General features: G+C 35.7%; 1 protein-coding gene across 1 annotated transcript; it reads right to left on the reverse strand.

The window, feature by feature from the left end:
* Positions 1–14,762: 14,762 nt before the first annotated feature.
* RAP2A (RAP2A, member of RAS oncogene family) lies at positions 14,763–45,314 on the reverse strand. The gene is made up of 2 exons (XM_011385482.2): positions 44,717–45,314; positions 14,763–18,565 (listed from the first exon to the last, which is right to left on the reverse strand). The coding sequence occupies exons 1-2, from the start codon at positions 45,028–45,030 to the stop codon at positions 18,328–18,330; spliced, it is 552 nt and encodes a 183-aa protein (XP_011383784.1). The 5' UTR covers positions 45,031–45,314; the 3' UTR covers positions 14,763–18,327.
* Positions 45,315–61,253: the final 15,939 nt, after the last annotated feature.

Raw genomic sequence — 61,253 nt, forward strand, 5'->3', positions numbered from 1 at the left:
TACTAAGATTTGACATACCCCAGGGTCCATGCTTATTTCCTCAATAGACAGGAAGTTGTTATTTATAGGTACTCCCTAACTTTCATTATATAGAAGACTCTCCATTAAGAAGAATCCAAATAATTGTGACTCTCAACTGTTTTTTAGATGAAATTTTTAAAGAGAAAAATAAATGATAAGAATGGTAACTCTGTTAACAGTAATTAAAACATAAACAGGTATATATACAATTCCAGGGAATATTCTGTCCTTCCCCTAAAGTACATTAGGTGTAACTACTCTTTAAGACTGTAAATATTATAGAATGGTTAATATTTTCAGAGAACCTCAGGGCTTTTAAATAAGTCAATGCCAACATAGTAAACTAGTTAAGGCAAGGAAGTAAACTTATGTATTTTATTTCACTTAAAAAATGTTTAAGATTTATACTTTTTAAAAACTTTCTTGATTTACAGTGGCCTGACTGTTCTCAGAGATACGTTATTTTAAATAACATATTGTTTCTTATAAAACAAATAATTGCTTATTGTAGAATATTTAGAAAATACAGAAAAACAAAGAATATCAACAATGCATAAATAACATGTTACATTTTCTTTCTGTCATATGCAAATATAGATATCTACCTGATTTTAACTTACAAAATTGAAATTGTACTGTATATGCCATCTTTATTCTGCTGTGAGCTTTTACTGTGTCATTTGCAGTTCTTTATTTCCATAAATGTGCATAGCCTAAAATATTCTCATGAGAGTATATCATATTTTACTTAATAGTTTCTCCGTTGCATATTTGAGCTGTCCTATATAACATCGATTAATATATTGGCTCCTATCCATTTTTTTTTCCCTAACCTAGGGTCTAGATTAGATTCCTAGAAATAGAGTTATTGCACCTAAAAGTAGAAACATGTTTAGAAGCTCTTGATAAGTATTGTTAATTACTTTTTAGTAATTTTGTGCCACTTTTCACTCTATGGTTTCACCACATCATTACCAGCACTAGATATTATTATAGACTGTAAAGATTTATAATATGGCTTCATTGTAAATTATTTACAATATGGCTATGTTGTAAATTATTTGCTTTATCAGGTTTGGAAAATGACCCCTTTTGGTTCATGGAACATATTTCCCTAAAAGTTCTGTTGTTTAATATAACAATACAGTAAAAATGTGGCAGGTATTGTATTAATAAGATAAAATTATCTCTTTTAATTCTAATCATGATTTATTATAAGGTATATAAAACTATAATAATTTTTTAAATGAAGAAATTAGCTTAGAAAAGTTTAACGACTTGCCCAAGATAACACAGTTAGGAGCTGGTATAGCTTCAGCCAGGTCTGACTCTGAAACATACACAAAATTTTATTTATTTATTTTTCATCAGACACTTTAAGATCAGTACCCAAGATTCACCTCCCCAATATTTCGCTACATTATTAAAATGTCTGATCCTTTCTTTTCCATTTATTTTCCAGATGAACTACACAATTATTTTATCAATTCTCTCAAACTGGCATTTTGACTAATGTTGCATTAAGGGTATAAACTGAATTCAAGAAAAATAACATCTTAATAGTATTGGCTCCTCCAGCAACATTGTTACGATGTCCGTTATATAACTTAGTTTTGTGGTTTTCTTCAACATAACTTCTTCACCTCTGTTAAAGTTTTTATTTGTTTGCATTTTTTTCTTTTTTTCAGTGAGTGATAGCTTTTTTTAATTATATTTTTATTGACTATAGCAGTTGGCACTGATTTGTGTTATTTAATTGTGTTACTTTTTAGTTAAAATAGTTTTCTACTTGATTTTCTAAGATTTTCCAAATAGATACCTGTGTATCCGAAATTTTTTTTCTTAATCTTTACTATTTCTTTTTTTTCTTTTTTATTGAATTGGGTAAAACATAGCACATTTAAATATTTATGATATGGTAATTGTAAGGAACTCTTTTTTTGTCCTTTACCATACTGAAATTATTTCTGGTATTGTGCCTTTAAGTTATTGTGGATATATGGATATGTTTTTAAACTGTGGTAAAATGTAGTATAACTGTGATAAATGTAGGTAAACTGTGGGATAATGCAGTTAGTGGAAATCCCACCTTGACTTTGGCAATTTGTCAGTTTTTAGTTTTCATTATTTTCATGGGTCATTTAATGGAAACATATATATGGACCCCAAAACTTGCTGCTATTATAACTCTGTAATGAATACATAAATTTTTAAAAGATTTTCAACAAATGGCGCAATATATTATTGCCTAATTAACTTTAAAATCAATTCATATCCCTAAGCATCTCAGTCCTCTGAGGTAAGGTTATAATTGGCTTTTCCTAATTAGATTTATCTCACACTCCATTATTTTCCATTATACATGCTATCCCACTAGAATGTATAGTTTTCCAGACCAGGAATAGAGAAAGTCAACTTTGTAGATAATAAGAAAAAGGCTCTTGAGCTGAAAATCCACCATCCACCCTACTCTAGTGCCCTGGAACCCACTGATTTCTGCTGTAGAATGGGAGCACGTGATTTTGGCTATTTTCATATGCTGAGTTTTTGATAATCTCATGGTCAAGTCTAGCCAAGGGATTATAAGGAACTGATATTTCCTGAGGACAAAAATATATGTGTTTGTACATTGATGGATAAATGGATAAAGAAAATATGATACACACATACAGGAATATTATTCAGTGGTAAAAAGAATGAAATCTTGCCATTCGTGACAACATGGATGGATATTGAGGGTACTATGCTAAATGAAATAAGTCAGACAGAGAAAGACAAATACCGCATGATCTCATGTGAAATTCCCTACCCCCCTCCAAAACCAACCCCCCCCCAACACACACACAAAAATCCACCCAAAACAAGAAAACCCAAGTTCATAGATACAGAGCTTGGTCATTGCCAGGGGCAGAAGTTAGGGATGGATGAAATGGGTGGTCATTGCCAGGGGCAGAAGTTAGGGGTGGATGAAATGAGTGAAGGTGGTTAAAAAAAACCCTTCTAGTTATAAAATAAATATTTCATGGGAATGCAATGTACAACATGGTGACAATAGTTAATGATACTGTATTGTGTATAGAAAGTTACTAAAGTTTCTGAGAGTAGATCTTAAAAGTTCTCATCACAAGAAAAAATTTCGTAACTGTGCATGGTGAGGATGTTGACTAGGCTTATGGTGGTGATTATTCTGTAATATATACAAATATCAAATCATTATGTTGTACACTTAAAATCATTATAATTTATATGTCAATTATACTGCAATTAAAAAATATATATGGGATTATAATGGTGAATACATGTCATTCATTAAATATTTTTCAAAATGTATAGAATGTACAATACCAAGAATAAACCCTAATATAAACTATGGATTTTGTGTGATAATGATGTGTCAGTGTAGGTTCATTGATTGTAAGAAATGTACCTCTTTGGTGTGAGATGCTGATACATGTGTGGGACAGGGGTTATATGGGAACTCTCAGTAATTCTGCTTATTTTTTCTGTGAACCTAAAACTGTTCTAAAAAATTCAGGCTGTTAAGAAATATATGAAACTAGTACGATGTTATATGTCAATTATAGCAAAATAATAATAAAAAAGAAAGTCACAGGCGCACGCGCATGCGTGCACACACACACACGCACGCACGCACGCACGCACACACGGGTTTAATAGCCCCGGTGTCATGCCCAGAGAGCCCATGCACTCCATCTCTGCTTCTATTGAATTTCTAGCATTTCCCGCAGGACATTCTCACTGTCACTGTGTGGGATTCTAAGTCCAACAGGCCTAATGTCTCAGGGCTGCTCTCTGCTCCCTAATGTGTCCTCCTGTGGCACTCTCCTTTCGTTTCTTTTTCTATTCCTGTGCTTTCAGCCTACACCATTCTCCTTATAATGAGAGATCTGAGGAAGGTTGTTCTGTAAAATAACCTTGACCCCTAAACTCTGAGGCATCTCACAAGAGTCCTTTCCTCATTCACCTCATTTTTAAAAGCTCACTTACCATCAACTGGTATTACCACTGTGCCTGAAATCTGAAAATACTCGAATTAGAATATTTCCAAACCTGCCCTTTTGATAAAAATTAAGAAAATTATTCTATAAACATTAAGAATGGATAAGAATGAGTGACAAGGATCACAAGACTAACAACAGAATAGTCTGCACTATGTAGTTGAAGGTATTATTTGCTGCATCATACGGCGTGCCATTTAATGGGCATCTATGGGAACATCTGGAAGAAATCTTCAGGGTTGGTTATCTTTATCTCAAGGACATTTTAAATCATATAGTTTTCTTCTCCTCTTTACTTTGGCTGCCAGAGAATTAAGAATCAAGTGTGCAGAGCTCAGCTTTCAGAAATACAGAGCATTTTGGCATGTGTTATGAACAACTTTACCCTTGAGTTATTTTTTTCCCCTAGTTTTTTTACTTTATATTTCCTTTGCCCTATTTCTTCATCAATTTATGTGTTATGCTTTCCTGCAAGCCCTTAAAATAGTGAAAGGAGAGATAAATAATTTTTTAAATGACATTTCAATTCTCAGCACGAGTGTCTCCAGCTTTGCAAATTTTTGTTGGCCAGTTTAATCACATACTGTCTTTCCTCTGTCATTTGGTACATACAAGCTCACAGAATGCAACACCAATGCAAATATTAGTTTAACTCAAGCATAATTAAAAATGAAAAATTTCAGAAAAGCACCTGATGCAATGAATCCCTAATATAAATGAAAATGACTGGCATTTACTGTATTATTATTACTAACGCTATTATTACTGTGCTATTTTTTTTTCTAGTAGGTACATATTTTTGAAAAAAAAAAAAAAACACCTAACCAAAATTTAGTTAGAAGAAAACTTTCTCTTTCATAACGTAGTACATGAATCAGTCAGAATTGGTTCTACATTCATCCTGTGTTTCTTGTTTTTGTTTTGATGTGACCATGGAAACAGGAAGAGTAGCTAATAAATCTTTGATGATACTCAGGCTGCATTTGATTTTTTCTCCTGTATCTGTTGTTAATGTTGGGTTGATTGCAGCAGCCAATTTACCAGATGGCAACAGTAGGTGTGTCATATAATTTTTTATTCAGACCTGTAACAGTGTCTTATATATAACAGATGTTTCATATTTGTTGAATAAATGATTATGTGAATAAAGGAATGAATGGATGATGAATAAAATTAATCAGGCTAAAGCTTAAATGCGAGCCCTGGCAAGGCTGTTTAAGGGAAAGGAATTCCACTATGGGCAATTCAGAATCCAGGTTGTAAAACACCTGTTCAAAAGAGAACCCAACTTTCCCTTAATAACAGAGGTGCCAATATACAGCTTTGGGCTTCTGGAATTCCTGGGAACGGATGTTATTCAAAGCTGAATGCCCGATGAGAGTCTCTAACAAGAGGGTCTAGCAGTGATCCCCAACCTTTTTGGCACCAGGAACTGGTGCTCCTATGAGAATCTAATGTCTGATAATCTCAGGTGGAGCTGAGGCAGTGATGCTAGTGCTGGGGAGGGGCCGGTTTCTAATAGGCCAGGGGTTAGAGACCCCTGGTGTAAGGGATTCCAGGTACTCAGATTATATCCCATGTGTTAATTGTCCTTTCTTACTTTCTAAAGATTATGGGAAAAGAAGTGGGAACAGAATGAATTACAAGGAAAGGATAACAAAGAACTCAGCATGAAAGATCTAGCTCATATGTGCCAGACTGGTTACATAATCTGAGGAGGGCAGTGCATAAAGGCAGAGACTTCTGTTTAAAATTATTAAGAATTTTAGATTGGGACAACAGAACATTAAATCAAGTGTGGGTCCTTCTTAAGTGCAAGGCCATTTTGACTACAAAGATTGCACACTTGTAAAACTAGCTTTGCATATGTGTTCATAATCTTGTTGTTTCTGAGCAAAGAAAATGAAATAGGTCTGATACAAGCAATTTTTATTCTAATGTAATGCCATTCAACAGAACTTTCTGTGATGATGGGAGTGGTCTGTATCTATACTGTCTAATACATAGCTAGTAACCACCTAAGACTATGAGCTCTTCAAATATGGCTAGTGTGACTTGAAATTCTAGTAGTGCTACTGAAGAATTACATTTTAACTTTATTTAATTTTAATTAAATTTTAATAGCTACACATGGATGTGGCTAGTGGCTGCCATGTTGAACATACAAGTTTAATGAATAAACCAACCTACAGATAATAAAGAAAATGGTTCCATATACAAAGATTTTGTAACAATAAAGTTTTTTGACATTTTACAACAATGAAAAGCAAAGAGCGCCTTTTTTATTAACTGTTTTGAGCAACTGACAAGAGCTAAGTTTGTATGTCATACCAATGGAAAGTTGTAGCATAGCTTCTAAACTCATAAATAGAATAAGAAATTTCTTTAAGATGCAGAACTGTGAAACTTGGAGGAGATCCCTGCCTCCAAAATTTCCTAAGGGTAGAAGGTTTCTATGGCAACGAAGAATCCATCCAAATGTAATTAAAAGTGAGTGACTAGGGTATCTTATATTGTTCAATTCCAGTACATTTTACCTTTAATTGTATTTTCCTAAGTCACTGATGTGCTAATATGTCAGACAATATTTTTTTTCCTGGGCTGAGGCTGACAAGTCATTGTAAGAAGAAAGAAAAGATGACGCAGCCATCTTGAAGGAACATTAGGAAATGTGCAGATGGAATAAAATAATAAGAAAAAATATATTCTTTTGCTATTCTTTAGAATTCCTTCAAGTGATGATGAGAAGGCCAGCCATTATTTTAGGGTTTCTGCTTTTTAGTATCACACTTCCCCATCGAGGATTCCTGCTAGGACTTACCCTTGAAAGACTCTCCCTTGATTCCCAAGAAGCATCTGCCCTGGTTGTCTAGCCAGGTTCCAGCATCCCAGCCAATCCTGCCTCTGGGCTTCTCTCTGCCCTTTCCATCCAGCCCAAGACGATGGCCCTGGGCAGCTTTTGGAGGTTCTAACAGAGGAGTCCCAATAGACACTATGACAAACTTTAACAATCACTGTTGCCCTGGTTCTGGTTTAAAGTCAATGCTGAGAAATTGGTTTTGTTTTATGTAATATTTGTGGAAAAAAAGTTTGTCATTAAAAAACTTATATAATGAATACTAGTGGTACGATCGAATGTCGAATGAAAAGGTTTTTTGATTTTTAATTTTGTTTTGTTTTAGTTACAAATCACATCTTCCTGAATAGTGAATGAAAACCCAGAGGGTTGCTGAAGTGAGGTGATTTATTGCTAGAAAAAACAACCAAAGCGACCACTTGTTGAAGTAAGAAACGTCCAAACCTGTAGACAGTTTTTATAAGAGTTTATTTGAGACAAGCCTGGTGACAATTGCCGAGAAGCAAGGCGTCAGGTCTCACGGGATAAATTCCATAATTACTTATTTGCTCCCGCTTAGGTGCAAGGCAGTAGTACTCGGGCTCTCTTTACTTTGTATTGGTCAGCCATAAAGGTAGCCCAAAATCAGAAGTCCAGCTCTTTGAGCAGGAGTAATATGAGTGTTACTTCTGTTCAAGGAAAAGCCCTTACTTAATTCTTTGATTCTCCACAGGAAACAAAAGGAGTACAACCTGCAGTGGAATGTTTTACTATTTCATCAATAATATGAAACAAAGACTAATTCACAATGGTAGCTGTTAATTTTTCAACAAACTTGTATGACTAAAGTAATTATTCTAAAATTACTCTATGTATAGATCAAATTATCATTGAGAGACTGGAAGTGAAGAAGAACTCTAAAGTAAGGAAAGATTTTTTTAAAAGAATAAAAGAATGATCTAACCATAACAGAAAAGATTGGTACATTGACTTCATTAAAATTAAGGATTTCTGTTTAGTAAAAGACTCCAACAAGGGTGTGAAAAGGCAAACTTAATACTAGGATAGTATATTTATAATCACTTATCTAGAAAACATAAAGCATTCTTGCCAGTATACCAGGAAAGACAAACAACCCATTTAAACAATGGGCAAATGTCAGGGACTTCACAAAAGAGAATAACCAATGGCCAATTAGCACATGAATATTATTGACCTCAGAGAAATGCAAAGTGAAATCCGCAATGACATAGCACTACACACCACCCACTAGAATGACTAAAATGGAAAACACTGACAGCACTAGGTATGTGTATGAGTGTGTAGAGTTGGCAGATACTGTGAGGTACCACCTAGATCTCCTTTCAATGATGTGATTATTGCCCCAGCTACTGAGAGTGCTGACAGCTTCTCTTTCCAATCTTTCAGAGATTGCCTCGGTTGCATTTCATTCAAGGTCGCAGTGATTGATGGATGGAGGGCACAAAGGATGAACCAACTTGGCCCAATGTGGAATGATTCTGAGGGCCCATTCTAACACCTCACCTCCACTTCCAGGTTGTTGGCCTTGTATTGTAGCTCAATGTCTTCTTCTGTCCAGTCTCATGTCTTGCTATCCCCTTCCACGAGAGTTGATCCCAGGGCATGCCATAATAAACATTCTAAACACTAAACTCTGCTGCAGGGCCTGCTTCCCAGGGGGTCTGGCCTGTGATGCAGTACGACTGGAGTTCTCACACCTTGCTTGTTATCGTGTAAATTGGTTCAACCACTTGAGAAAACTGTCTATTGTGACCTAGCAATTCCACTCCTAGGCATTTGTTTACCTAGGAGAAATGAGCATTGTGTCTCTCCACCAAAAGTCATCTATAAGAATGTTCATAGCAGTTTTATTCATAATAAACTCAAACTGAAAACAACCAAAATATCTATCAGTTGTAGATTATATAAATAAATTTAAATATGTCCATATACAGGAATACTATGGAGTGACAAGAACAAACTATTGCTATACGCAATAGCATGAGTGAATCGTCCTGACATAATGCTGAGCCAAGAATCTAGACACAATAGAGCACACACTCTAAGTATGATATAATTGATATGAAGCCCAAGAACTGGCAAAACTAACCCATGGTGATAGAAGTCAGAACAGTGGTTACTTCTGGGGTGTGGGTATTGACTGAGAAGGAGCATGAAGGAGCTCTCTGGGTGACAGAAATGTTCTATGTCTTGATGTGGTTGGTGGTTACATATGTAAGAGTTAATTGAGGGGTGCACTGATGTTTCGGTCATCTTACTATATGTATTTTATAGGTCAGTTAATAAAAACAAACCTCAAAGTAGTATATTCTTTATTAACCCATTGCAGATTAACTAGTTTGTAGAATAAATCTGAGTACTGTACTGGTATAGTAGATGGATATTTAGAAAATTGTTTTGCTTTGATGAATAAAAAAATTTTAACTTATGCCTATTTAATATTCAATATTTAAACACAACCACTTCCTGCCTTTTCAGTTACCATTGTGGTTGATGAGGACTTCCCGCATGTCTGTGGTGCACTGAACAGGTTTTCTAGACATTGTGGTATACATGATGGTAGAGGAGGAATTAAAATCAAGATAAATGGGGAAAAAGAGTACACGATGAAATCCTTAGACTGTAGATATAATTCTCTAAGTAGAGAGATAGTATGGTACAAAATTCATAATAGTGTATGGTAGGCAGCCTTCTAACTGGTGCCAACGATCCCTGCCTCCTGATATTCATGCCTATGTTAGTCAGGGTTCTCCAGAGAAACAGACCACTAGGATGTATCTATCTTCCCTCCTTCTCTCCGTCCTTCCCTCCCTCCTGCCCTCCTCCTTTCCTTCCTATTGTCTATTTCTCTATAGAAAGTTTTATTTTAAGGAATTGGCTCATAAGATTATGGAGGCTGGCAAGTCCCAAGACCTGCGGGGTGAGTCAGCAAGCTGGAGACCTAGAAGAGCCAATATGGTAAGGCCAGTTTGAGTCTGATGGCCTGTGAAGCAGGGGAGCCAATAGTATATAGCTGCAGTTCAAAGGCTGGCAGACTTGAGGTCCAGGAAGAGCCAGTATTTCTGTCTGAGTCAAATGCAGGAAAAAGCCAATGCCCTAGTTTGAAGGCTGTTAGGCAGGAAGAATTCACTTTTACTTGGAGGAAAGTCAGCCTATTCGTACTATTCAGGTCTTCAATGGATTGGAGAAGCATTCCCCCATCTCCCAGTAGGAAGGGGAATGTTGCTTTACTCAGTCTATTTATTTAAGTGTTAACCTCGTCCAAAGTACACTCACAGAAACACCCAGAATGTTTGACCAAATATCTGGGCACCCCATGGCTCAGTTGAGTTGACACATAAAATTAACCATTATGAAACTTTGTTGTGTAATGTCCTCCTCTTGAGTGTGAGCTGAGCCTAGTGACTTGCTTTTAACTAAGAGAATGAGGCAAAAGTGGTAACATGTCATTTCTGAGATTAAAATACAAGACTGTGACTTCTGTCTTGCTCACACTCCTCTCCTGCTCTCTCACTTGCCCACTATGATGAAGTTAGCTGCCACATCGTGAGCTGCCCTATGGTGAAGCCCATGTGGGCAGCCTCTAGCCTACAGCCAGCCAGGAAGCAAGGTCCTCAGTCTAACAGCCCTAGAGAGAGTGAATCCTGCCAGTAACCACTGAGGGAGCTTGCAAGTGGATCCACCTCGAGTCCAGCCTTATGGTGACTGAAAGCCCAGCCTGTGCAAGCAGCCTTGTGAGTGACCTGAGCCTTGCTTGGATTCCTGACCTACAGAAACTATGAGGTAATAAATGTTTGCTGCTTTAAATTGCTTAGTTTGGGGGCCATTCGTTACATAGCAATAAATAACTCATCTAGAGTGTGTACATGAACTGAAAGGTAGTAAGGCTGCAAACAAAATAAATTGAAACTCTACTTATAAGAAAGGTATTGTTGGTCTCTGGTGTAGGAAATGCTATCCTCCCACCTATATTTGTCCTCACTTTTATCTCTATTTCACTCCCAAAAGGAGGTTGGCTGCTGGAGGATGTGTGCTTTAAGCGCCCCCTGAGCTAGAGTAGCAGGCTGCCCAGATGCTCCCTCTCCCCGAATAAAGGCCAAGGTTTCTCTGCTCTTCTCTCCTCTCTCTTGTGAAGTGAGGTGAGTCCAGAGGCAGCTCTCCTAGTAGCATCCTCTGCCTGTGTCCCCTCCTCCCACCCTCCCATCAGGACTGGGTAGATGGCTTAGGGGAGTTCTTTTCTAGATACTGGATCAAACTCACTTTTCCCTTATTTTTCGGTTCTTCTCAACCAGCAGAGGTGCTCTGGGTTTTCTTTGCATTGCAGAGACAATATTCATAATTTGGATTCAGGCTCCAAGACAGAAGTACACAGAAGCCTTTGGGTCTGCTTCTCGTTCTAGGCTCCTCTGGCAACCTGAGTCTGTGGGGGTCCAGTCAGTGTACTCACTAGTGTTCTGCACTTCAGCTTTAAAATGAAAGCTCCAGCAAGTAATTGCTGCTCCCTCACTGTGGTGTTTTAGGGTGCACGTGTGTGTCATTGTGTGAGGGTGAGTACGCAGGAGCTTATACCTCCATCAAGGATGACATTGGGAGATTAAAGATAAGATTCATGGATTCCTGGATGTTGGCCAATGTTTTCTTAACAGTATCCCAACTCATCATTTCCTGATAGGGGTCAAGATCAATAGTGGTGAGTCACAACGCAACAGCGTGGGTACTTTTTGTGTAAGGAGCAAGGTCCAGGCTGCTATCTGCTAAGAAAAGATTCTCTGCTGTGAGTTGGCCTAGGAGTAGACATATAGGGTTTAAGGAGAAAACTCATTATTTTAGACTTTAGTTTTTTCTTGGTTTTATCTTTCCTTCTCTCTCTTTTTACCTTTCTCAAAAAGGTGAGCTCTTAAGGCCAAGGTTAAGTATGGGTCTGAGGAAAGTGGACAGAGACGACAAGTCTTCTCTTTCTCTCTCTCTCTCAATCTCTCTCTCTCTTCCTCTTCCTCTCTCTCAAGTTCTTACGTTCACAAGTGATTCAGGGCCCTTCACCTGGACAGAGTTCCCACAGCAGGGTTTAGAGGGCAAATATCCAATAGCAACATTTCTCAAATTTTGGTCCGGAGCATACTATTACATATTATGTGAAAAAAGTGTCCTGGGACCAGGTTAGTTTTGGAAATAACAGTGTAATTTTTCAGGGCCTTTTACAAGATATAAGATGTATTATGAAGAATTTTCCAAACTTACTTGACTCTAGAATAATTTCCTGCAAAACATCTCATGAAATAAGACCTCTTCGGAACACACTTGGGATAAATCTTTTCCAAAGAAATGTGTAACGTCCATGTACTGGAACATTCCGTGGGCAGATCTCCCTCTGGAACCTGGACTCACAGATTCTAGGCCATGGCCTTCTCACTTTCTTACCACACAGACATGACTAAGGACTAAGTAAATAAAGCCTTCAGTCGCTTTGGTTCACAGTTTTTCATTTGCTGTCTTACTCAGATTTTGTCTGTCTTCACAGAAAATCTATTGTCCTTCCACTAACAGTATATAATTTCTTGGCTTTAGTAGTTCCCTACAATGATTTATTTCAATTGCTCTAAGTATATGTGAATCATTCACCCCTCATTTTGTAGAAGGGTCTTAGAAAATGCTTTCTAATCCTGATGTTTTTAACTATACTTCTCACTAAAACATAAAAATGTCTAGTATTTAACTGTAGGCATGTACCAAACATTTATTCTTCAGTGTAGTATCTGGTATATGGATCCCTCTGCACTCATCAGCTTTGCTACTGTCCCCAAACTAGCTCACTGCTCCCACTGCCTGCCCTCCATGAGCTAGCCCCTCGTAGACCCTAAATATGATTAGCCTAAATACTTCCTTAGGAAGTAGACACGTTCTGTAACAGCAGAGCCTTGGAACCCTGTGCACTGCCATCCACCCCCACTCATCATATAGATGCCTCAAATTCCCGGATGTAAGAGCTCAGGCTTGCTGTGCTGGTCTTGCAAAGAAGTTGAGTCAGCAGCTGCCTCTGTGAGCTGTGCCCAGGACTTTGGCTTGGCCTGGGTTACTAAAATACTGGCATGTAAAAGTAGGAAAGGCACAAATGAATTACTTCTTGCTGGTAGGCTAATTTGTATTTGCTTGAGGTAAAGGGAAAGGCAACAAGAATAGTGCTATATGAAATGTTTGAATCCCTTCAAAATTCATATGTTGGAACCTCATCCCCAGTGTGACAGGTGGGGCCTTTGGGAGGTGGTTTGGTTATGAGGGTGGAGCCCGCATGATGTGATCAGTGCCTTCATGAGAGAGATCTGAGAGCTGCCTTCTCCCTTCCACGAAATGAGGTTACAATGGGAAAAACAAAACAAAATGTTAAATCTTTGATACTTTTGAGTTTTTGGAGTGGAGGATCTTATAAAAAATTCCCATAAACCAAGTATCATTTCTTTAGTTTCTTTTCTCCTAATTTGTGTGTAAATAGGTCTTTGTATTTAATCTTTCAAGCAGATAGTCTTCTATCTTCTTCTCCACTAATAAGTCTTGGAAGAACCCTTAGAAGGTAACATAAAGAATACTGTTCTAAGAAAATATCAAAAGAAATAACATATCACCTTACTTGGAAGAGCAGATCTTTTAAAACTTATTACTCTCAAAGGAAAACCAAACCAAACCAAAACCAGGAAAAAAAAGTTAATATTGAAAAATGTAAAACCAGTTTAAATTACCCATTTAACAAATAAAGAGCCACTATGTTTTATTAGTATTTACATAGAAACACAAATATTTGATATTAAGAAACAAATAAGAGGTCAGCAGCTTTTTTAGGAAGTTTGTGAGAATTTTCTCTGCTTCACAGGTCCGAGGTCGGATGGGATCCACATGGGGTGGCACTTTATTCCTTCAGCTATTTATATTTCCAAATTCATCGACTTCTAACAATCAAATAAACAGTGTAACGGGAGAATTTCAAAATACTATTTTTAAGCCACAAAGAAATTCTCCTAAGTGAAATTAGAATTTGATCAATTTAAATACTTTATAAATGCTTCAAAGGAGACTATAAAGCTAAGCAGCACCCTTTTATCTATTATACTAAAATATAGGAACATTTTCTTTTAAATATTTGGGATTCTGTCTACAGTGCCTCTGTTATATTCATTCAAAATTATTCTTATATTCTAAAACAATGAAGCTTCTAGACTGGTGGAATGTTGCCGGAGGATTTCAACAGAGTTTGAAGGCAACATAACCGAAGGCCTAGTATAAATTGGCTTAGGGAATGAAAGGGCTCCTTATCAGAGCAGCTGAGGCTGTATATAATTAACAGCATCTGTCAACATTCAGGGCCCCATACAGAACATGCAGGCCCTACAGCCATACAGAGCAGCAACCTCCAGCTTCTGGCACCTCAAACTCCACAAAACCTGAATCAAAAAAACAGCCCTAAGCCATCACTAGAAGGGCACTGATATGTTTTAGAGATACTAACAGCACCAAAAGGCAACTGCTAATTAATGTTATTATCTAGAATAATTCTGTTAACATTAGCACTGAGACTTCAAATTAGTAAGCAATCTTCAAAAATATAAAAAACTGTAGGTTGATATTTGTGATTTTGTGATATTTGTGATTTTAAAATCGTTTTTGTTTTTAAAGGGTATGAAAATGATCTACTAACTTTCCTTTTTTATATGACAAATTCTAAATTTTATTCGGCTTGAATATTTCCATATGAGGAGCATTCAATTCATTTGGTGGCAATTTCTAGTTGTTTTGGATATATTAAATATACTTCACTCACAAACATACGTACAAAATCAAATAAAATCCAGAGGAAATTTCATTAAATAAATTTATTTGTTAAAATAATTTAACTCCAAATACAACTGTTGAATTTGCATTGAGTTATAACTACAATTTGTGTTTTAATTGAAATGTCAAGGTTTAACAGCTGACATTGTTACAAAACAATAAACTGCTGTTCAATTTTAAATGGTCAGTTGTATTAGAGCTCAACAATTAACTGTGAACTATATTTATCTCTGGGAAACCCCAAATCAATAATGATAAATCTGTATCCAAAACCCACCGCAGTCATTCTTGAAACCCTGATCAAGATTTAATAGATGCACAATGACATGTTAATTAAAAAAAAAAATAGACCCCCCATAGTCTTTATCATTTGATTGGCTAAGGAGACAATTAAAGCTTACTCAGTGCTAACACAAGACTACTGAGAAGAACAAAAACTAAAAAAACAGCAACGAACAAAACAAACATTTCCATATTCATACATACATAGACAACATTCCCAGCGGACAACTCTTGAAAACAAATAGACCTCCTTAGGCAACATTTCTTTATGTAGAAAAGCAAAATATTATCAGTAGTTTTACCACAAAAAAATGATGGCAACTGTAGCAATTAGAGTCAAGTTCAGTCCTAATTCTACAAACCAAAGGAGAAAATCATCAAAGCACCTTTCAACAGTTTAAGAAAGATTTTATGTAATACTTTTGATCAAATGCTGGCTCGTTTTGTGTAAGTTGAACAAAATTAAAGGCATCAGTTACCATCACTATCACAGTTTAAAAGAACCAAAATAAAAGTTGCAACATAAAAGAAAAAACTTTAACAAATGCTGCCTTTGTATAAAAGTAAAATAAGACAAAACAAAAACCTTAGCATAATAGCTAAAAAAAAAAAAAAAAAGTGGGTCTTTGGATCAAACCATAATGTTTTTAAGGCATGTTAGAAAAACTTTCACTTATCTAGTTGCTAGTCTGATCAGGGCATAAAATAAATAGCGACACAAGGTCACCAACTTTTCTCTGTAGCCACTATTATTTCATGTGCCAACAAATTCAATCTTTCTGTTCTTAAGCTTTTTATTAACATCTCAACAAACACATTCATTCAAGCTGAATTATATTCATACCACATGAAATACCAACAGTAAGAGCACACAAGGGTTTCCCCGTTTCTGGATATCTTTGATGCTTTGTCACTAAATATGTAGGGCTGTGTGGAAATACTGTGATTAAGCAGCCAAGTCAGTTATTAATATCTTTACAGTAAAAGCCCAATATATTGTCTGACACAAACACTTCTAACTAAAACCCCAATTTTAAGACAATCTTTTCCACCTTATATTTTTGCCATACCTTTCATATTATTTTTCTTGTCTGTATAGCAATCTATAATGTGAAACTGTAGAATCTTTATAGATGTTTCTAATATATTTTAGTTGTCATAAATTGCTTAAATATGGAATTCTAAAAAACAGAATCATTTTGAGAAGTTAGAGGCTTCAAAACTCAACCAATTCACTAACAAATATTTCTATTTCAATAGAGAAATCATACTTCTTGAATCTTTGATTTCTCTACATGTTGAATCAAATCAATTTTTACATAATGAAATTTGTTTCAATAAAATTGGTTAGAACTTTTTGTCCTATAAACAAGGTGCTGCATCATTAGGGTGTATAAACAACCTATACTGAAGAATGCAAATATTCACAATTCGAAGACTTGTGACAACCATGGCCTGCTTTCACCCACATTTCAGTTTTCTCATCTATGAAAAGTTACTATCTGCCTTTTTTCTATCCTCTAAGCTTAATGCCAGTTTACTAAACACTTGGCGGGGGGGTGGGGTGGTGGCTACCAATGATTTCAATAATGTAAAATAAACATTTAAATAATTTAAAAGAAAAAGATGTTCTTGATACTCTATATTCTTCAGTACAGATTCTCAGTGTAGGCAATTATCTCCAACTTGTGCCAAATTCTTAGGAACAATAAACACACATGTGCACATACACTCTTCTCAGTTACACACATAACACCAGAAGTTATTTGCACAAGAGTGTGAAACCAACAAAGTGTGGGGCGGTGTGTAGATCACAGGCTCAGTGATACTGCAGTTCTGAAGGCCAAATTTATCTCCAGAGGATCTGCTCAAGATACTCTCTCTTAAGCAGTTGTAACTCTGAAGTTAGTTAAAAACCCTTCTACACCTGATTGTAAAACTTATGAATAGGTTTTTCCTGTGCCATTACTCATGCAAATAATAACTACTTCACGGCTATAAAGACCAAAAATATCAGAGCGTGAGCACCTTTTCAAAACAAAATATTCTCTAGTTTTATTTGCCACTTCAGTAATCAGGGAAAAATTGTTATAAGAAAATCTTTATATAATTCTCCAGGAAAATTAAAGATAAAAGGTTTCTTTTTGTCCCTTACCTTCCATTCCATGATTTATATTCTACTTTAAAGCCCAAATTATATCACATGGTTATTCAATTTTTTAAAAAATGCCTGCGATAAAGCTCCACTACAGAAAACTTGATTTTGAAAGCAGGTTAACCAAGAATCACACCACAACCATAGCCCTTAAAGGCAAGAAGGAATTTGTTGCTTTAATGAACATCAAAATGCAAGATATTTGTACTGTCCTATGAGGTTTCTGCAAACGGGAACATGTGGATGCAACATGGCTTCATTTTCCTTACATGATGGTACTGGTTAATCTACTAGAACATGTCTTGTTAGTAAGGCTAGGCAATCTCTTTGCATCAGTGTTGCTTCCTTTTTGTTCAGTAAAGTAATAAAGACCACACCTGCTTGGTTAACAGAGGGTGGGGATGGGGTTTTAATTCAGATCAAACCCTTGTGAGAGCCTCCATTTTGTGACAAAGCAGGTGATTTAACACATTCTAAAACCAGACTGTATTTCTACACAACCTGATCTGACTTTTGCTCTATTAAGGACTGCTGCATGAGTTAGTTCCATGTCACAAATTAGGATAACATCTACAATTAAGCATCAATTTTGAAAAACAGAAATGTGTCAGCTGAGCAAAGAATCTCTCCCTGTAATGCTGTTGTTGGCAGGTCAGCCATTATTATCTTACTTGATGGAACACATTGGTTAGAAGCACTATCTTAACTCCTGAAATTCAGTATTCTTGTAGGAAAATATTTCTCAGTTACCTATTTTTTTTTAAAGAAGACAAAATATTTTAATTGTAAGTGGTCATAGGAATTGTTCTGGTTTCGCTCTCGTGGTTATTTGTAATTTATACAAGAGTTGCTTCTGTCAACTCAGCTACAATGCCACTACAGCTTTCAAAGGAGATCACCCTGTAGATCGATTGGCTATGCCTTAAAGTCGCAGGTGCACATAAGAGACTGAGGACAATGGTGAAAACTGTAGTTACTGAACCCAAATGTTACTCAGAGATATCAACTGACAATCACTGCTGAATTCTGAATAAGGGCTGCTATTTCACTGTAGATTCACACCACACATCCTGCAAACTCCGCAGTCGAGTAGACGAGGTTTGTATCACCTATGATATTGGTCAAATCCTGTCCAGGATAGCCATTTTTGAATGCTATTGTATGTTACATGCAGAACAGCATGGGTCATCTTTGTCAGGCTGCGCAGCATAGTTCATTTGCCTCACAATTTCTGCAAAGAGTTCGTCCACCATGGTTTTACTTTTAGCAGAAGTCTCCATAAAGGGGCAGCCCCACTCTTCAGCAAGGGCTCTGCCTTCATTGGATGACACTTCCCTCTCACTTTCCAGGTCCACTTTGTTCCCAACCAAGATGACTGGCACTTTCTCATACCTATGAGAGAATAAACAGAACACACATATATTGGAGAAGTTAGCACAAAGTTCAACAAGTAAAATGTATTTTCTCTTTTTTTCACTATGTTCTACTACAAATATTCTCTTTAGTTGCATGAAAAATTATTTGCTCCACTGGCTTGACCTCTACCTGAGGGCATTCAGAAGCTGCTCTCATAGTGGATCGCAAATGGATTTTTCAACATGATGTTTTTAATTCATCAATTATGCATCTTTTAAAATCAATTTACCTTTCCAGATACATTTATAAAATTATTCTGAGTAAATCCTCTTAGATGAATTAATTTAAACTTTTTTTTCATTATAAGAGATGCTTACTCAAAATTTCAGTTGATGAGGTAATAGCCTTACTGAGTAAATTTAAAATTGTCAGCATTCTACTATGCTCTATAATATACAGAAATGGTCATGTTCTAAGAGTTCTTAAATATGAAAAAAGTTGGTAGAAATAATTGGGATGGAAATCATTAAATAAAAGTACACTCTATCCCTTTATAAAACTGTTAGGCAGTTAAAAGACAATTATTGTTCTTTTCAGCCTGACAAAGAGTAAACATTTTAATCATTAGCTTTATTTGATTTTATCACTTCTTTTCCTTTCTAACAATAGGTGTGCTATAGACTAAATATTTGTGTTCTCCGCCCCCCAATTCACATGTTAAACCTAATCCCCAATGTGGTCATATTTAGGAGGTCAGGGCTTTGTGAGGTGATTAGGTCATGAACCAGATTAGTGCCTTTATAAACACCCCCTTGCCCCTGCTGCCATGGAGGACACAGAAAAAAGATAACAGTCTATGAACTAGGAAGCACACCCTTACCGGACACTGAATCTGCCAGAGCCTTGCTCTTGGACTTTCCAGCTTACAGAACTATAAGAAATAATTTCTGTTGTTTAAACTGCCCAGTCTATGTTATTTTTGTTATAGCAGCCAGACCAGACTAAGATAAGGTGTCTCTGAATAAACAATGTTTGGACAAAGCTCAACTAATAAAGATAACAAATGATGTGAAAAGAACAAAGAACAAAGAAAGAAGATCCTAAATCATTTGGGAACCTAAAGATGATTTTTTTTCTACAATGGTTACCCACAGTATAAAAATACATGGTGCTACTTTACATATTTACTATTCTTATTTATGCTGGTTCTAAGAAATGTTGATACTATATTTTCATAAGGCTATCATTTTTACTTTAATCATTTAAAAAGCTTTTTGTCATTTTATTATAAATCAACGTGTGTGTGTGTGTGTGTGTGTGTGTGTGTACTTTCCCCTAAGCAGAACGAATCTCTAATTTATAAAGAAATTGCAAAATTGCACACAAGTGGTAACAAATGTGACTGGACATAGCTAATCTGTTAGGAGGCTACCACACTGTCAGGACTTTACCGAGGCAGGATTCATACAGAATTATCATTCAGGAAACTCAATAACAGGCAGATAGTCGATGTTTGCAACAATACTTCCACAATTTCATCATCCTGTCTAGACCGTTCTCTCGACTCACCCTAACTCGTAAAGCAAACCAACAGTCTCACTTTTTTCTTTAGCACCAGATCAAACTGAGAGTGGTCTCAACATGAGGGCATACTCCAGGCAGTGTGCCATTTAGCAATCCGAAACATAAAAATAACTTAAAAATGGCTGGAGATAACAAATCTACAGTAAATCTAGAATTTGGATATTACCATTTTACAGGAAATGGATTTGGACAACTCTAATTTATGTCAAAGAACTTTATACGAATTTACTGTATGTCAACTGGGCCTTATACTTTCTGGGCTCAGATTATACTGAGCGCTCTGGACATATGACACCAGGGTTTTACATATCTTCCAGGACTCTTACATACAATCTATTAAGTGTACCCCTAGGCCTCTGGGTGGACAAATGGTAGTGAGAATGAAGCTGCGTTATAAACACTACACATCAGCTGCTTCGCATACAGGCGCCCTTGACCAACTGTACAGAGCAGCTTAGCAAGGAGCTGACACTGCCAGTCACGTCAGGACAATGTCCATTCCTCATTTGTTTTACTCATAAAGGTATAACTGCATTTCACTTTTCTTATAAGTATATATCACAATGTGCTTTAAAAAGCTTTGTTTGGCAGTGAAGTAACATGAACATTAATACAATTTGGTAAAAGGTATTGGTTGAATTTAATTAAGTTAAACATTAATTTCAATCTGTTTGCAATACTTTATAAAAAGGAAGTAATAAAACATCAGTTTGTACTATTAGTTAAGCAATAAATATTTTAATGAATATTTTCAGTTTAAATACTGTATTGTGTTTTATATGTAAAGAAATATTTCTTTCACTTTTAACTAAAAACTACAAATAGGTAGATTTTCAAAATTTATAAAAATATCAAATCATTAAGTTGTACAACACATTGTTTGAATCAAGAATCTGAATACATTATCTTACTAATAGATTCTCAAAAGGGTAACAAAACACTGCAAACATAGGTCCACATGTAACAGCATTTAATAATTGTTAAATGACAATGCAGTGACTATCAGAGAATCCGTCCATCATATCACTAAACAGTCAGTGGTCTTTTCTGAAACCAAGATGTTAAAGATGCTAGAGAAATCCAGATTAATATCCTCAGAAGACTTTAAAAGACAATGAGATCTTCAGGAAAGAAGATATTACATATATTTCAGAATACCAGTCGGTGATACATTTTGTCTCTCTGTTAACATTGAACTATGGGACAGTAGAAAAGACTCTAAACTAGGATTGGGAGGCTGTTTCTATTCCTGCCACGGAGAGGCTGCAAGACTGAGTAAATCATTTACTCTACTAGTATTTCATTTGCTTGTCAGTAAAAAAGGGAATAAGAATATCTGTCCCCACCTAACACACAAGGTTGCTGAAAAGGTCCAAGGAGATAATGTAGAAGAAAACAATTACTAGATAAATGCAGGGCAGTGTTTCTTTCCCCTCCTGCCCACTGATTTGAGATCGCAGCTTCAGTAAGTGTCAAGAAGCAAGAGAAACTGATCAAGGGAGGTGGGGTGCTCCTAAGGAGAAGTGAACCAAGTCAGGGTGCTGGTAGGCTCGGGGTACAGACAGCCAAAAGAGAAAAAGATGGAATTAAAAGAAATAAAGCAGCCACTTTACGTCAGCCTATCCCTCTCTAGTCCCTGGTGCTGACATCACAGTAATGAGGAACAAGAAAAGCAGAACTGCCTTCTCCAAATGCGGATATCTGTGGGGAAGGTCATCTGAAGCGGCTTTGATTTGGGATTATGGACCAGGTCCTATATGTGGAGGTGAAGATTTGGAGAAACCTGGACCCTCATTAAGGAGACAGAAGGAACAGGGAAGAAGCAAAGCGTTGTAATGACAGAACAGAAGAGAGCATGAGGGAACTGGTCTTGTTCTCTGCTGTAGCAATATGGTATATTAACAAACAAACAAACAAACAAACAAACAAATAACCAAACAGAAACCCAGACCAAGTACTTGGGCCCAGAACTGCCTCTAGCTAGTTCTGTGAATTTAGAAGATTAACTTCATCTCTTGGTTCCTCAGTTTCTTGAACTATAAAATGAACCAGACTAGATTAATTTCTAAGGTGTTCTTAAACTCTGAAGTTAAAAATGAGAACATAGTGGGTCACTCCCATAATCAACACATGTCTTTCACTGAGTAAATGCTGAAAGCTTAGCACTGTTCTAAGAACAACATCCAACAAGCTGATTTTTACAAGAGATATTAACGTGTCCATTAGGAGTAAGGTGAAAACACAGGGGGAAATCTCATCAGATTCCGTGGGGCCAAAACATCAAGCAGTAGAGATTTTCGACTCTACCAGCAGAGCAGGTACTGCTGGAGTGCTGACTCACAGGCAGAAAGAAAGTACTCAGGACGAGGTAGTTCCATTTCACTGACAATAATGTTCAAACACAAAAACGTGGCAGTTTTTTTTTTTTACATTTCATTTTTCGATTGCAGTTGACATACAATATTATATTAGTTTCCGGTGTACAACAGTGATTAGACGTTTATATAATTTAGCAAAGTGATCCCCATGATAAATCTAGTACCCATCTGACACCATATAGTCATTATGATATAACTGACTATATTCTCTATGCTATACTTTATACCCTATAACTATTTTTTAACTACTAACCTGTACTTCTTAATCTCTTCCCCTTTTTCATCTGTCCCCTCAACCATCTTCCCATCTGGCAACCATCAAAACATACTCTGTATCCATGGAGTTTTGTTTCTGTTCTGTTGATTTTTTTAGATTCCACATATAAGTGAAATCCTATGGTATTTGTCTTTCTGACTTATTTCGCTTAGCCTGATACCCTCTATGTCCATTCATGTTGTTGCAGATGGCAAGACTTCATTCTTTTTTATGGTTGAGTAATAATCCATTGTATACATGTACCACTTCTTTATCCATTCATTTATAGATGGACACTTAGGTTGCTTCCATATCTTGGCTATTGTAAATAATGCTGTAATGAACATATGGATTGCATATGTCTTTTCAAATTAAGTGTTTGGGGTTTCTTTGGATAAATACCTAGAAGTGGAATTACTGGGTCCTTCTTCATCTCTTGTTATATAGCCTTTATGTTAAAGTATATTTGTCTGGTATAAATATTGCTTCCCCAGCTTTTTTTTTTCATTTCCTTTTCATGAAATATCTTTTTCCATCCTTTTCAACTTATGTGTCTTTCGATCTAAAGTGAGTCTCTTATAGGCAACATATGTAAGGACCCTGCCCTTGCATCCATTCAACCACCCTATGTCTTTAGAGTATTTAATCCACTTAAATTGTTGACAAATCGTTATTGCCATTTTATAATTCATATTTTTTGTTTTTTTTCCTTCTTTTTTAAGAACTCCCTTTAACATTTCTTGTAATACTGGTTTGGTGGTGATGAATTCCTTTAGCTTTTTCTTGCCTGGGAAGGGATGGTTTTAACTACGTGAATATTAAAGGCTCTACTGAAAATTGCCTGCCACTGCATAAATAACTAGTAATAAACAAGCAATGTATCACATCCATTTAACATATTTATTTGATACGAGCCTACTATGCACTAGATATTATTTTAGGTACCTTTGATACATCAATAAATTAAACAAAGACATCTGCCTGTACAGTGATGATAGTCTAGTGGAAATAGACAGGCATTGACAATAAACAAACATAAGTAAATTACAGGTTTACTAAAAGGTGTTAAGTGCAACAGAAAAAAATGTAGATCAGGAAGAGGGTTGGGGGTACAGGAGCAATTTGAAATGAGATGACCAGGGCAGGCCTCATTGGGAAGGTGGCACGTGAGCAAAGACGTGCAGGGAGTAAGGGAATTTGCCAAGCAGGAATCTGGGGGAAGAGCATTCCAGGCAGGTACGTACGAGACGACATGAAAGCTGGCGGGAATGTGGGTAAAGGTTCAAGGGGTAGCAAATGGCCTGTGGGTTCCATCTGTATAACCTACTGCAACTCCTGGAGCCAGAAATCCTGCAGTGTAGGAAACTTGCTCATTTGAGGCTAACTAGAACTTAGGAATCTAGGTAGCAGAAGTGGCCTCAGATGGCAAATGCGGCATTTACGACAGGGCCAACTATATTGTTGAGGAAGACTAGGCATTTGGTTACTGATGGCAGTTACTTTCATTTCATGATCTATATTTATTAATAGTTTTATGAGATGTCTTCGTATTTTTCCCTTTCCTAAACACATCATTTGGAAATGAAGACGAAGATATAAAATTCTAAAAATATTCAATTTATGTATTATTAACCTGATAATGAGCAGGATACCGCCTTGTTCACATCTTAAACATCAGCTGGTTTCTCATTAACTTTAGCATCTCTTCCTTGATATAATCCATAAGAGCATGACGAAGGCCATATAGTGGCTCCCGCAGCACAGATAACTTTATATTTGTTTATAGTCTGTGGACAAACACTTGTTTTAGAAACATGAATTTTTATATTGCTTAGTGTAGTCATGAGCATGATTACATAATGTATTAATAAGTAAAACCAGTTCTTTTAAGCAGCTCTGCTTAATGCATTGAATAAAACATAAGAAATACTGGCTGGAATAACACACTGTGAATGTTGATGGATTTCTCAATGAGGCAGCTTTGTAAATATAGTTAAAAGCATTTGATGTATTTATTAATTCTTATGTTTTTTAGATTTATTAAATCTTATGTTGTTTCCTCCTTTTTTGTTAACTATCCTGATATGTATATATGTGTATTTTATTCTGGTTGTGTCTAAACTTGGCTAATCATCAAAATAACTTGAGAATTTTAAAAAAATACAGATGCCCAGGGCCTACTCCGGAGCTACTCAATCTGAATTTGTGGGATGAGAATCTAAGACCCAATTAAAACTATATAATATATCTATATCTATAAACACTGAAGACTAACTGTGAAATTTGGCAAAGTTTAGGAATCAGTGGCCTAATCTACTACTTTGTGACCTTAAACAAAATTGTATGTGTATAAATCATGATGTTATATTGTAGCAAGTCCAGAATCAATTCCTTCTACCCTTCACTTATTCACCAGTAAATTGGAGACAGATACAACTACTGCCAGTTTAACTTCCTTTTGAGGATGTTGTATTATAGCATATTAAGAGAAGGCCATCCTTCACATGCATTTTATCATGCTGTTTTCTTAGTCACTTTTTTCACAAGCAGCTTCAAATACAATACTCTTTGAATCCAAAAATGAGAATCTATAAGATTTTTATAGGTTCCCTTGTTCAACTTTCCATCCGTTGTTAAAAATCTCATCTACCAAGAGAGTTAAGGCAAAATGTCAATCACTTTCATGACAACCTTACTAAATGGTTATGTTTGCACATCTTTAGTGATTCAGAACTCGTATCTCAGACAACCCATTTTGTCCTTTTTGTCAGTTCTGTTAAATGTTAGTGTTAAAAAAATCAGTGTTAAATTTATCCCTGTCTAATGAATGAGCTGTGACCTGTAACATCTTGTCCCTTCTCATAGGTTCTCGTTCTTTTACCCTTTAGAACATAGAAATCTTTTCTCCAAAATAAAAATGTTTTCTTCCTCCTCTCCTTTCTCAAATTAAATAATACATAGTGATTTTTAAAAAATCGCTGGCAATATTTAAATAAGTAGAGAGGAAAAGGAAAAACATTCATAATTTCACCTCCAGGAGAATATTTACTATTGCTATTTTGGTGTATATCCTTTCAGACTATTTTCCTATGCATATTTATATAAACATAGACATAAATTTTTATAAGAACATACCAATTTTGTTCAGTAGCTTCAATTTTCATTGAATATCATGGAGCTTTCCATTTAAATATATGATACACATTATATTAATGGCTAGAATTTTATCTTATAGAATCTATAATTGTAACTACCATATTTAATCACTCTTTCCTCATTAATGTATATGAAGGGTTCCCAGCCCCTCATTTTTTCACTAACATAAACAGCAATCTGGTGAACTACATCTATAAATGTGATTTCTGTCTCAGAGGTATGTATAACATGTTTGTGTGTGTAGCATGCCCTATGAACCAGAAAAATCACATTTCTAGGTTCGTTCATTAGGTTGCTGTGTGCATGTATATGTACACACACACACACACACACACACACACACACACACACACACACACACAGAGTCTCAACAGACTTCTAGAAATTTATAATAAAACCAATAGTGCTTAAGAGTGCCTGTTTCCCACCCCTAAGATTGATATTGTTAATCTTTCAATACAGTAATATGTCAGTTCTGAAGAAAGAGGGCTGTTTTTGGCTGGAAGGTGAAGGCTCGTACCACAGAATGCTAGCACGAAACATCAATACTTCTTGTAAGGAAAACATGAGCTGAATATGGCTGCCCTCTTCCTCTAAACTGACTTGTTTTGAAATGACTAAATATTTCATCTTAAAAGGGCATTTCTGCTAATTTAGCTTGAATAGATTAAAAAACCCACAATTCTTTGTTTTGACTTTCTCTTGGTTTCAGAATGCATACTGAAGAACAGAGAAATTGTAAATGTAATGTAAAAATTAAGTAAGGAGAGTATTGATGCTAAAAATATATTCAAAGCTTCAGGGATATTCCATACCAATGTAAAGAAAAATAATCTGCTTTCATAGATATTAAGAGCTGGCACTGTATTAGAAGAACAAACTACTAATAGTTTGATTGTATAGAGACCAACTTATCATGACAATGTAACTCAGACACGTTAAACGTATTAAAAAGCTACTTGAGGGAGAAGATATTTGCAAAAGAAACATGTGATAAAGGATTGTTATCCAAAATACACAAAAAAAGTTTTAAAACTCAACAATAAGAAACTTCACTTTAACCAATTAAAAAATGAGCCAAAGACTTTAACAGACACCTCACAAAGAAGATACATATATGGCAAATAAGCATATGAAAAGATGCTCCACGTTATATGTCATCACATCTATTAGAACGGCCAACATCCAGAGCACTGACAACACCAATGCTCAGGAGTATGCGGAGCAACGGGAATGCTCATTCATTGCTGGTGAAAACTCAAGATGTTACAGTCACTTTAGGAGAGTTTGGTGTTTTCTTACAAAACTACACATACTCTTATATGACACAGAATTCCTTGGTATTTATGTTGAAAACTTATGTCTATACAAAGACCAGCACAGGGATGTTTATAGCAGCTTTATTCATAATTGTCAAAACTTGGAAGCAATCAAGATATGCTTCAGTAGTTGAATAGATAAACCCAGACAATGGAATATCATTCAGCATTAAAAAGAAACGAGCTATCAAGCAATGAAAAGACAGGGAAGTGTCTTAAAGGCACATTACTAAGTGAGAGAAACCAGTATGAAAAGGCTACATACTGTATGATTTCAAATAAATGACATTCTGGAAAAGGCAAAACTATGAAGACAGTAAAAAGATCAGTGGTTGCCAGGAGGTGGGGAGAAGAATAAGTGGAACACAGAGGATTTTTAGGGCAGTGAAAATACCCCTTATGATACCACAGTGATGGATACATGCTATTTAACAGTTGTCCAAATCCACAGGATGTATAACACCAAGAGTAAACTCTAAGGTAACTATGGACTTCTGGTACTATGCTGTGTTAGTGTTGGTTCATCAGTTGTAGCAAATGTTCCACCCTGGTGCAGGATGTTGATAACAGGGGAGGCTATGCATGTGTAGGGTCAGGTGGTATATAGGAAATCTCTCCATCTTCCTCTCTATTTTGCTATAAAACCTAAAATTACTTTAAATTCTTCTTTTAAAAAGCCACATGAGAACTAGTAGTGTAGCCAAGATGCTTTAAGTCCACTAAAGCCTTTACTACCCAATGATTACAATTAAAAACTGAAAACAAAATAAAAAAACAACTATTAGAGAACTCTGAAAACTAAAGCAGGCAGATTGGGGAAGAGAGTCAAACACACCTGGACAGAAGACCCACATAGAGGTTAGTTTCTTGGCTTTTCCCTTTTCTCTCTGGCCTTATGCTGAAAGTAGGCACTCATTGGTATGCATACAGCCAAAACTCTGGGAGAAATTCCATCTTTCTAACCAGAAGATCAAGGTAAAGCAGTCCCTGTGAGCTGGAGTGTGTGTAGGTGTGAATCCTCCTTTTTCTTTTTTCTTTCACAGCTCACCCAGAGTGGGTTCCTACCAAAGCTGGTATGATGAGCAGTGCCAGCAGCTAAAATTTCATTAGAAATCTTTTTATCTATAGAAAATAGGAAAAGGGCTCCTTAAGGTCTAAAGAGGATAGAAGAAATTCCCAGTGTTTTTCCTTCTCTTTTTTTCTCTGCCTCCTTTGCCAGAAAGATGAGCCCAATGGTGAGAATCATGTGGCAGTGCAGAAGGCTATCAACAAACTTTACTTAATTAACATTTACAGAACACTCTACTCCACAAAAGCAGAATACATATTCTTCTCAAGTGTACCTGGAACATTCACTACGATACACCATATTTTTGGCTATAAATAAAAATTGTAACAAATGTAAAAGAACTGAAATTATATAAAATATATTTTTGGAAACAAAATTTTTAAATGTATGAAACACTTGAGTAGGTATTTCTTAAAAGAAGATACCCAAATAGTCATGAAGTATATGAAAAGGTGCTTAACATCATTGTACACCAGGGAAACAAAAACTAAAATCACAATGAGGTACTACTAGAATGTTATCAGAATAGCTCAGATTTTAAAAACTGACAATATCATATGTTGGCCAGGATGTGGAACAACTGGAACTTGCACTGGTGAAGAGTAAACTGGTACAACTCCTTGAGAAAACTATTTGGCAGTATTTACTAATGCTGAACATATGCAATTGTGACCCAAGAATTCTACTCCTAGGTATATGGCAAGAGAAAGTGTATATATAGAAGGTATGTACTAGAATGTACATAGTAGCATTACACAAATAACCTCCATCCAGAAAGTATCCAAATGCTCATAAACAAAACAGATAATAAAATCATGGTATATTCGCACAAGGAGACGACTGCACCTCAATGAAGAATTAACAACTGCTCAAGCAACATGGATGAATCTCACAAAGACAGTGTTGAAGGACAGAAGCCAGAAGCTCAATTATAGGTAAAACTAATCTTTGTTGGTCTTTGAGCATGGAAGTATCAGGGATGGAACATCCAGGAATATGCTGTGTTGCTTGAAATTTGTCTGTCCTACATCTTCATCTGGGATTTGGTTACATAGTGTATGCACTTCAATAAAAAATAAATTGAAACATAAAAAAAAAAAATCAATAAATAATTATCTAAAAGATTTCCTCATTAAAATAGTCATAAAATAACCTTCAAGACAAAAAGTGAGTGAGCATGCATGTTGGTTATGGGGTTTATGTCACATAAGGGCATGATTAAATCGATCGGTCAGTTTCTCAGCCAAACACTGCTAATCAATTTTAAAGTTCTATGCAAGTCCTATGATGTTTAATAACGATGACTATATTTAACCTGGCTTTTTATTTATTAGAAATAGAGATTATCCATGCAAGTACTGCGTTATTTGTAAGGAAGTGTTTGCAACTAGAAGCCTAAAACCTTGTCATTTACGAACTAACTGCAAAAATTCTCTGAATAAGCCAGTTGAGTCTCTTATTTTTTTTTTTAAGTACAACATCCAGAATAATGTAGAAAAAAGCAGCCACTGATATTAGAAACTTTAATGTGTAGCTAAATTTCAATCTGCATTTTAATGTACATTCAGTCACCAAAAATATATCATTTTAAAATCTGTAAACAAAGTATGATTCTTCTTAATAATTTAAACAGCAGGGAATATTCAAGTTTGGACACATATATGAGAAACACGTGGGTTTCATTTATAAAGGAAAAAAGGTGTTCAGATAGAAAATATGCATTTTAACTTTAGTGAGAGTTGAAATCTGAAACCTGTGCATTAAGAAATAGGTCTATTACACTTGAGAAGACTAAATTGAGTTAATTGTTCAGGAATTTGCAAGTTATTTGTACTGCTAGCTAAATTCATATCTGGATTATAGGATATGCTTCTCAGCATTCTCTCATTTCTGAATTCTTGGCAAAAAATATTTATGAATTAAAATTCATATGTATCTGGTATGTACTTAACGTTCAATTACAAATACTTTTTTTTAAAGCAACTTCTGAATAAAGATTTAAAGACGCATCAAAGCTATAAAGAGCTAAGACTTTTTAGGAATTTTTAAAATTAACAAAGAGTATTTGTCCCAGGAGATTTTTCAACTCATGTAGTAAGATCTTAAAATATTTCTTATTTCCAAATAACTAAATATAAACAGCAGCAAATAAAACTTAAAAACAAAACCTAAAAACACTGAATCTCTATCAGTTCTCTAGAAAGCTCAAGTTATCACACCAATAGAATTAGCATTTTTTCCCAGCAATAAAGAGCTTGGGGAGATGAACACATCAATTACACATGACATGCTGTAACTGGATGGTTCAACTGGCATAAAATTAATTGGTGATATTTACTAAAAAGATTTTTTCATTTGAACCAGGAGAAGTAACAAGGGACAGATGGAAAAGACAAAACAAAACAAATGCACAATGAAGAAAGGAGCTGGAAACTGTCATTATTGGCAGACATTATGGTACCCAGTAACAGCCAATGGAGAATGATGAGCTACAGATACTCTGACAGGATTCTAGCCAACACAGAAGTAAAAGAAGTTAGAAAAGTAATAGAAAATCATAGTGGGAGCAAGGAAGAATGAGTGGAAAGCAAAAAGTCTTCAACAGTTTCTAGTGGTACTTAGGTTTGGGATGAGAAGCTGTAACAAGTCTAGTATAGTAGTGATTATAAGGGATGAGCAGATCAAGAATTCATTGGATGTCTTGAAAATCTGTCTCTTCATTTTCATTCCCACAACAAAAACCCTTTCATTTCCAAAATAAATCATACCTGAGCTATGCAACAGTCTTCTAACTGGCCCCATCTCCACAATAATTATCTTAAAACATTGCTTTTACACAGTCCTCTCCCCATTTCTCCAACCTGCCACCTCGGAAAAATATGTGGCTCTGCAATGACTAGATCAAGTCTATCCCTATGTTAACAGTCAAGGCCAACCACAATTTAGTCACTGGGTAAAATCAAGATGGAATGAACTACAACAAGGAGAGAAGTAGATTTGGATGTAGAGGATCTGGAAGTAAGTCCCAGCTCTGCTTCCTTGGCTTTATCATGTGATCTTTCTGAGCATCAGTTTCCTTCTTTGCAAAACAGAAATATTAGTGATACCTAGGTATTAAGGAAGATGATGGTGATGACTTTACTAATAATAGCTAGCTAGCATCAGCAGAGGGTTTAACAGGTGCCAGATACTATGCTAAGCAGCTAACATGAATTACCCATTAAAGTATATAGATACTGTAAAATACTACAGAAATGCTAATTATTCTAAGTTCTCTCAAACCATCTGTAAGTCAGTTCTAGAATCTTAATTGTGGTGACATATTGGTAAAAGAGTATGAAAATTTTTATTTAATATCTTATCCCTTATCTCTGAGGCTTCCATCCTCAAGGATGGCCAACTCTAAGCATCTAGCGTGAAGACCATTAATCCTTGTTAATGAGAAACACAGGACAGATACTATTCCCTCTAATTAGAGGCTGACAATTTACCATCTTCTTTAAACAGAAGTATCTTTCTTTATCCCATTCATATGCTCTCGTGCCAAATGTTAAGTCACTAGATATGAACCATGGCTCTGAGGCCCTAGTAAGACAATGTTGGATTAAAAAAAATAATAAAGAACTCTTAACGGAACCAGGAGTCCTGAAATAAGGTCTTGTTTCTGCCTTAAGCCAGCTGCTGTACTACGTCTGAAGTTACATCGGGACCTCAGGAAGGCAAGGGCCCTGTATGTTTCCTATGTACCTGTTTATCTCTTGTGCTGGAATCAATTCTTGACACTTACAGGCATACAAAAGAGGAGAATGAGTTGATGAAGTGATGATCTTCAAAGGACAGTTTTCCCATGCAGCCCATAGTGAAAATGCCACGGAAACAATGCAAACATGTCCACGGTGACCTGGCTGAAAAAGCATTTTTGGATAAACTGTCTATGGTGTTTTATTTTTGACTCTTTATCATGCCTTGCATTAGATGCAAAAATGCTCAAACTGCTTAGCAGTTTATAGGGTCTCCAGAAATTTGGGAGAAAAATGGCCAAAATATAGAATGTAATGACCTGAAGGAACCTTTATTCATAAATTCAACATTTACTGGGTGCTCTCTATGTGCCAGGTGCTGGATGTCAAAATTGAAGCAAATTACCACCAAATACATGGGCGTACCTTTTTTTGTTAACATAAATTAGATGGCATATGTAAACTACTTTTTTGAACAATATACACTGTGGGTAGAGTGAAGGGGGAGGAGGCAGTGCAGACTATTATTACAAGTAGTTGCAAAGGGCGTGTGTAGATTTTCTGCTGAAACTAAACTTTAACATTATATTCTTAATAAAATTAAATGTGATCTTCAAAGTGCAGTTAGTTATATGTGAACAGGAACAGTAAAACGACACAGCACAGATAAACTGTGAGGGCAGATGGTAGGTGCTTGCATGAATTTGTCACCTTTTAAGAGTTAAGATACATTCATCTACTTATCACTTACTTTGAAAAAATATTTTTTAAAGATCTTCACAAAGAAATCTAATGGATCAACAGTACTCTTTTATCAAGATAGTTTCTAAAGTAACAACATTGACCTAAAAATATTTTATTTTTCCAGATAACTATTGCTGTATACAAAACTACCCCAAAACTTAATGATTTAACCATTGTGATCTATTTGTGATGGTGTGGGTGAGGAATTTGGGCAGAGCTCAGTTAAGTGATTCTTCTGCTCCCATTGGCACTTACTGGGCTCACTCAGTGGTGTTCGGCTAGGGCTGGACTGGGCGGGGGTCAAAGATGGCTTTACCATAGGCCTGGTGGGCACTGTTGAAAGGGTAGCTCCCTCTTCTTCTCCATGTAGTTCTCAGGGTCTCTTCATGTGTTGTCTAGCAGGGCAGCTGGACTTCTTACATGGCAGCTCAGGGCTCCAGGAGACCACAGTGGAAGGTGCTTAGTCCTGTTAGAGACTAGGCCCAAAGCTGGCTTAGCATTGCCTTTGCCATATTTTATTGACCAAAGTAGCCACAGGCCAGTCCAGATCCAGGGGGAGGAGAAATAGATCGTACTTCTCGGTGGGAATTATGTCAAAGAACCTGCAGCTGTCTTTATTCCAGCATGCATACTAAAAAAGATGTCATCTTTTAAAAACTGAACAAAATTTCCAGTTCATTAAAAATTGCTGACCTAAATTAACAAATGCAGTGAGTCATGTGTGGACAGAAACAGTAAAATAACACAGGACAGATAAATTGTGAGGGCAGATGGTAGGTATTTGTAACAATTGCCACCTTTTAAGAGTTAAATACAATTATTCATTTGCTTATCACTTTCTTTAATAAATATTTTTTTAAAATGTTAGTATTATAGATAATTATTGCTGCATAAAAAACTACCTCAGCTACCTTCACTGGGCTAACCTATTGTTTTCTCAATTTTTCATAAACCAGTTTATTTTTCTAATGCTTTCTAAAATAATTCTGCTAAAGCAATTCTATAACTAAATACAAATAGAAAATAAGATTTCATTTCCAAGGAGGATCTAAATGTACTAAATATAACAAAATATATACAGATGCTCCTCAACTTGTTCCTGATAAACCCATCATAAGTTAAAAATATCCTAAGTCAAAAATACATTTAAGACACTTAACCTACCAAATATCACAGCTCAGACTAGCCTACTTTAAATGTGCTCAGAACATTTACATTAGCCTACAATTGGGCAATTTCATCTACTACAATGAATACACTGAAAAGTATGGGTTGTTTACTCTTGTGAATACATGGCTGACTGGGAGCTGTGGTTCGCTGTCCATGCCCAACATCACAAGAGAATATTGTACCATATATTGCTAGTCTGGGAAAAGATCAAAATTCAAAATTCAAAGTACGGTTTCTACTGAATGTACATATCAGTTTTGTGCCATCAGATAGTGGAAAAATATGAAGTCAAACCACTATAAGTCAGGGATCTTTTGTACGTGATTTTTGGCATTAGTCTTACAAATTTTTTACCTTCTATGATGAGTTAGAATGCATGCAAAATTCCTTAGAAAAGACAGCCTGGTAAAAGCAATGTTTTTGGTGAAAAAATATTTTGAAACGTAAGAAATCAAAAAATTTTAAAAAACCTCTCTCTTTCTACATATGTGAACATAACAAATACTACATATAATTGCTGTAAGTCAGTATTTTATTTGATTGTGCATACTGATGCTGCTATAGATCAATACTGTCAAATATATATTCATTTATAGTACATTCTGGCATACCAGGAGGACAAAGATAGTATCTTGTACTTATTTTGCATAATGCCTAGGGCGATGTTATGTAAATGAAGTGGCTTAAACCTGAGTATTTGATGTTGACAGTGATGACTTTTATACAGTGACAGATAAAACTTCTGGAATTAATTTACTGAAAAGCTCTGTCAACACCTTATTATATATATCTACAAAGACTATTAAAATTATCTTCACCTCATGCAGTTTTTTAGTATTTATATAAAGGTCTATTATTATCTTTAATTAAATGTTATTTAATAAATATTTACTATTATATGCCTGATTGTTTTGTATTTTTTACATTTAAAATATATTAAAAATCACAACTATTTATGAGCCACAAAACATACTGTCACCATTTATAGCCAACATAGTCTCCAGGGGAAAGCAAAGACACAAAGACACTCAGTGTCTATGCTCTAAGTTCTATAACATACTCTACTAGCACTTCAGACATCAAGGATTTTACAGTTATCATGTAAAGAAACACTTTACATTCATTTCCTCATTAGCTATTACATTACACCTATATTACAGATGATGAAATTGAGATGCAGATGTTAACTTGCCCCTAAATACATAACTAATAAGTGTAGGAGTTCAGCTTTAATGAGATTAACACTTACTGTCTTCATAGACGAGAAGAACAGATTAGTATGCACAATCAAATACTGAATTACTGCAATATATAGTATTTGTTATGCTCACTGAAAAGCTAAGGATGGATGTATTTAGAACAAATGCTCCATCCAAAAACAAAGAAAAACAGTCTAAGATTTCATTTATGCAGAGCTGTAAAGACACCTAGTAAAGAAGAAAATACTAATATGTACTAAATTATTAATATGTAGGATTTCCGCATATGAATTATTAATTTTTAAGGGGTTACTCCTAGGAAAACGAGAAATAACACTCCTAAATGTTTTAAGTAAAGGTTTACAATGTTTCTCTTGGGTAATTTTACTAATTGATTTTAAGATATCTATAATTATGGTTATCTTCATTTATTTTTACTATCTTACAGGGAGAGCTGAATCAATATTGTCCTGCACAGATGCAGCAAACCTCTTAAAAAGATCAGTTTCCAAAACCTCCTCAGCAACCTGTTGTAGTAATGGAGAATCCTTGCAATCACATTCTAGTCTGAACCCTACTATAAGAGCCCCTATCTCTGTTCTAAGTTTTCACAAGGTGGGAGCTATCCTGCCTTATCAGAATGAACAAAATTACAGAAGTGCGTCCTCATATTTCTTTTCTAATTCCTTTTTTCTTTTTTCAAACCTGGGCGGCCCCCCTCCAGAGGCTCTTCACACCACACTGCTTTGAACCAAGCGGTTCGAATGCCATTTTATAAAATGTGCTGAGAGGGAACAACATTCTGTTGCAACAGGGTTCAGAAGTATGGGTCAAATAAAATGTTTCATCTTCAGTTTTGAGAAGTGTTGCTATTATCCTCCTAAATTTATGCCCAAGCTCAGGAAACTGCACTTTTAAAATAGCTAAGTAGATACCAATTTCCCTCTCTGCTTCTTCTGTGGGAGGTCCCTGCCTAATCAGAATGAACAAAATTACAGAAGTACGTCCTCACATTTCTAATATGCACAATAGTAATAAATGCTTCCTCAAAAGATACACTTTATTATTTTTTTTCCATGTTATCTTTCTCTGTTAAGGAGTAGCATTACTAACTCATGTTGGGGAGTATTTCATTTTCATAGCACTTACATAGCACTGATGGAAACTGGAAAAGCAGAAAGAGAAAAGTTGTTTCAAAATATTAAAGAGATAGTTCAATTTACTTTGCTTAGAGTTAAATGTTTTAGGATAATAGTTTTCAAATTGGGTGTGAAAATCAATTTAGTGGATCAAGAGGAGCATTTAAAAATGAAATAAAAAAACAATAAAAATAGTATAATACAAGCAACAAAACAAGTGCAACTATTGTTTCATGAAACTTTGTTTCAGTTATGTGTATTTATGCTTGTGTATGCACTGTGTCACAATGTAAAATGTGTTTGTTACTGAGGGCCATGATTAAGGAAATGTGAAAGCCAGTGCTGAGTGAATGTACAGAAGTAGATGGAGATGTGTTATTATTTCAATATTTTTATAGATAACAATTTAAAAAATTGTAAAACAATCATAAAAGAAACTGAAGAAGACTTAAATAAATGGAAAGCTATTCTGTGCTTATGGATTGGAAGAATATTGTTAATATGCCCAAACTACACAAAGCAATCTACAGATTCAGTGCAATCCCTTTCAAAATTCCATTGGTATCTTCCACAGAAATAGAACAAAGAATCCTAAAATATGTGTGGAACTACAAAGACCCAAAATAGCCAAAGTAATCTTGAGAAAGAACAAAGCTGGAGGAATGACACTCTTTGATTTCAAACTATATTACAAAGCTATAATAATCAAAACAGTATGATATTGACATGAAAACAGACACAAATATAAATGGAACAGAACAGAGAACCTGGAAATAAGCCCATGAATATATCATCAACTTATTTATGAAAAAGGTGCCAAGAATATACAATGGAGAAAAGACAGTCTCTTCAATAAATGGTGCTGGGAATACTAGATAGCCATCGCAAAAGAATGAAACCAGATCACAATCTTAACACCTTACACAAAAATCAACTCAAATGGGTTAAAGACTTGAATGTAAAACCTGAAATCATAAAACTCCTAGAAGAAGATATATGGGCTAAGCTCGTTGACATCAGTCTTGGCAATGATTTTTTTCAGATTTGGTAACAAAAGCAAAGGCAACAAAAGCAAAGTAAACAAGTGGAATTACATCAGGCTGTAAAAAAGAAGAAAATTCTGCCATATGCAACAACATGGATGGACCCTGAGAGCATTATGCTATGTGAAATAAGTCAGACAGAGAAAGACACATACTGTCTGATCTCACGTATGTATGGAATCTGAGGGAAAAAAAAGAAAAAAGAACTCTTAGAGGACAGATTGGTGGTTGCCAGACGTGAGGCCAGCGTGGAGTGAGGTCTCAGCATGGGGAAGGAGGAACTGCTGAAGGTAGTCAAAAGTACAAACAGCCAGTTATAAGATAAATAAGTACTGGGGATGTAATATATACCATGGTGACAACAGTTAACAATACTACATTGTATAATTGAAAGTTGCTAAGATAGTAGATCATAAAAGTTCTCATCAGTAAACTTATTTTGGTAATCATTTTGCAATATATACATATATAAAATCATTGTTTCATGAAAAATAACACTCCTAAATGTTTTAAATAAAGGTTTACAATGTTACTCTTGGATAGGTTTACTAAGTGAAAAAATCTAAAACTAATACCATGCTATATGCCAATTATATCTTAATACAAATAAATAAATTTTAAAAACCTACAAAAATGATAAATCATTGTTGTATTTCTCCCTAAAATATCAATTTTGGTATGTTTTCAAACCTTAAAACTTATTAAGCACAGAGAAAACAAAAACATCAAAAAACATCAGGGGATCACTTGATGGTTTGTATAACTGTATCACTTTAAAAAATTTAAAATAAAAAAAACATATTAGAGAAAACAAAAACAAAACAAAAAACAACCACCTATCCCATTCTGCCAGTGATTACATTTCAGCATTCTGAGTAAAACAGAATATGTGATTTACAAGTGTACTTAATTTACAAGCTATAATCTATTTTAAGTAGCTTATTCAGATAGTTTTCAGCCATGTGTGAGAAATACATTTCCAACATTAAGTAATTAAACGCATCAAACTTCCAAAGACTTCCAACTGTTGCTTTCTTGCTAGACCTCCCAAACCATGACTTCAATATAATATGCTGTTGATATTTGATTCAGATACTCAGTTACCTTATATTGACTCACAGCTTTAAAGAACTTATTTCATGGCAGTGACCCTCAATTTAAACTGAAATTTATTAAAAATCAGGGTAATATAGGTGTTTCCTATTAGACTTTTCCCATAAGAATAAAAGGCAAAACAGTTGGACTATTAAATCTGTTATTTTCAAAGAGGTTTCAATCTTTTAAAAATATAAAGTTAAATCTATTTAAATAGTATGTTTAGTATGTACCATCTTAAAATCTTACCAACTAGAAATAAGCTATTTTTAAATATTTTGATTACCTTAAACTTTACCGATATATTTATAGTTTTCTTATACACGTTAAAATGCAGATGTCTAATAGCACAGCATTACCATTATTGATATTATTCTACTAAAAGACTCAGTTTGATCTGGTAAGGCATAAAGGTATGCTTAAGAAACTTTTCCCTGTTAGGCAAAGAAAAAAATTTAATATAATAAACAATAACCATCAAAGCAACAAATAAATAAAAAGGCAAATATATAAGGCATATTTCTGCACACTATTAAAATTTCATGATACATTTCTTACAGAAATATCATCTCTACATTTTTACTTTGTAACTATTCTATATCTACCAGTTTGATCTCCTTTGAAAGTATACTCATATACATACTTAGATTTTTCAAAAGAAAAAAAAAAGGATTAAAGATCTTACAACTTTTTATACATACTATAGGCCAGAAAAATATAAGCATGTAAGAAAACAGTAAGAAAGAACATATAACAGGGCAAAGTTGAAACAAAAGCAAAGGAAACCCTACAGTGTGATCACATATCTTTCCCCAGGGATTTAGGCTCTGAAGACAATGGCCGAGAAAAACTATGTAAAATAAACATTATCTTTAAAAAAAAAATTCCTTAAATTAAGTATGCTATATATGGTTTTATATAAAGATCATTCCTTAGAAATGTGTATAAATGTATAATCTATGCATTTTAATATACCATACATAATTTCATAAAAGATAGCATGTAGAGATTACTCAAGTAACACAAAGGAAGTAACACAACTTTGTTGGCACTTCCACTGGTTGTATAGAGACATTTTATCAGTTTCTGTACCTTCTCTCTAATGTTTACTTGCTAATTAATTATCTAACTTTTTCCTAAAGGAGAGCTAGAAAGTCAACGTCATGCAATTGCATGGTGGTCTGAATATTTTTCATTCAGTGGTCAGTCATATAATCTTTCAAATAACCCATTTGTTCTTGTCGGAAGATTGATTTATCAATATGCAGGGACAGCTGATATCTTTTATCTGTGTGCAGTAGAATGGTTGGCTGGCTACTTAAATTGCTTTTGCCCTCTCTCCCTTAAAAAAATCATTACAATGATTCCTTCGATTACAGATTTTGATAGAATTACCAAATCTTAACTAGAGAAGATTTGCACATCACAGGCTGCTGATTCTTCAAGATTCATATTAAACTTTACCTCTTCCCTCACTGAGCCAACTAGATGGAAGTACTCACAGAATGTTAGAGCTAAAGGGAGATCATCGACTCCATCTGCAAAGTAAACAAAAAATTCCAGTCTTGGGATAGCTAAAAGAAAACTACACTGTAATTTTCTAGTTTTACAATGCAGCAAAAACATGTTCCCCTTTCAGAAAAAAATCTCTGGGCTATAAAAAGTGACTCATAGCTATTACGCTCTGTACCTTGGAGGCCCAGATTTTGATTACAATTTTGGTTAGTGGAGGTGTCAATCTGGGGAAGAAGGTGTTTGCAGAGGAAGGAATGATGGCAAAATCCAGAAGTTTCACTTACTTGGGACAAATATCATTTGATGGGTTCCCTGGTTTGGGCTCACAGCATCAATCTATTAAGGGTCAAGATTTATGTGTAGCAATTGGCAATGTGCCCCTATTTTAGAGTAGGTTTTTATATGGCAACTTATCATGAGGAGAAAAAGTGCAAATCATTTGTGTCATTAGAAAGCGATCACTTAAATGATACAGAAATATTAATTATAATATTAACAACAATAGCAACTTATTTACTTTGGGTAGTACAAATCGACCACCCTTTTCCCATTCCTTTTCCCAATCTTAAAATGCCCCATGCCTTCTAGCCTACTGCAAAGTATAAAGTCTCTATATATCTTACAACTCTCAAGTTCTATCCTTGGCCATATTCATTTCTAATTTTTATTCCCGGCTGTATCCATTCATTTCTATCTCTCTATACTCTACCCAAAAGATTTCATCAACTCTCCAAATCTGAACTACGCAGATCATCCTGAGTCTTTATATTCACACATAAACTGACGTTTCAGGCTTTATTCAAATATTCTAATTTCTTATTAGTTGCATCTATCTGGATGGTTACCATCTTCAAAGCTAAAATAATTTCCCCCAGCTATTCCTCCATAATTCTATTCACTCGTGTCAAAATGTCAAGGTTACTTTTGACCTTTCCCTTTCCCACTCAGTTAATTCATTCTTTACAACATTATTTAAATCTGTTCTTTTCTTTGTGCTCCTACAGACATCATGCTAATTCAGAATTTTTATACTTCATTAGAACTAGATTATCACACTATTTCTTCTGACTATGGTCTATTGCCACTAAGCCATCTTTCATATCACCACCGGATTATTATTTCTATAACAATTTTGATCACGGTCCTAGACTACTAAGATCAAATCCAAAGTGTTTAACCTTCTAATTTAACTTTACATTTTTTTAGTTTTACCCCCTCTCACACTTCTATATAAATTCCTGGTTTAGCCAATCTGGTCTATTTAACAGTTAATAAACATATTCTATGCATTTCCTATGTCATTTCTTATCAGGAAGACACTGTACTCCTAATATTTTGAGGTTCATATTAAACTTTATCTCTTCCCCTACTGCCCCATTCATGAGACAGAACTCTCATAGAATGTTAGAGCTAAAGGAAGATCATCTACTCCACCCACAAAATGAGCTTTAAAGGATCATCTACTCCAGGGGTCCTCAACCCCAGGGCTGTAGACTGGTATAGCCTGTGGCTTGTTAGGAACCGAGCCCTACAGCAGAAGGTGAGTAGAAGGTGAGTGATGGAAGCTTTACCTGTATTTGCGGCCGCTCCCCAGCACTAGTATCACCGCCTCAGCTCCACCTCAGATGATCAGGCATTAGATTCTCATCGAAGCACCGGTCTCTGGTACCAAAAAGTATGGGGACCACTGATCTATTCCATTTAGATAATTAAAATGTTTGGGGAAACTGAAGCCAAAAGATAATAAAAATATTTCTTTTGAATACTAGTTTTTTTTCAACATATTTTTCTAGACTGTTTCCTATGTACCAGGAGCTATGCTAGCCACATGGGATTATAGTTTAATGAGAAAAACTGACTGCATGTAAACTACCCCACAAATAATTCAGCTTTCATGAGTGCTACAAGAAGAGGGAAGTACGGTACCACTGAAGTGCCACTAAGGTACAGATGGTTGAAAGAAGGGGTGAGGCATGAAGTTAATCTAGTGTGGGAAGATGGCAAGGAATTAATTCAGTCAGGGATGAGGCTTCCCTGAAGGGTAAACTGTTGAAGTAGGGAGGAGCAAAAGAGTAGGAACGAACTCTGTGAAAGGGTAGACCATTTCCATAGGTAGAAGGAAAACCCAGAGATAGGCGCTTTCAAGAGACTGAAAGGTCTGAGTGCTGGAATCTAAGATATGAGGAGGCTTGCAAGAGGTGAGACTACAAAGGCAGGGAGGGACAAGAGCACGCTCTGACTGGGAAGGTCATGTTCAAGATTCCTGGGCTTTATCCTAAGAACAGGCCTTGGGTAGCATGCTCCACAATACTTCAAGTCAGGACCATGGCTTACCCTGAGAGGGGTGAGAAGAGCAACTATGAAATTGGAAAGAATTCTAGTTTTATTTCACTTGAAACATTTTCTGTATCCCTATCACTCTTCTGTGTGTGATCTCATACAAAGTAAAGTTAAAGAAAGCATATGAATTTATTTATATACAGTCATTTTCAGTTGGTCCACTTGGCTTTGACATGAGGTTGTGTGTATATATATGCGTGTGTAACTACTTAAGGGAGTATGGGCCTATTTGATTTTTTTAAGAACAAAACATTCCATACAATAACGATCCAATGAAAAGCTCCAATTCAGTGTTTGGCCATGCATTAATGTTAGACTTGCAGTTAAATATTCATTTTCCTACCCTTTCCCATCAAATCATTAATAAAGGAAAGTATTTTAAGAGAACATCAACAAAATTTTTCCAAGGATTGTTTTAATCTTAATTGCTTTCTAGTCTCATTTGTATACACTAGTTAACGAATTTCAAAATGCAATCATAAATTTATTTCCTCTATTACATTTATATTAAGGTTAAAATTTAAAAAGCAGAGGGTGACTAAGTTATTACTAATAAAAGAAACACTGGAATTATGGAGAAATTTTTTTGTTCAAGATATTGTGTTGGGTACCTTAAAATATATTATCTCACTTAATCCTAGCAAAGACTGTAAGAGGTGCATGCTATATTCTATTTCACAGATAAGGAAACTGAGACTTAGAGACGTATTTTCCTAAAATAGATACACCTTAGACCTGCACTGTCCAATGCGGTGGTCTGCAGCCACATGTGGCTACTGAACACTTAATATATGGCTAGTCTGAACTGGAATGTGTTTTAAGTGTAAATTACACACCAGATTTTAAAATTTAGTACAGAAAAGTAAAATATGTCAATAATTTTTGAATATTGATTATGTATTTTAGATACAGCGGGTTAAATAAAATGCATTAAATGAGACTAGAAAAGTAAAAAGCTACCAGATTCACAGATCTTAGAACTGCAGCAAAGGCCATGAAAATATCCACTTCTATCCAGTTTGAAACTTAACAGAAGAAAAATATACAAAATTTTAGTTTAGCTACTACAGTGAATATTCAATGAGTTAAGTGGGAGGCATGGTGAGAGGACCTCCCTTTGATCTCATATGTTGCATTAAAAATCCAGCTCGGGTAATAAGTTTTGAGTATCCCGAGTACACGTGATTTGGTCCTTGTTCTTCCCCAATGAGAAGACTCAGAACGACTTGTAATGCGATTGTGTCTACAGTATATTTACAACTATCTTTCTGTAAATGTCTTGCAATTTAGGGCTGTAGGTAGGATTATGTAGGAAAAAGAAAATAATGCCAGATCAAAAATTATTAGCAATTATTAACTAATTATAAGAACCAGACGAAACAGTAATGCGTAATTAAATAATTAGAAAAATGTGCTAAAACTTTGAAGATGTTACATTTCTACTGCTTGAAATAAGAAAAAAATAATCAATTTATGAGAAAACATTTTAAGCCATTTAAGCTACTAGCCCATTTCCAAAATGCATACTTTTGAGAGTTTATATTAATAGTTTATCTGCATTAACTTTACATTAGATAACATACTTAAGTTACAGCTTTGAAGAAACTTCTGTTGTTTCCAGGAATGTCTCCCCCCACTTTCATTTTTTGAGGGAGATAGGCTGCTAGATTAAAAAAGAAAAGTTAAATCGCATTCTTTGAATGGCATATTTGTGCTCCTATTTGGTAATATTCTCTCCACCCCATTGAGCTGTTATGATGTCTTCAAATAATTTGATAATCTATCTTTAAAGTTTCGTCTTAAAGAGTTCATAAACGTCTTGTGAAACTCCTTGGCACCAATCTTTCATGAGATGAGAAAGGTCTCTTTCCTCTCTATTAGACGTTTTTCAGTACGTATGTGTGAGCAATTTTTGCTTTCAAATATTGCAAAGGTAAATTTTTTTTTTGTTCAGTCTGAAAATGTCTCCACTATACTTGCACGCCGCTCTCTTTCCAACACAAACCTACCCACTCCTCACCGCTCCCCACAAACCTCCGCAAGTTTTAAACTTTGTTTCTTTTGGGGTACTGCACAAGCGCTACTAACATCTAAGAGACAAAGAGCTGTGCTGTTGGGTTCACTGGATGCCAAATTTGAGTTGTGAAACAAAGCACTCAATTTGAGATTCAAGATGATGATAATGGTGATGCTAGTAAAAAAAAAAAAACCACATATATATATATATATATACACATATATGTGTATATGTGTGTGTGTGTGTGTGTGTGTGTGTGTGTGTGCGTGTATTATAAAGCGTAAGACCCTAGAGCCATCTCCCTAGACACTAACTCCTCTTGCCCACGGCCACCCCAGAGCACCGGGGTAGAAGATGTGGCTCCCGGACGGTGGCTGCTGGCTGAACCGCGAAACCCCCTGCTCGCGCCCCCGACCCTCTTACCGCTTCACTCGGATGATCTGGTCCCGCATGGGTTTGATGTCCTGGAAGCTCTGCTGGTTAACGAGGCTGTAGACGAGGATGAAGCCCTGGCCGTTCTTGATGTACAGGTCCCGCATGGACGCGAACTGCTCGGTACCCGCCGTGTCCAGGATCTCCAGCACCGACGGCGACGAGTCCACCTCGATCTCCTTGCGGTAGAAGTCCTCGATGGTGGGGTCGTATTTCTCGATGAAGGTGCCGGTCACGAACTGCACGGTCAGGGCGGATTTGCCGACCCCGCCCGAGCCCAGCACCACCACTTTGTACTCGCGCATCGTCCCTCCGCGGCCGCCGCCGCCGCCGCCGCCCGCGACATAGACCTACGCCCGCGGCGCTGAGCCCCCGGACCCTGCCCCGGCAGCCGGCACCGCCGCCTTCCGCGGCTGCCCCCACCTCACAGCCGCCGCGGCCTCCCGGGCGCCGACGGAGGCAGCAGCGGCCCTGGGCATGGGCCGATCTGGGCGGCAGTGCAGCCCCGCAGGCGCCGGCAGGCACTGAGGGCTATAGGGAGTGGAAGCCTCCGGAGCCGCCCGAGCCGCGGGCCCGCAGTGCTGCCCGCCCGCCCCGCCCCTCGCGCCTCCACGCCCAGTTCCCCTCCTGCGGCGGCCACCGCCGCCGCCGCGGCTTTCCCTGGCGCCGTAGCGCGCGCCCGAGCCCGAGCGTGAGCCGCAGCGCTGTCGGGGGCGGGGCCCGGAGGCTTGGGGCGGGGTCTTGGCAGCATAGCCCCGCCTCTGCTCCCTAGTCGCCTAGGCGACCGGCCGCGCGCGCTCCCGGGAGTCTCCGCGCGGCGCGGAAGCTTCTGCCCGCGTTTGGACAAATAACCTCCTTGGCCACCCAACGACACGCCCCGTGGAACCCTAGTGCCTGCATATTGAGAATGAGCAGTTTGTCCGCCTGAGCCAGGGACCACGTCAACCTGAGAATCCCACGCTTAGAATTTGGCGGAGATAGAGACCAGAGCAATCGCCAGCAATCCCTGAAGATACGGCTAAGGTCCAAAAAGAGGCCTTGACATGAGGGTCTTGCCCGACACCACCCTGCTTGTCAGCATTCCCGAGAGCTTTGGTTTTATCTTGTATAAGCAGAACGAGAAGCTTTGCTTAAGGGACCGAGCATCAACACAGCGAAATGAATCTTTGTTTTAAGCGTCGGGACACTGCAGGCGGCAAAGGCCAGAGACCTTGGAAGCCGGGCCCACGCCCGGTAACGTCGCCGAGAGTCCCTCCCATCTTCCCCCAGTCCCGCCTTTCTTCAATGCCCAACAGTGGTCGAGCTCTTCCCACGCCCTGTCAGCTACGGGCGCTTGGAAAACCGGGAGAGCGGAGCCCTGAACAGCACCAGAGGGCCCAGGGACACATAGCAACAGCCGGCTGGGGCACCTAGCAGGGAGCTGGGATTCACTCCAGCCAACCAGACCACGTCTCTGGACCCCATGGCACCATTCTCGGCAAATAAAGAGCTGTTTCATATCACGTGACACCAATCCACCAGCCAGTGGGGAAAAACTCTAGTTGTAGGATGAGCCAATCCACCTTCCACTGTCTGGCCAGGCTGGGCGTTTGCTCCCGCTCCCGCTCTGCCAACCAATCGTAAGCGTGCTGACGAAGGAAGGCTCGAGCTCAACCAACTAGAATTCGCGATTCCTTTGCCACCAAGGACAGGTAGTATGGAGACAGGGACAGGACGCTGGGGTTTGGGAGGGGTCAGAAATTGAAGAGCCAGTCGCTGCACCCTATTCTGGCAAAGGAACAAAATGTGTTTCAGGCGAGAGAGATGAATTCTGCTTTTAACTTCGTCCCCGTGGCATTCTGCCTAAATGATGGGCATGCAAATAGTGCTAAGGGATGTGGGCCGAATCGTGGGATGAATCGAGAAAACAGGGACTTTTGTCTTTAGGATGAGACATTTTCTGGTCTTTAAGGAGACACTGCAGCAGTTGCACGGGTCTTCCGTGCGTGCCTCTTAAAATGTTTTTAACAACTCAGTTTTAAAACTTATGATCTGTTTCTGTGTAGCATTAAATAGTCACACACTCCTACCCATAACATCAAATTTAGAAGTTATATCCCTAAATATTTCTGAGTTATATTTTGTCATAACTGGTAGTTGGATTTACCTTCCTTAAACTATGTCCTTGAACTAGTCTACACCCATTCATTACTATCCCACATTTATAGGGAATGTTTCTATAGTTCTGATATTTAATCGTGGCATACCTCGTCACCTTTTCTCTTCCCCACAAGATCATTATTTAGAGAGGATTTTGGTCTGAGTTCTTCAAAAAACCAGGTGTTCTTTTACCATATTTTCTGTCAATTATCAAACTACTACAAAGATGTGATCAGATTTATCGGTGTCCTACAGCTCTGTCACTCCATATTAGAATGGATAACTTACATTTTCATTATCTTGCTATAGTATAACACACACCAAGTTTATGTTTAAAATAATGAAGGGCAAGTGTCCTGTCAAAATATGTAGTAAAATATAATTCAGTAATTTCTTGATTACATATCAAAGTATGAGAAGTTATATCTGAGCTTCCATAACTAGCAGTGAAGGCAATTTGCAAAAGAACTAAGAATCAGAGGAATATTTTAAGAGAATTGAAACCAAAGAGGATCTGATATTTCATTCTAAACTAGTAATATGAATAAGCGAATTAAAATTAAGAGAGCTCACATAGATATGAAGTGAAACTCCTTATCTGAGCTTTTTCGTCAGTGACGTTTCAAGAGGATGTTGTAGGTGAATACCGTGTTCACTTAGCTTTTTAGAAGTCTCACATTTTGTGTAAAACCACATGCTTATTTGTGGTTACTTTAGCTTAATGACGACTACAGTTCTTTCAGAGGAGACAGACTCTTAAGATCCAAATTGTGTATTGTGATAAGAACTTCCTAGGCTTGTTGGGGGTTAAATAGAGTCAAGAAGCATCAAACTTTCTCTTTTGTAGATCATTACAACCTGTGTAGTACCTTGCATAACAATGGAGCTGAAAAACCATTCACTTTGCAAGGAATAAAGGTCCAGTGGCTTTTCTTTTTAGAAATTTGTATTGGGATTGTGCGTCCAGAATGTAACCTTAAACAACTGTTTTCATTGCGTAGGTCCCTAGAAGTTGAGAAGCTCTGGATTGGAATGCATCTGATAGTCGTCATACACACACACACACACACACACACACACACACACACACACACACACACACACACACACACTGAGTTGGTTCCCTAGCATATTAGGGAATAAGAAAGCTTTTTGACATTTCTCAGGCTATTTTCTCTGACTTTTCGTCAGTGCTGACTTTCTTCACATAATTGAAGAGACTGCAGATCTTGGCATATTTGTACCTAATTTATGTGTCTCATATTGACAGGCCTCAATTTTCATTTTCAATGCTGCCATAAAAGTAGATTTTTAATGACTAAGAGGCAAAAGAAGCATAAACAGGAACACATTTTCTCACGTCTTGGTGGTACTTACTTAATTTGAAGCTGTATGTGAATTACTGGTTGAAGGATTACCTGATATAAGAAAGGATGTCAGGACATGTAGAGAATTTTGAAGATTTGGGTGAGAGTTGCGAGTTTGATTCCTGATGCCTTAATCATTCCAACATGAATTATCTATTCTGAGAGTGATTTTAGAAATAAAAACTTATGTCTCCATTCATTTGTTTATGAGAAAGACAAAATAAACATGAGATAAAATGAAATTGAATTTTCCCCAAGAGCTGTAAATCTGTATGATAGTGAAAACTTAACACTGGACATGGACATTTCAAGGTCTCTGCAGCTGGGAGAAAACAAGAGAGAAAAACTTCATTTTTCCTCTCCCCACTGAATCTGAGAGTTATCTCACTTATGCCCAGATACCCTCAACTGTCACACTTGTATTACCATGGAAACCTAGCTCCTTTCTTTGCTTCTCTGAAAAATGTTAGTTTAGAAAAGGTGGAATGAAATACACTGTTCTGTGATATTCTGATGACAGCAAGAAGCAAATATGCAAAGAATTTAATATAAACAAGTTGATAGAGATTGTTTGTAATATGACTAGTGCTTCTTGTCTATAAAATTCTGATTCCCGTTGCTTCCTATTAAAGCCTACATAGCTCTGCTTAACCATAAAGGGGAAAGGACAAGTCAAGTACATTTAGCACCTATGAAATGCTCCTGGCAATTATAAAGAGAGCAAAAGACATCTTATCGGCCTCTTTTTTTTTTTCCAATTATAAAACCTTTTCCCCCATTAAGTTCAAAATGAGATTTAGACATCCTAAAAATAAAAAGTAGTTGGACTGATCCATAGGTGCAAACGTCCCTGCTTGTGTAGGAAAACCATGGGGGAGTCCCTCCGGGACTGAGGTATCTGGCAGTCAGTCCAAAATATAGTGTCCCTGTGTGTGTCCAGGCGTGAAGGAGGGGACAAGTTCAGAAACAGAAGTACATATGAAGAGTGGACAGAAAAGGGCAAAATAAATGTGTTTTTCTTTGAAAATATGATATCTCAGCACTTTGGCAAAGAAAAAGAATTAGAATGCAGAAATTAAGTGAGTAGTAAAAAAGTCAATGAAAGAAACCCCTGGTTGAGAAAGTAATGTTTCAATAGGCAATTTTAATAAGCAGAAAAAAAAACTGCTGAAGGAAAAGGGTTAATGATTAAAATATCAGGAGAAAAAAAAGACTGAAGAATCTTAAGAGCTTGAAGATCTGAGGAAGATAGAGCATTAGTGTGGTTCATTTAACATAACAGAAGAGCAGGCACAATGTTGCTTGCATACCCAGCAGTTTCCCTTTATTTTTGGGGAAAAAAATGGGATGAATCAGGACTGATCATTAATGGCAATGCTTTCTCCTCTGCCCATGGTTAGTCCAAAATTAGGCACGTGATTCAATTCTTGCCATTGGAATGGGAAGAAGGCCACTGGGGCTGGAGGATTTCTGGGATTCTGACAAGAGTGAGTAGATATCCTCATTTTTTGATGTCACTTCCCTTGCTTTCTGCTTTGTACTTTGAAATATGAAAATGTAGCTACCGTCTTTGGGCTGTAATGCCTTATGGCTGAGATTGAAAACCAATAAACTTTGGATAGCTAAGGAAAAGGATAGGAAGAACCTAGGTCCTGAATGACAACACTGAACTACCAAACCAATACTAGAAATGTCCACCTTTGGACTATGGCTAGGTGAATAGCTAGTGTCTTTTGGTTTAAGTCTGTTAGATTTTCTGCATTTTGCAGTCAAATACCTCCTAACTACAGAAAATGTGAGAGATTTGAGACAAAATGGAGTTTAAAAAAATTAGCACGAATTTGCAAACACTTTTTATTCTATTAATATCCAGAGTGGTATTTCAAAGACATTATAATGTTCATTGAACACTTACTATGTATATTACTCTAAGTTCTGAGGATACAACAAAATACAATTTGCCAAAAGTGCTTACATTCTAACAGTTGATATAGACATTATAAACAGAAGAGACAGACACTAAGTAATTGATTACACATTTACATTACATAGTAACAGCTATAATTAATGCAGGAATTAATCAGGTTTCAGGGGTGTATAATAAAATAGAAATAAAATATTATGAAATATATAACTAAGTGACTGAATCAAATTACAAAACCATCAAGTACATGATAATATTATTCATTGTTTATATTGTAATGAGTTCCTATAGGTCAAGAGATACAGGGAGTAGTAAATTGGAATATGTTTAGTCAAGGAAAGCTGTCTGAAGGAAATTAGTATGGAGCCATGTTTTGAAGAAAGTGGCCAAAGAGTAGACTTAATGGGGCAGAAGGGTGTACTCCAGATGTAAGGAACCAAAAGAGCAAAGGAAGAAAGCAGGAATGAAGTAAAAGTGAAATAAGGGAAATGCAGAATCACTTCATTCTTTAATTCCCTGTAGCAATGCCATTCTACGGAGAATTATCAGGAGAAAAAAATCAGAAGCTAGAAATCTCAAAGCAAGATTATAAAAGGTATAATAATATAGAGAAAATAATACAGAAGACAAAGTAGAAAGACTATAAGGGTACATTTGAAATTAAGGCATTATTCAAAATAATGAATAATTTATAATACGGGCATCATGAGAGAATTGTCATAAGAAGTAATTATGTACTGGAGGGCATCAAGAAAGGAATTCAAACTCACAAATAGACACAGTAAGAAAAATGAGGAGTAACAAAAATGAAGACAAGCAGGAAAACATTTTTTCTTATGGTTATTTTTCTATGATAGTTGTTATTAATATTCATTATGTAAAAATGAATGGAATTTGATTGAAAAGAAAAATTTCAACAGACCAGTAACATATAAAGATAATCTTTTTGATAAATAATGTAATTTAAAATGTTTTCCCTAGGATACCTTTTTAAACCTTGTCAGAAAAATCTTTCCAGTAAAAAAAAAGCTATAAGAAATAAGTTGTAAATTAGTGACACGTTTTGGAAACAAAATAGATGTGCCAAATGTAATAGTATTGCAACAATAATAAATACTTGTAATAAAAATCAGAAACTTGTTAGACATGTGGTTTCTGATCAAATGTAGTTGTAATTTTTCTAATGCTATTTTCTGTATAAATATAAGAATATTTTAAAATTAAGCTACAGTAAGCATGTGAACATATCTTGATATTATTAATAATAATGTAACTAATATTTCTAGCACTTTACCCTTCTCAAAGCCCTTTCCCACACATCTAAGAAGCTTTTTGTTTTTTAATAAAAAATGTAAAATTAGGAGCAACTACACAAATATGTGATATGAAGATGCTTAACTAGCATTATTACTACTCCTTTAAGATCACTGGAGTATTTAAAGGGTAAAATACCCTCAAATGAAGAAAACTATGAAAAAAACCTTGGTAATGAAGGTTTTTTTTTTTTTGGAACTGTTTAGTAAAGGGACCCAGAAAATAGGGTGGTGGTTTAGGCCTTGGGCAATAAGCAGCCAACCATGCTGTGGGAAAATAAAATAGGAAAAGAACTGTTGAAAATCTACTTGTGCTTCTCACTCACTATTGCCTTGGGAAAATCAGTGCCTGCCCCTACATTTGTGGTGACTCTGAGCTCTGCTCCATGTGGGCTCAAGAGGAAAATCAGGGCTGCCCAAAAGCCCTGTGCTTGTGAGGAGCCAAAAAAAATTCCTTAGATCCTAACCAACTTAGGACAGTCCCTCACCTACATACACCTCCTGCTCTAACTTCCCTGGGCCAGTGGAGTACAACCTAAGGATTGCTGCTCCTGATGTTCTTTCTCTCTGGGGAGGTAGAAGGTAAACTCTTAATCTTTAAGGAATGATTGGCTGTGATTTTCTTGAGTTTGGGAATTTTCCGCTCTAGAGCTCATTTACTCTTACCTGCTGAGCAACTAGCATGACCCAGAATGGGGTGTAGTAAAGTGATCAAACATCCTTGTTTACCTGGGACTGTCCTGGTTTTAGTCCAGCATCCCAGAAGACCCCTCAGTTTTAGTGGGTCTCCATAGGCCTATTCTCATACACATTTCTAGAGAAAAATGAATGTACATGCCAAGATATTTTGAGAAGTACAATGATTTCAAAAGATAAAAAAGATAGTAGGTTATAGATTCTATCAGAAGCATGAACATTAAATGGAACCAAAAATTTTTAATTGCATAATAAACATATTTAAAAAGGTAAGGGATAATGTTAACCATATGAAAACAAAGTAACAAACCAAAAGTAACCAAGTGGACGTATTACAAATGAAATATATAATAGTCAAAATAAAGAACAAGAAAGATTGGATAAGATAGCAGAAGGGATACACACAGTTTGGGAACACACAGAGATCATATTGAAGTCATCTTTCAGAAGGAAGAGAGAAGTTCAAAGGAATAGAAACAGGAAAAAAACAAAACAAAACAAAAATAGGGAACAGAAATAGAAATGGTAGCATACAGATAATTGGAACTCTTAAAAGAAAGAGAAGGAAAATAGGTGGTTGACTTCTTAGAAAAATAATAGTGTTAAATTTCCCATAAATGAATGGGTGGATGAATGTACAAATAAAAGAACTTAGATTAAAGGGCCAATGGAGTATCAAAGGGGAGTGATATGTCAAATCCACCCTTACACAAACTATAGTGAAATTTGGGATATCTAAGACAAGGAGAAATTCTAAAAGTTTATAGTATGAAAATTAACATAAATTTAACATCAGATTTTTCAATAACAGCATAAAAGCAAGAACAATAGAGTAAGATTTTCAAAATATTAAATGGAAAAGAACTTAGAAACTAAAGATTAACATTCAGTCAAGTGTCATTCAAGAATGAGAATAAGATACAAATATTTTCTGGCACTGAAGGCCTCAACGATGTTGCCACACAGAGACCCATGAAAACAATGCATGTACTTGAGGAAAAGATGTAAAAAAACCTACATGTTGTTGCTTAAGATATATGAAAAAAGATGATAAAATATATTTGTTTTATATAGCTGTTATTGTCTTTAAAAACATTTAAGACAAAGAAAATAGAGAAAATGTGTTCATAATTTTTGGGAGTGCACAGAGAGGATTGAGAATGTGCCAGAGTTGTTCTTGTCTTAATAAGGGAGATATTTTATATAACTGTATTCACAAAAAGAGAAAAAGGAAGAATAATATTAAAAAGTATTTGAAATAATAGAATTTTTAAATATTGAAAAAAATAAGATAGTCAAAATAGATCCTAAGGTATTATTAACTATTAAAAAACTAAACTCATTGGTTAAAAGAAAAAAAAAATCCATTTATGTGCTATTTACAAAAGGTGCACCTAAAGGATAAGAACATACAAAAATTGGATGAAAAAATATGTTAGAAATTATTTCAGGCAAATTATTAACCAAAGGAAAGCTGATGTAGTGATATATCAGACTAAACTCATTTTAAGTCAAAAGTATTATTAGTAATGGAAAGAATTACTATGTAATGATAATATGATTCAATACACTAGGAATTTTTTATCATGTAGATATGCACTAATAAAATAGCCTTGAATTATATATAGAAAAAAACTAATAGAACTATAGTGTGAGATGGATAAATCTGCCCTCACAGTGCATATTCCTCTCTCAATTGTTGGCAATTTAAGCAGACAAAAGCGACAGGGACATTGAAAACTTGAATAGGCAATTAATGAAATTGAACTAATGGATATATATATATAGAATTCTCCGTAAGAGCACACATTTTTTTCCTCAACACATACGGAACATTCACAAAAATTTATCACATGCTAGATCATAAAGAAAATCTCAATATATTTCAATGAATAGGTATACAGACCCTAAATTCATAATTATGTTAGACCCTTATAAATAACAAAAAGACAAATAAAGAGCCCATATATTTAGAGACTTAAAAACTTATTATGCTAAATAATTCATGGGTCAAAGAAGAAATTTAAAGACACTTGGAACCAAAAAATAATGAAATTACTGTATCAAAACCTGTGGTTCTTTTTGGAAATTTATAACTTTAATGCTTATATTGGAAAAGAATCTCAAAATTAATTAGCTAAGTGGCCTTCTTTAGAAATTAGAAAATAACAAGAAAAATAGAAGGAAAGAAATATAAAAATAAAAGAGAAAATCAATGAAAGGTAAAGATACAATAGAAAAACTCAACAAAGCCAAAAAATTGTCCTTTTAAAAATAATAAGCAAACCACTGACAATAGTAATAAACAATGTTGTGGGAAAAGGGAATATAACTATGGGTAAATTAGAGATTAAAAAGAATAAGAATATAGTCAACAACTGTGCCAAAGATTTTGAAAACTTACACAAAATGGGCAAATATATAACTTGTTAACTGACTAAAGAAATCAAAACTTGAATATCAACCAATTGCAATCTATGGGGCTTATATGAATCCTGATTTAAACAAACTAAAAAAATGACAAAACAATTGAATGTCGATTGGCTATTTGATGATACATTCTTAATTATTTTAGATGCTGTAATGGTATTGTCTTTATGGCTTTTGAAAATAACTCTTATCTTTCAGAGATATATATTGAAATGTTATTCTTATTTATGTATGGAGTATCGATATTTAATAGAGAATACATGTCATATCAGTGAGAGAAACAGAATTGTTCAATAAATGGAGGTAGAAAAAAGTGATTATAGGAAAAAATAAAACTGAATTCTTACCTTATACAATATACAAAAGTCAGCTGCAGATAGATGTCAAAAACGACACTTAAAAACTGTTAGTTGAAATATAGGTAAATACTTTTTAGACTTTGTGGTACAAAAGAATTTCTTTAAAAAGACATAAAAATCTTGATTTAAAAAATATTGATATATGTGATTATATAAAATTCAAGGACATTAGTCATTAAAGATAAAGTACATATTGGAGGAAGATATTCACAACACACACATAAAATCCAGTAAAATATTGATATCAAGAATATGGAAGGAATTTCTTCAAATCAATAAGAAAAGTACAAATGACCCAATAGAAAAAGCAGGGAAAGCATGAATAGACATTTCTATTCAGAAAACAAAACACACGTGGCCAATTAACATATGAAGAAATTTTCAACATCATCAGTGGTCAAAGAAAGTCAATTAGATACCATTTTATACCAGTTTGACAAAATTATAAGCACATGGTTAATACATATCTCTTGAATAAAAGGAACTTAGATAAGCAAATTATAACACTTACCATAAACTTATAAAGATCAAAATAGAATATGAAAATTCCAAAAGTCAAAAGAGAACTAAGAAGATAACTGTGTTATAAAAAAAAAAAAAAAAAAAGCAAATTCTTACAACTCACATTATGCTATCTGGTTTCTAACATTAGCATTCAAGGAATAATTCTAGATCATCTACTATGTGTAAGGCACTATGCTAGGAATAAATGGTGACTTTTCTTTCATCATAAGTATATATAAACCTATATTATTAAAAATTAGGCTTTGCTTTGAAAAAGTGGTTAACAGAAGTGTATTTAGGGTACATTTCCACATATTGTCTATTCTCTATTCTCTAATGTCCTTTTTTCTGGTTTATGTTTAGGTTGTTTATTTCACAATTCTTGTCACACTTCTGTGGTTAACCTGATGACTTTGAGTTAGAACATAATTTTTCAAAATAACTTTTTTCCTATTTGAAGTAAGGGCAACTGCTAGTTTCTTGCTGGGGGTTACAATATTCTATCTTTTTACACAGTGGGAGAAATATTCTTTTGTCAGAGATTGATCAGTTCATATAGATTTGGGTACTGAAGATAGAATTTACCTCTCACTGCTCATAACCCTTAGTGTACCCCTAAGCAGACTTCTTTGTTAACATCAATAGCACATAATTGCACTGTCTTCTGTACTGACTGAGGACAGGGACAGTGTTTTGATCATTTGGATATTAGCAGCATTTGGCACATTGCATAAAACATTTTGGGGATGCATATATGTTTGCAAATAAATGATCGAATGGATTATAACTTTGCTTCTAAAAATCCCACTTTTAGCACACAAAGAAGATGAAAACAAGGGAAGAGAATGGGGATTTTTCTCAACATCAAGGAGAGGGAGATATAAATGTTTCTTCAAAGCTGGCCTTATCCCCAAAGAAACTTCAAGTTCAAAAAGAGTAGGTCTACAGTAGGCAGAGTGGTATCAATCTAATCTAAGTACCAGGAAGGATTTAAAGCTTCAGCTCCTTTATCAAGTGACTGCTCCCTGAAATGCTACACTTATAGTTTTAGTCTTTTGATGTTAAAGTTTTTTTCCAGTTACAATGTAAGTGGGAGCTATGCAGTTAAATTGCATTATTATTCTATCAACTTTGGGCCATTTAGCTATGTTTACCTGGCAGAAAAAGAAAATAAGGTAAATAAAATGGAAGAAAATAAGTTAAATCAGAGCGTAAGTTAGGGCATAAGTCATTGCATGAGTGTGTGCCCAGAGTGAATATAAGTAGGCCTTGGGAATCCATTGTATTTTGTGTCATATACTAATTTTTTTAATGGTAAGATTAATCTCTTCGCATAGTATAATATGAACAATACAAGCCTTCACAATTACTAGATTTTTAAGTTTGATTCAAATACTCTTTTATTTTCAAGCAATTATAAGAATTTTCCAGATTTTGGCGCTGGTAATGCAAGTTGCCTTGATTCTATTCTAGTGGGGACTGGTCTCCGGTATTTATGGATTTTTTAAGTAAAGATTTTGGATATTTCCCATGCAAATTAATATTGTTTCCAATGAAAAGAATGTATAACATATGTAAATTACCTTAAAAATGTTAATCTGTTGACATAATTAGATTATATGAACAACAATAAACTCCCAGACTGAAATTGAATAAGTCAGTTTTGTACTATACACTGACAAAGTCATAGGAGGTAAAATGGGCAATTTATGGTGTTGTGAGGTTATGATTATGGTGTTCAAAAGAAGCAATAGAAGTAAAATCATGGAGAGAGGACACCAATCAATAGCATATGTTACTATGATTTTTATACTAAAATTACAAAGCTTGTAAAGGGTTCAATGCTATCTCTACAGTAGGGCTACAGACTATCTTAAGCCTGGGGGTTTTTCTATCTGGATTTGTGACCAATGGGATAGGGGTGGGCCTGAGGCTCTGTAAGACATTTAAGCATGGCTTGGTGAATCACCTGTGCTTGGGAATGGGTCTTTATATAGTACTCCTTAAACCCTGGCTCTCCAAAAGTAGGAATGAGGAGCATTAAGTCATTCAGATCAGTAGCTATCCATCTAGACATCTGTCATCTACCTTTTTTTTTTTTTTAACTCCACTAGGTTCCAGAAAGGACTGAAGTACATTTCATAAATACGTATAAGATAACCTTAAATAAAAATTATATAGCCATAAGTTTTCTGATTTCAAGAATCAGATGAAATCTTTCCAAGAACCTTAACATTATTTGTTCGGAAAAAAAACAAAAACAAAAACAAAAAAATAAAACAAAAAAACCCTGTATTTCACATTAGATTATGTCTATGTAAAAGTTTTCATTATGGCATTCACACTTTTTCTTGCTTTCTGTGTGTGCGTGTGTGTATGTGTATGTGTGTGGCGGGGGGATGGAAATATGCTCAAATCCCATCCAAGCCTCACTAATTAAAAATCTGGGAGACAGAGGGGTGTATGTGTGTTTATTTATAATATATATATATTGAACAAAACCCTCTAGATAATTCTGACATACCCCCATGTTGCAAGTCAATTTAACAATATGAATTCTGTATTTTCTGAAGTAAAAAAAACCATGCTTTAAGTGATCTCTAAAATTGCCACTGATGATATTGAATAACTAGATTAGCTACTCCAAATTCAGAACCTAGTTTAAATTTCACTTTCCTATGTGTCCCTTAAATGAGAATTAATTTCTCATCATATTCTCCAAACACACCATACCTTTCTTCTTATATGCATTACAATTTTTTCTTATATTATATTTATTTTATCTCTATCTGTCCTTTCAGTTAGTATATGGATTCATGGATGTTTGGGGCAGGGGAGAGAAGGGTGGAGAAGCTACGAGTTTCCTCCCATCTTTCTAATCCCTATAGTGCTTTGGCTAGTCAATAGTATGCTTTGGCTAGTCAATAAATGTTGACTGAATTATTAAATGGTATTAAAATTATGATCAAGTTCTAAATTATCAAATTCTGTTATCCTCTCTAGTAAATGATGTTATTTCTACTCATAATATTTAATATCAATGGTTTTTTTAAACTTTGAACTTAAACTCTATACCAGGTAAAATCATAACAGTAGGAATTTTTAAACAATGTAATTTTACAGAGAGCAGTAATACAGGCTTAATTCATAAGAACCACAGCTGAGTCACATACTTTTGGTAATTCTTTGTTAATTTTCTAATCAAATCCTAGTACTAAAATATAATCAAACTCCGTGTCTAACAAAATAGTGGAAAATACAGAAAAGCTCCCATTTTCTATCTCATTGCATGTAAATTCATTCTAAAAAGAAATCACATCAAATTCCGTTTCAATCAAAATAGTAAGACAATTCTAATCCGGTAAAAAATAAGTCAACTGTTATAAAACAAATCACCACGGCAAATGAGTTTTAAAAGATCGTGTCATCATAGTTAAAAAAATATTAGGATAATTTATAAAAACTTAAACAAGACTTTGATACAGTTTTGTCTGTGTCCCCTTAAAATTTCAGGAACTTTTCTTGTTTCTTAGAAATCAAGGATACCTGCATCAGCAGTACTTGGAAAAACGGCCTAAGGAAATATTTATTATGTTTTTAATTTCTTTATTAAAGACCCTCTTTTTCTTTTCAGCTTGAGGTCTGGTATAGACAGGTTAGGAAAGCTTAGAGATGGTGAGGACACAAAATCTCCTTGGAAGCTCAGGCAAGAATAGCCAGATGACAGTGGGCAGGATAGAGAATAATGAATACCATTTCCTCATAGTGAGTTCACAGTGGGAGCCTTGGTAGGGGGCGCCCTTGGCATGACTCTCACGAATTGCACAATCTGATCTTCTATAAAGAAGTTTTCAAAGGCATAGCTGAAATGTGCTAAAATGGGCTTACTACCTATGCAGTCAGAACATGTTTCTGCGTACCTATATGGCCAACTTATTTTCAAATTTATTTGGGAAAAATAGAAAATAGAGTTCCTTAGTACCAGAGAGATATAGTTAAAATGCACATGACCATTTTATATCCAATTATAGGTTCCTTTGGGAGTGCTCACACAAGTTAGGCTCCTGAGGACCCATATTTTTAGTGTTTGAGTTCTCTGGTTGTAGCTCATTGGTATACCATCTCTAGCTCATGGGCCAGTCAGATTTGCTTCTTCCTAGGAATTTAGAATTGGACCCCAGAAAGCTGGGCAGTTGAACTAGGAAGTGTGGGAAAGCTACTCTGGGAGGCTTTTTTTGGGCTCTATGTCAGCAGAGAATGCTAATCTACAGAGAAAAGCCAAAGAATGAAGCAGAGAGGTAGAGAAAAGAAGTGATGGCCCATTTAGTTCTTGAGAACTTGCCTGTTTGGGAGGAGATCTAGTTGCATTTTCTGCCATTGCATATGAGTTGTCTCTCCCACTACAACCTTATACTAAATTTTCCTTTACTTTAAGTTAATATCATTGGATTTCTATTACTTATAACCAGAATATTCCTGACAAAGACAAAGTTATTCCATTAGGATGTGTTCTCTTAAACTCTGTTAGGTTTATATTGGAAATGAACAGCATTCTGCTATCAGTTTATCAGCCTTAATTATATGTTATGGCCCAAGTGTTGTTCAGAACCTAATTGCAGATAGCTTGTGATAAATGACCTTTGGAGCTGCTTCATGATGGTTATTTAGAGGATCCTGCTATATTCCCAGGAGAATATAACATGTCCTTTCTGTAATGATGATAATATTGTCTCTCATGCATGTTATTATTTGCATTAATAACAAAGTGCAATGTGAAATATCCAGGTAATGGCCAGGTCATGCAACTTGAGGCCTGGAATGCAGCTTATCTCACAAATCCAGACATAGAGCCTCATGTTAGCCTTCCAAGAGAAGATGTAGTCCAGGAGGATTTTAGTATTTCCTGTAGCTATTTATATAGAAGGAGATGTTTTACTTCTATTTACGATTTGTTGTTATTGTATAGGTAATGTTCTTGTCTTCTGGAGAAACTAAAAAGTAATATGAAATCATCTAGTTTTTCTGTAAGACAGCACCTACCTTACCCAGAAAACAGTGTCATTTCTCCTGTGACTACAGGGAATTCCTTATTGTCCTGCCTTCAGTGAAGAGACATGTAGGGCTTCTGGACTGTAGCCTAGGTCACATTTGTAAACTCGCCATCATCACTAAAATAGCTTTATATTTAATTTTTAAATCAAACTCTTAGACCATACAATTCATCGTCTAAATTTGGACACTTTTGAGAGTAAAAAGGAGTGCTATTAATAATAAAACTAGGATACCAAGCATAAATTGGGGCTGCCACAGGTGAACTGGATGATGGTCACGTTACTCTTGAGGCTTTGTAGTCACAGTTTCTGAGTGACATGTATTGAGAAGCCCAAAGTTTCTAGGCAGGTTTTTTTTTTTTTTTAATTTATAAAATATTCTGATTATATGCTCAGTTGAAACCAGACAAGAAGTTATATGGTAGGTGAATGAATAGTGATTGCGGCTAGACAAATCACTTAGTGGAGAATGTCACTTGTACAATGCACACAAAGGCCACATGTTTATGGATATAAGAAGGTTGACCAGCATAGGGGGCCATTAGATTCAATCTCTTAATTTTAATATAGTCATGTGGGTAACAATACTACTACTACTAATAATAATCTAGCTAACATTGTTATATGCTAGACATAGTGCATTTATTTATTTTATCTTCATAGTTAGCATGATTTCTGAACAAATCAAATTTTAGCTGCCACTTTGGAGACTTGTTCATAGTCCCACCACTAATCACCAGCTCTG

This window comes from Pteropus vampyrus, unplaced genomic scaffold (assembly GCF_000151845.1).
Source record: "Pteropus vampyrus isolate Shadow unplaced genomic scaffold, Pvam_2.0 Scaffold729, whole genome shotgun sequence".
Taxonomy (NCBI): domain Eukaryota; kingdom Metazoa; phylum Chordata; class Mammalia; order Chiroptera; family Pteropodidae; genus Pteropus; species Pteropus vampyrus.

Bases quoted from the DNA above. Each gene is read 5' to 3' on its own strand.
- RAP2A (XM_011385482.2), bottom strand. From the start codon at position 45,030: ATGCGCGAGTACAAAGTGGTGGTGCTGGGCTCGGGCGGGGTCGGCAAA. The intron at 18,566-44,716 runs GTAAGAGGGTCG...ATTCTCTCATAG, and splicing joins CAGATCATCCGAGTGAAGCG to GTATGAGAAAGTGCCAGTCA.